This window comes from Pteronotus mesoamericanus, unplaced genomic scaffold (assembly GCF_021234165.1).
Source record: "Pteronotus mesoamericanus isolate MK-2021 breed Mesoamerican mustached bat unplaced genomic scaffold, CSHL_Meso_final contig_68, whole genome shotgun sequence".
Lineage (NCBI taxonomy): Eukaryota > Metazoa > Chordata > Mammalia > Chiroptera > Mormoopidae > Pteronotus > Pteronotus mesoamericanus.
In genome coordinates, this window is record NW_026555234.1 from 447,378 (window position 1) to 513,810 (window position 66,433).

Genomic DNA, 66,433 nt, shown 5'->3' on the forward strand with positions numbered 1-66,433 from the left:
GCGGGTCTCGGTCTGGTCTTGGAGGAGACGCGCTTTCAGAGAGCCGGACGCCCGAGGGAGGGCCGCGCGGGTCTCAGCCTCCCCTCGCCCCTCCAGGTGCCCTACGAGACGCTGAACAAACGCTTCCGGGCCGCTCAGAAGAACATCGACCGTGAGACGAGCCACGTCACCATGGTGGTGGCCGAGCTGGAGAAGACCCTGAGCAGCTGCCCTGCCGTGGACTCCGTGGTCAGCCTGCTGGACGGCGTGGTGGAGAAGCTCAGCGTCCTCAAGAGGAAGGTCGGTGCCGGCCCCAGGCCTGCCTGCCCACCCTCTGGCCACCGGGCGCTCGGGGGGAAGGGCCGTTGCCCGTGGGAGCTGGGACCAGCGGGGCCAGGCCGCCCGGGGGCCGGGGGCACCGCCGACGGGAGTCTGTGTGGACGGCCGTCGCTGTCAGGCGGCGCGGCCTCGGGCAGCCCCCAGCCCTGGGGCCTGTGCGCCTCCCTGGGGCCTGGCTGCCGGCCCTGCCGGCCCAGGCCCGCGGGGCACGGGGTGGGCAGCAGGCCGGTTCGTTGTGTTTGGGATTTCACCTCCACCCAGCACCTGGGGCCTCTCGTTCCTGGGAACGGCAGGAAGGGCGTTGGCACCCGCCTGCTCCCTGAGGACAGCCCAGAGGGCGGGGCGTGTTTGTTTATTTTTTAAATCCTTGCCTGGGGATGTGCTTGTGGGTTTTGAGAGAGAGAGAGAGAGAGAGAGAGAGACCAACGATCAGTTGCCTCCGATATGTTCCCCAGCTGGGAACTGAACCCGCAAGTTTTTGGTGCTCGAAGTGACCTTTTAATCAACAGAGCCTCCCAGCCAGGGCAAAAGTGTGGCATTTTAACGTGCTCTGCCGAGCGTTTTCAAGAACTGCTGGGAAGAGAGGGGCTGTGGGAGGGCGGGGGGCCAGACAGGAGCTGGGAGGGGGGTGCACTGGCCGTCCCACGCCCGTGGGAGCCCCTCCAGCCTGGCGTGCCAGCGCACCGGGCCTGCTGCTGGGACCCACAGCACCGCCCCTCAGGTGGGCGCTGCGGCGGCCTCCCAGTGCCGGGCCGCGAACGTGGTTCGGCGGCGCGCGTCCGGCGCCCAGGCACGCAGGAGGCCAACAGACAGGGAGGGCAGGCTGCAGCCGGGCGGTGGCCAGAGACCGTGGCTCACTGGGGCAGCAAGAGCTGGGAAACACGCGCAGAGAACAGAAAGCATGAAAAGTGATGCAGCTTGGAAAGAACCAAGTGAGAAACTCAGATGTTTGCTCAGAACAGACACCGTAACAGGTTAGAGCCCGGCGACTGCCGTGAGCGCTAGGGACCCGGAGGCGGGCCCGAGGGCGTGTCCAGAGAGCAGCACCGGTTGAAGGGTCGGGCATCGGGGCTCAGAGCTGCAAGCAGAGCGGACGCTGCGCGGGCTGGCCCTGCCGGGAGCAGGGCCAGTTCCCGCCCAAAACAGGACAAACAGAAACAAGCCCGTGCGGTCTTTTTACACAGAAACTGCAGTCAGCGAGGGGAAAGGCCATCTCTGAAGAGCAGCAAACGCCCCGGCAGCCGAGTTTGTGATGGGCGAGACCGGAGGCGGGGAGCGGCCGGGAGAGCGGGGCCGGCGGGCGGCTCCGTGGGCCTGGCGTCCAGCCTGCAGCCGCGGGTCCCCCCGGGCGGCGGCAGTGGCTGTGCCTCACGGCACACAGGGGCGTTGCCGTTCAGCCATGTTATTTTTGAACAAAACTGACTTCAGGGAGGAAAGTGTTATAGCAGATAGGACGTCAGTTTATAGGGCTGAAAGGCCGAAGCCCGGACAGGGGCTCGGCGGGTTGGAGCTCCATCCTGTGCGTCGAGGACGTGGGTTCACGTCCGGACAGGCGCGCTCCTGGGCTGCAGGGCCGTCCCGTGACGCCCCCAGGACCCGGTGTGTGAGGGAGGCGCCCGTCGGTAGTCCTCTCTCTCAAATCAATCAACACGTCCTCAGGCGAGGATTAAAGAGTTGGGTTGAGAAGGTAAAACGTGAAAATGCAACGTGCGTGGCAGCACAGCCGCAGGCCCCCCAACCGTCGGCCGCCACGGACCGGGCGCGGGTCCGCGGGGGCGGGCTTGGCGGCGGGGAGGGCGCGCCTGAGTTCGCTGTGTGCCCATCTCAGGCGGTGGAGTCCATCCAGGCCGAGGACGAGAGCGCCAAGCTGTGCAAGCGCCGGATCGAGCACCTCAAGGAGCACAGCAGCGACCAGCCGGCGGCCGCCAGCCTGTGGAAGCGGAAGCGCATGGACCGCATGATGGTGGAGCACCTGCTGCGCTGCGGCTACTACAACACAGCGGTGAAGCTGGCGCGGCAGAGCGGCATCGAGGTGCGCAGGGCGGGCCCCCCGCGCGCCCCCGCCCGTTCGCCCTGCATGTGGGTCTGTCTGCAGTGGCTCCCGTGGAGCCGGCACAGAGGCAGGCGCGCTCGCACCCTCGGGCGCAGCTGTCCCGAGCGGCGTGCGCCCTGCCCCCATGTGCCGCTGCCCCGTCCAGGTCCGAGGTGACGTCCGTGACCCACACGCACACAGTGAGTCCGTCTCGTGCTCGGCGGCCTGCCCTGTGCAGAGCCCCTCGGAGCCTCCCTCCCCTTGGGGACGCATCGCTCCCGCCATGATGCCCCCTCGCTCCGTGCCACCCGCACGCGTGGCTCCCGCCTGGGTTGAACGGGCCTCAGCCCCGAGCTGGGTCCCCGGGCGTGGGCAGGCGCCCAGCGCCTCTGGGCTTCTCGCAAGAGCGGTGGGCCTTTGTGTCGGACGTTGTCTGTGTCTGACCCACACGGGGGGGACCTGTGCCCTTGGAGCATCCCTCTCCCTCTCACGGCTCCTGCCTTTCCTGCTGTCCCCACGGGGGTCGCTCCGGCCTCGCTGCGGGGTCCCTGCCTGCTGACTGGGGGCTGCGTCCCGGGCGCCTGCTCTGCTGGGACCCCCAGGCTCGGCAGCTGCAGCCCCACCCGTGCACGCTGGCCACCCCTTTTCAAGCATCTCAGTGTATATAAGTCCTCGGAGGGGAAACCCACAGAGGACGAGGGGAGGGGGTGCCGGAGTGCCCAGGCCACCTGGTGTAGGGCAAAGTGGGGGTCGCGGGGGCCGCTCCGGCCGAGGTCCGGCTGGGCTGTCCCTCCCGTCCCCCGAGGCCTGGCTGGCCCACGTGCAGACCTCTCGGTGCCGGGAGGAGCCGACCTGCAGCGGTGCACAGGCGCGGTCAGAGCGGTCCCTGCAGGGCGCTGGGGGGCCGTGGGTACCGGGGCGCACATGCCCGGCAGTCTGAGCGCGTACCCCCCGCCCCCAGGACTTGGTGAACATCGAGATGTTCCTGACGGCCAAGGAAGTGGAGGAGTCCCTGGAGAGGCGCGAGACGGCCACCTGCCTGGCCTGGTGCCACGACAACAAGTCGCGGCTGCGCAAGATGAAGGTGCGGGCCCGGCGGGGCGGGCGGGCGGGGCCGGGCCGGAGGTCTCTGGGTCGGGTCCTTGGCTGGGGTCGCTGGGTTTGGTGTGGGCTTTGGGTATTTTGGGCGGTGCACCCCCTTCTGCGTTAGGGTTTGGACCGGTGTTCTGAGCATGAGGTTCCGAGGCGGCGGGCGGCGACCTCGCGTAAGCGCATGGTGGGCCTGCTGGGGCTGGAGCTGGGCGCCCACCGCTGCACTGCCAGAGGCGCGGGGAGCCCCAGGCGGGGGCCGGCGCAGCCCTGCTGGGTGCGGAGTTCCAGGCTGGGGTGTGCTCCTTGGATACAGCTCTCTTTGAGACCCACGCACAGCTTTAAAAAGGGACACTGGGACGTGGCCGCGGAGTCTGCCCACGCTCGCAGCGAGGCTTCGCGTGGGGCTGCGGGAACGCTCGGCCTGCGTTGACCCTCCCGCCACCGGCAGACCTTTGTTTTCTGTTTTCTACACCGAGCGCCTTTCCCCCTCCCTGGTTGCGTTTGTCGTGTGCACGTGGTGACCAGCCAAGGGTGACACTCTCTGCCACTCAGGGCCGCCAAAGCGAGCATGACGCGAAGCCGGGACGGAAAAGTAGAGTGGCCAGTGGCTCCCCTAAAGAAAGTGAGGATCTTGGTATGGAAACCATAAAAGGAAAGCCAGAATTGGTACGTAACACCGCCCCGCGCCCCGCCCCCGCCCCCCGCCGTGCGCTCTCAGAGCGAGACGGGTCGGCAGGAGAGGGGCTCCCTGCCCCACAGGGTGTCTCTGCGCGCCCGGCACCTCCTGGACGCGCGGCTGCCTGGCGAGGGCGCGCCCGCTCGGGCGCCGCCGATGGGGCCGTGCAGCCACGTGTGGGCAGGCGGGCGAGGCCAGGCCCAGCGACGGCCGTTGAGCGTGGTCGCCCAGGAGTGTGCTGGGGTGACGCACTGAACGCAGCGTGCCCGACTGCCTGTGCAGCGTGTGTGCGGGCGTGCACGTGCCCGTGAGCTCGCGCACGTTGTCCCACGCACAGGCCGGGAGGGGAGAGGAGCCTGGGAGGGCCACGCCAAGGCCAGCGGGACCCCACGGGTCAGTCAGGAGGTAGAGGAGGAGAGAAGCTCTGAGACCCGCATTTCACGTAGTTGGAAGGTACTGCCAAAGTAGGTGATCGAGCCCAGTCAGCATCTGGCGCGTTGACGGGTCTCCAGACACGTGAGGACGTGTGCACAGGGGCCCACGGTGTGCTGCGTGTGTGCAGAAGCCACAGGCAGCCCAGGGCGTGGCTGGCGCGCAGTGCTCTCCGATCGCCTGTCCAGGGCGCTCCCGTGGCGCGTCGTCACCTGCCAGGGGCTGCGGTCAGGCCTCGCCCGACTGTCAGTGGGTCCGACAGACGGGGCCGGCCGTGCCCGGGGTGACTGGGGTAAAGAAGAGGTGAGTCCCCACGGCACCGTGTCAGCCGCGTCCCGAGGAGACGTGGCTCGGGACCTGCTGTGTCAGGAGTGCGGCCGGCCCAGCGCGGGGCTGCAGTGCCCTGGGGGCCCCACCAGCGTCGGCGCTGCGGCCCGGCCCCCGCCGCGCCGTCCGGGGGCTCCGCCGCGTTTGCACAGGGCGCCGGCCCCACGCAGCCAGGGGCCAGGCCCGGGGAGGCCCGCCCGTGCGGAGGGCGGGGGGGACGATGGCAGGGGACCTGCCCGGATGTGGGCGCCTCCGATGTGGGTGTGCGGGGTGCCAGGTAAGTGACCCGGCAGCCCTGTCCGTGGGGGCCGTGCCGCGGCTGCCCACGCGGCTGTGGTGCGGGGGCAGGGCCTGGGCAGTCCCTGCTGAGCCTCGGGCTGCGCACAGCAGGAGGCTCCGGCGCGAGAAGCACGCGCGGCTGGTAGCTGTCGAGTCTGAGAGGCGTGCGCTGACGGGCCCACCTGGCCGCGGGGGGTTCCACGCGTGCAGCCCCGGGCCTGGAGCCGTGGAGCTCGAGCGCAGGCTGTGCCGACGCCGCGGGGCCCTCTGTGTGGCCGGCAGGCTGCCTGCTGCCGGGAGCCAGCGCAGCCTTCACTCACCCAAGGGCACCGCAGTTACCTCTGCTTGCTGCCTCCCCTGCTCCCGGCCGCAGGTGGTCTGGCCCAGGTAGGCCTGAGGTCACTGAGCCCCCGAGGGAGCCTTTGGGGGTATACAGAGCACCTGCGGGGGCGCACAGCGCCCCTCAGCCTCCCATGTGGCTGCCAGGCTGGTGTCTGCCAGACGCATGGGCCTCGGCGCTCACCCCCTGCCCGGCCCTGCCTGCCCCGGGCCTTCGGACTGGCTGGCCCTTCTGCCTGGAGTGTCCTCACAGGTGTGCGCGGGGCCCCACCCAGCGGTCCCTGTACTTGCTGACACCTCTGTGCATGTGAGGTGCCGCCACCTGCTGGCCTCTCCCACCAGGAGCCAGGAGCCAGGCCTCGGCGCAGGGCCGGGCCTGTCTGCCCTCAACGGCCGGTTCTGGTGGGACCGACCAGAGATCAGGGCGGACGCTACTTAGATTCTGTGACAATGAAGCCAGTGGAGGCGAGGCCCCGGCGAGGCTGGTGGCCCGGGGAGGAGACGCAGCTGGGGAGGGCTCGGTGCGGAGGGCGCGCTCCTGTGCACGGCCCCCTGCTTCCCTCGGGACGCTGCGTCCCACGCGCTGTGACTTGCTGGTGGCGCCCAGGGCCTTGCGGTGGCGACTCCTGGCTGCTGCTCGCCCGAGGTCGCCCCTGTCGGGGCTGCCCGGCCGCTCCCAGGGCCAGGCCCTCAGGCAGCAGCGCTGCCCCCACCACGTTTCGCTGGGAGGGGCTGGGCCCGCAGGTGCAGGCGCGACTGGGCGGCAGCCGGCAGCCAGGGCCGGGGTGCCAGGCCGGCCCCGGCGGCCCTGCGCCTCCCTCGCGAGCGCTGCACGCCCGGGGTCAGGCCGGTGTGCGGGGTCGGCGGGGGTGCAGCTCCGCGGGGCCGGCGTGTGAGCCTCTGCCTCGTCTCTGCCCCCAGAGCTGCCTGGAGTTCAGCCTGAGGATTCAGGAGTTCATCGAGCTCATCCGGCAGAACAAGAGACTGGACGCTGTGAGGTGCGAGGCGCAAGGGGCGTGTGGTTCTGGGTGGGGGCGAGGCCGGAAGGCAGGAGCGCGTGGGCTCCGTCTTTCCTGCTGGGGAAGTGCTGTCAGGTCCCTTGCTAGGGGGCATCCTGGCACACTCGGCCCTCCGTCCGGCTCCAGGGTCCTCAGGCCGGGGCAGGGACGGGGTAGGTTATTCCCTTAGGGCTGTGGGAGAGGGCCGTGAAGTCCTGTGGGGCACCCGGGGCTCCCTGGGCCCGTCCTTGGGGCGGGCCCAGCAGCCCAGGCAGAAGGACGGGTCGCGGGCTGTCTCAGCCGCAGAGGGGACGGGGGCGCCTCTGGGAAGGAGGCGGGTGTGCGGCCGTGGAGCTCAGCGCCCCGGCGTGTACCTGGGGTCTCGTGGGCGGTCGCTGCAGACCGAGGGGCGGCTCTGCTCTGTCCCTGGGGTCCAGGGGCAGCGTGTCTTTGGGGCTTCGGTCCGCACAAACCAGGGTCATCGGAAGGGCTGGGGCAGGTGTCCCGCGTGGCAGGGTGACTGTCCCCAGGTGTTTCAGTGTGGGGTTCTGTGCCTGGTGCACCTCTCTGTCCTTGTCCCTGTCCTCTCGAGGTGTTGGACTTCCGCTTCCAAGCCCTTGGGTGGGGGTCCGGCCCTGGGGGGCTGGGCTCCCAGCAGACCTTGAGGCAGGTCACTGAGTGCAGAGTGAACTGAGGTTCGAGAAGGTGAAAATGCAGACTCAGAAGGACCGAATGTTGTTCTCCAGGCACGCGAGGAAACACTTCAGTCAGGCTGAAGGGAGCCAGCTGGACGAAGTCCGCCAGGTCATGGGCATGCTGGCCTTCCCGCCAGACACGCACATCTCCCCCTACAAGGTACCCGGGGCCGGGGGCCACTCCCACGCCCCACGCGGTGCCACAGGCCAAGCGGGCCTTTGCCCGAGTTGCTCCCGTCTCGCCGCTGAGAGTGGGGGTCGGAGCAGGTCTCGGTCGGGACCTGGCCAGCCCAGCACCTCCCCCGCGGCCGGGGGCGGGGGCGCCCGCGCTGTGCCCGGCGCCCTGGGCACCGGTGAGCGGAGGCCCTTCCCCCGCAGCCACAGCCGCCGTGCCGTTCGTCTCCCGTGGAGCCCGAGGGCGGCCCCGCTGGCCCTGAGTCGCCCTGGGGTCCCCCTCCTCTCGTCCTGAAAGACCCCCGGCCCCAACGGCCACGGCGGCGGCCTCCGCCCCTCCCGCCCGCCAGGACGTCCCGGCCCCCCGTGCTCGTCTCGTCCGGGTTCCGGGGCTGCACCCTCCGAGTCTCCCCCCAAACCCTGAAGCTGTGCTTCCTGTCCTTGAACAGTCCGACTTCCGGCCATTTCTCTGGTCTCACACTTGAGTGTAAACACTTGAGAAACCAGCTGCACCTTCAGCTCCCCCAACAGCTTCCACCTGGTGCCCACGAGCCCCGCACATGGGACCTGTCCTGTCACGGCTCACTGTCCCCTCCCGTGTCCAGTGGCAGCCGCTTGCGCTGACGCAGCCACCACAGGCCTTCCCTCCCCACGGCTGCACCGTCCCCCTGGAGACCAAGTCCCCGCCCCTCGAGCCCCCCTCCCCCCCTGTTGCCCCCAGGGCCAGGCCGCCACTGCCGGCGCGTGCGCCCTCTGGCCACCCCGGCACAGACCGGCCCGTGAGCAGCAGGAAGCTCGTGGCCGTCACGGACGGAGGCTGGAGGGGCAGTGCGGGTGCTGCCCGTCGGGGCGGGTGCTGGGAGCTCAGACCCAGCGCAGGGCTCCACCCTCCGGACCCGAGTGCCTCCCAAAGGCCTGCGCCCCCGCCCCCTGGGGTTGGGGTTCACCACCCGGATTCCGGGCCGGCCGGAGGACGGAACCAGCTTTGCCGTCTGGGCCTGGAAGCGGCTCCGTCCGGGGCTTCCCGTGCAGCCGGCGCACCCCAGGCGGAGCCCCCCAGCACCCCACACCCAGAGCCTCTGCAACATGTGGCTGCGGGTGGTCCCCTAAGCTCAGCCCTGACCTCAGGCTGCATCTCTTTCTTGCCCCGGGGGGGTTTGGGAGCAATGTGAGAAATGCGGACCTCCCCCCCCAGGGTGGGTGTGGCGCCCACCCTGGGGACAGGCACTGCCTCCTCCTCCTCAAGGGCAGCAGGGCCTGGGAGCTGGCCTGTCCGCGCCCAGAGCTGAGCCCGCCGCCTGCCTGGGGTCCCCGGCAGACAGCCATGCCCGCCCACTGGCCCGGAGCCCGGGCTGCTGGGTGGCAGGTGCGGCCCCGGGGTGCGCCCCCAAGGGCCTCGGCGCAGGGGGGACAGGCCGCACACCATCCCAGCCCCCGCCTCCCCTTCCAGGACCTGCTGGACCCGGCCCGGTGGCGGATGCTGATCCAGCAGTTCCGGTACGACAACTACCGGCTGCACCAGCTGGGGAACAGCTCCGTGTTCACCCTCACCCTGCAGGCCGGCCTCTCGGCCATAAAGACGCCGTATCCTTCTGGGGTCTTGGCCCTGGCCCTGCTTCCCCTGGTGCTGACGCTGCGGCACCCGCGCGCCCAGGAAGGCAGCTGGGGCATGAGCCTCCTGGGCGGCTGTTCTGTGGGGTTCCTGAGAATCCCGCAGAGCGGAGGCCGAGTTTCCGCAGACCAGTGGTGCCCTGTGGCCACAGAGCGGATGCTCTGACCCAGCGTCTCTGGGTCCCTCTCAAGTGTCCCGGGGGCCCCCTCCGGGACCCCATCAGGGCTGTCTGCCTCTCGCTCATCTTCTGGCGCTCGGAGTGCCAGGCAGGCCTCGCCTGCGGTGGGACCGGGCTGTACCCAGGCCTGTGCAGCACGCTCTCGAGAGGCGGGGCCGGCTGGGGGCTGTGAGCCTTCCCAGCGTCCCTGAGAAGGTCCCTGCTCCGATGGCTCTCGCCTGCCCTGCGGCAGGGTGGGCGGGCAGGGCTGGGCGGGCATGCACGTCCCCCGCACTTGGGGGCTTGGGGGGCTCTGGCCGCTGGCTTCACTTGGGCCTCGGGATGTTCCCTGCCAGACACAGCGGCTTCTCTGCCTTGGAAGAGCAGCTCTGCTTGTTCTCTGCCCGGCACCCGTGTGGCAGAGTGGCCTCTGTGCCCCTGGTCTCACCCCGGAGCCCGGGACCCCGGGACCCTTCCTTAACCCGAGGCACAGACAGTGCTACAAGGAGGACGGCAGCTCCAAGAGCCCCGACTGCCCCGTGTGCAGCCGCTCCCTGAACAAGCTGGCGCAGCCCCTGCCCATGGCCCACTGCGCCAACTCCCGCCTGGTCTGCAAGATCTCGGGCGACGTGATGAACGAGAACAACCCGCCCATGATGCTGCCCAACGGCTACGTCTACGGCTACAACGTGAGGGGCCTGGGGGTGGGGACCCTCAGGCGGGGAGCTTGGGACTCTGACAGATGTGCCTTCAGGAAGCAGCTTTGGCTAAACGAGACAATTTACTTTCTGGTGGCTCATTAGGTGGTTTGTCCTAACACGTTCTGGTCTTATCTTCCAGTCTCTGCTCTCTATCCGTCAAGACGATAAGGTCGTTTGTCCGAGAACCAAAGAGGTCTTCCACTTCTCACAAGCCGAGAAGGTGTACATCATGTAGGCCCACGCCTGCGCCTGCCTGCGGCGGTGTTTCTGTTTCTTGCGACCAAAGATCCATGAACAACGCAGACACGGGAGGAGAGGATGGGAGAGCGGAGAGGCTTGTGCTTGGAGACCACATTTTGATCGTAGGATTTTGTAACGTGAGCCAACTAGCGGATGCTCCTGGAGAGGACTTGACGCTGAGGGAAGCTCGGGGACGTTTCAGAAACAGCCCCCCTCCATCACTGAGGGGGAGCCCTGGGAACAGGTGTGTCCTGCGTGGGGGCCTGGCGTGGCGGCGGCCATGCCGGGTCGCTGCTGCCCCTGAAGCACCAGGAACGTGGGCCCCGCCCGGCCGCTGCTGCCCGGCACCCTCGGGGACAGGCTGCACCCCGCCCACACGGCCCGTGCGTCAGGGGACCCGCTGGGCCAGGTCTGCCAGGCCTTGCAGGGCCCCGTCACTTGGCTCTAAACGCTGTTGGTCACAGAAACGCAGTCCAGCTGAGTCGCCGCGACAGCTTGGGATCGAGTGAACCGCCGTAGCCGACACCGCTGCCCGTAGAGGTTTGTGCTTAGTGTTCCGTTTTGCATGTGGATGTTGCTTAGCTAATAAACTGTACATGTAAAACATGTTAATAAAAGGGTTTTCTATTTCTCCTTCCTGTGTGAGGCAGAAGCTGCTGTGTGTTCCGACACCTCAGTGTCTGCCGTCCCGCCCGTTTGTGCGTCGTGCGGAGGGTTCGTGGTCACTCTTGGGGGCGTCTGGAGAATGTGTCGCCTGCTGGGTGGCACACCTGTCCAGGTGCTGGGCCACTGGCAGGGCCCTTCCCAGGCTCTGCTGGAATCAGGAGCGGAGCGCGGCCTCACCCTCCCGGAAGGCGGGGCCGGCCTCCTTGGAGCCAGGCTCCTACCAAGAGGTGGCCGGGCCGGGACTGGGCACCAGGTCACGCACCATCCGGCCCGCCCCATGGCACACCCTGGGGGCCCGGGGGGCTGCAGGGCCAGGCTGCACGGAGGCTCAGGTAGGGCTCCCCTGTCGGAGGGCCCATCCTCTGTGTCGGCCCCTAGGAGGTGCCCGGCCGTGACAAGTTCCTTTCGATTTGTATCCCTTCTGTTGCTGTGGCCAAAGGGCAGGCTCGGGCGCAGCCGGTGACCCTGTGCCTGGCCAGTGTGGGACGCTGGGGCTCCAGGGAAGCCGGCCCCGCACCTGGTGCCCAATCCTGACACACGCGGTGCTGCTCTTTATGTGTTCCTGCTAAAGCCACAGGTGGTCTCCACAGAGGGTGCTGGCCGCCCTCACCCCTCAAAGCTGGGCCAGGACCACGTCCCCGAGACCACAGCCTGTGGGTCCTCACAATCCTGTTTTGGGGGAGCAAAGTGTGGCAGGACCACCTGGGTGTTGCTGTGTGTGAATGGACTCATGCACGCACAGGCCCCGGTGGCTGGCCCACGCCATAGCGTCTTCGTCTGGGTGACGTGTGTGCCTGTGCAGCTGCCATCCAGGCTGGGCGGCGGGGCTGCTGTGCCCAGGCCTCTGATCGCCCTGCGAAGCCCTCCCCTCCGGCCTGCCTTTTGCTGCTTATCCCAGTCAGCAAATGCGTGCACAGGCCTGCAGCCCCCCAGGCCTGTCCAGCCCGAGGGGCCCAGGGCCTTCCCAGTCAGCGTCCCTGCAGGGATGGGTCCTCGTCACAGTGGCTCAACCGGGTCTCGAGCCTTGGGGACACGGAATGGCGTGTGGCTCCGGACGGGGGGCCTGGTAAGCTCGAGCCCGTCCTCTCCACGGCCGTGCGTGCCCGCCAGAGGCGAGCACAGCGGTCGCCCCGTCTGTTGCTGGTGGGCGTGGCTTACTCATCTGCAGGGGCGCTGGGCACAGCTGGCCGGAGCGGGGTGCCGGCTCCCCGCTGGGCGTGAGAGGCCGCCTGCGGCCCATCCCCACCGGCTGGGCACCCGCCTCGGCCACACAGCCTGTTGGCCGTCAGCTCACTGCGGTGCTCTCACTGGGGTGGAGACGCACACACTGAGACACAGACCTCAGACAAGCTGATGAGTTTTGATCAGTGTGGACGCGTGACCCCCAAGCCCAGCTGCAGCATTCCCAGACCCCAGAAAGTGCCACCGGGACTCCCCCAGACTGGCCACACGCCGGCCCCGCCAGCGATGATTGGTCCGAAGCTCCGTGCAGCTGGGCGGCGACGCGATTCACTCCGCAAGCCCTGCCCATCGGTCCCGCGTGTCCGGCCGTCCACGCCGCGCTGAGGAGCCACTGGCTCACAGTCAGCCACCCGTTCAGCCAGGTTCTTTGTGATGGACATTTGGTTGGTTCCCAAGTTTTGCCTGCGACGGACGTTGCCGCACGCCTCTGTGGATGTGCCTTCACTTCTCAGGTACCCCTGGAAGTGACATGACTGAGCCGGGGTGTCTCTGTGCGTTTAAGCTCACAAGGCCTGCGTTGTTCCAGGGCGGCGGCTGCACGGGAGGGTCCTGTGCTGCACCGTCCCGCCTGCGGAGCTGCTGCTCCCCTTCCTGCAGGTGTGCGTCGCGGACCTCTGTGTGCCCCCGACTGCTGAGGACACCCAGCTCCTTCCTGGGAGCTGACTGGGCCACTCATCTCTCTGCCCATTTTGTGCTGGATTACCAATTTTGTCTTGATTTGTGGGAGTCTTCAGATGTTCCGGATGCAGATCCGCTGTCAGATGTTTTCACACTCTGTGGACAGTTCATTTGATGGGCAGAAGTTTCATTTTAGTAAAGTTTATTTATTTTTTCTTTCATTTTTTAATGCCGTTCTGTGCTCTGAGAAGTGTGTGTCCACTGAGGGTCACAGCGACATTCTCTTATGTCTTCTAGGGTGGGGTGTCTAGCCCGTGGTCAGCATGTGGCCCAGGACAGCTAGGGATGCGGCTCAACACACAGTCATGAATTTACTTAGAACGTTATGAATTCTTTTTGTGATTACATGTTGCAGTGTATTTAACATGTGGCCCAAAACAACTCCTTCTTCCACCATGGCCCAGAGACGCCAAAAGGTTGGACACCTCTGTTCTAGGAGATCCAGGCCTAGCTTTAACGTTTGGGTCAGTGACCCACTGCAGGCTAACTGGTGTGTGGAGGGGGAAGCCCTCATTTGTTGAGAAGACTTCTTCCCCTTTGAAAAACGTGGCAGAATCCCAGCCATATCTCCTGGGTCTGCGCCTGGACGCTCTGTCCTGTGCCACCACCGAACACCAGACAACACTGAACTCTCCACGCCAACGACCCAGGCCTTCGGCCACTGGCTCTGAAGTCAGTTTTGAATGGGGTGTATGGGTTCCTTTTGTAATACTCACCTACTTTTTCAACATTGTGTTGGCTTTTCTAGTTCCCTTGCATTCCCACGTATATTTTAGAAAGCTTGTAAAAGTCTGTTTTGAAAACAGAAGCGCTGGGGGTTTGACTGGGGTTACAGTGAGCCAACAGATCGGGGAGGGGGGGCAGTTTGTTCAGGCAGCCAGCACAACGGAAGGTGTTTTCCCCAGTTCTGGAGGCCGGAAGTCCAAGTTCAAGGTGCCAACGGCTGGTTCCTGGTGAGGCCGGTCTTCCTGGGAGGCAGGGAGAATGGCATCTCTTCCTCGGACGCTCGTCCTACGGGATCAGGGCTCCACCCTCAGGACCTCATTCGACCTTGATTTCCTCCGGATGCAGGTCACATGGGGGCTGGGGGTCACAACAGCCCCTAACAAGAGACTTGAGCATCTTGAGGAGCCCTGACCGGCGCGGCGCCGTTGGCGGGGCGTCATCCTGCGAAGCAAAGGGTGGCCCGTTGATTCCTGGTCAGGGCATGAGCCTAGGTTGTGGGGCCCCGTTCCCGGTCGGGGCGCGTCCGAGAGGCGGCTGATGGACGTTTCTCTCCCTGTATTTCTCCCTCGTCCTCTCTGAAAAATAAATGGAAACACAAGAAACGGCTCTGAGTCCTCCTGTCCGTGAACGCAGAGTCTCTCCCTCTGCCTCAGACCTTTCGGTGCTGTCACCTGTGCTTCCGTTTTCAGGACTCGTATTTGCGCACGTTTTGTTCATCCCAAGTACCTCGTGGTTTTTAATGCTATAGCAAACATAATTTTTAACTTTACAATTTGTTCCCATGTGGCAACACGGAGAATGGATTTTGTACGTTGAGCTTACGCCCTGTGACTTTACAAAGCCCACTCCTTCCATCTAGTAGCTTCTTGGTAAATTTTAAAGTATTTTGGACCTACAGGCCTACTCTCCAGAGTCCCTGCCCTCGTCTACACCCTCTTCTCGTCCTTCCCCACTCCCCAGCCCCCAGCCGCTGAGCCCCAGCACGTGGTGCATGAGGGTGGCCGTGGACGCTGCCTGGTCTCCAGTGTCCGGTGCACAGTGTTCCAGCAGGTTTTCGGATCTGTGCTTCATCAGGTTGAGGACGTCCGCTTCTCGTTTCCTAAGTTACTGAGGACAGACGCCAAAGGTTGTCAAATGTGCTCCTTTTCACCTACAGAAATTTCCATGGTGATGATCCGGATATTCAGCCCTTGTGCTCGGAGGTAGCCCCACGCAGTGTGTTGCATTTGGCACATGCCCGGGTGAGCTAGAGATTTGCAGGTTTGACACACAGTGACGTCCCCTGACACGGGGCCTCTGCTGCTGCTTGCCCGATCGATCAGTCCAGGCAGGGGCACAGCAATTTTATAGGCCATTTCAAAGCACTGCTTTCAGGGGCCAGAGAGGCCTCATGTGCAGTGTGAAAGGTTCTGTGTTCTCCGAGGTGGGAGCCAGTACAGGGGCAAAGGGGTCACAGGATCTGACCTTCGGCTTGAGGGGCCACTCTAGTGGCTGCGAGAAGGGACTGGGGGTGCAAGGGCAGACGGGGACCCGCTGGGGGGTGGGGGCTGGGACCTGGGACCTGGCAGCAGCAGTGGGTGGCGGGAGGCGCTTCCATTGTGTTATGAGGGTGGGCTGTTGGGTGTCAGAGCGGACTGGACGTGGCGTAGAGGAAGAGGCCACAAGGAGAGAGGGACGTCTACCTGGCCGGTGGTGTGGCCACCGCTCTCACTGCAGATCAACCCACAGAGGACCCCGCGCCCACCAGCAGCCGCTCCCCCGACCCGTCCCCAGGCGCCCGCGTCCACGTCCGCGCCTGCAGGCTTGTCTTTCTGGACGTGCCATCCAAGTGCAGCCACAACATCTGGTCTTCTGTCGGGCTCCTTTCACTTACCGTGGCGTTTGAAGGCCGAAGGAAACACGTTTTGCTGTTCACCTGTTGGTGGACGTTTGGAGTTCCCACCGTTGGCCCCTCCAAGCCGTGCTGCTGTGGACGCACATGTCCACGCGTCTGTGTGGCCTCTGTCCTTGGCACTTTAGTCCCATTACGCCACAGCCCAGGAATCATCCAGTCTGCGGCTTGAGCACCCGGCGGAGAGGCAAAGCCTGCAGGGGTGTGGCTGAGGCAGGCGACAGGGCACACAGCCCACGGCCCAGCACAGAGCGCCAGGGGAGGGCCGAGAGGGGGCTCTGGGTCGGGGTGAGGAGTCCACTCTGTCCTGAGGACCCCCTGGGCCCCATAGGGATGGGTGCTGGGGCCTGGCTGTGAACTGTGTGAGCGGGGCCCTGAGTCCGCCTTTGGGCCGCTGGCCTGCAGCCCTAAGAGCAGGCTGGTGGCCAGGTTGGGCTGCCCGGGGACACCTGGTGCGCGCAGCCCAATGGGGCCGGATCCAGGTCTAGGCCTGGGGCTGTATCATCCGGACGCCGCGGGTCCCAGGCTGCACCCGGGGCAACACAAACTCAATGACGTGCACACCCCTCAGCCTCCCAGGAGGGGCGGGGGATCGGGGGGGCGTCCTGGGGAAAGACGAGCCCAGGGAGGGCCGGGGAAGGTGGCCCACCTGCAGGGAGGTGGCTCCCCAAGGAGCCGGTTACCCGAGGAAGCGTGGCCGGGCAGGGGTGCCTGTAATGACCACGCGGGCTCATACCCTTGGGGGCCGGTCGGGGACCGGACCATCCCTCTCCTCCTCCCCGCGGACTGCAGACCTTTCTCCCATCGGCCCCTTCCCACTTCCACGCCGAGTCCCACGGGGCCCGTCCCCGCCCCCAGGGGCAGCGCCGGCCCCATCCCGGCCCCTCCGGGCAGGGCGGGGCGGCGGCTCGGGCGCCGCCGGGAGAGACGCGCACCCGCTCCTACTCGGCCCGGTCAGCCGGTCGCAGGGACAGGCCCCGGGGACCGCGAGCCTCCTGCTGGCCGCAGACGGCACACCCGGCTGTACCCATCGGGCCGGAGCCGGCCAGCACCGCGCACGCGGTCCCTTTAAAGACTTGCCGCGCCCTCTCGCCTCCTTTTTCTCAAATATCGTCCACCCCGGACGCTCCACCCCGCCCCGCCCCCGCCGGGAGCGCGCCTGCGTACTCGCGCAGTCCTCTGCTCCGCTACCGCCTCCAGGGTCAGGACGAACCATTGGCTGCGAACGAGGGGGAACTAATAGCTGGCGGGCCCTCCGCCGGAAGGGGCGGGGATAAAGTGGGAGCAGCTTCGTCTGGCGGTAGGCCCCGCGCACGGCCCGAACCAGAGCGAGCCAATGACTGTAGCGGCCTGGGGCACGTGACAGGAGGCGGGCTCTCTTTGCCGTAAGAGGCGGGGCGAGGCGGACGGCCGGGTGGCGCGGTAGGTCCTGGGTGGCCGCAGTGCTGGGCGGGGTGGGGGTGGAGATGGGGGCCGAGCTGTGCCTTGGGGGTCGCGGGGGCGGTGCGCAGGGCCTGTCCCCGGGACTCCCCATCCTCCAGCTGCGCGCACCTGCCCTGCCAGCCCCTCCTTCCAACTCCCGCCCCGCCTCCGCTCCCGCGGCCCGCCGCGCCCTGCCAGACCCGCACCTGGCCACCAGGGGGCTCCCAGGCGCAAGTCCGGCCCCCTTAGGAAGTCCGCGGCCGGCGGCTCCCTCCGCCGCCCCCAGGGGCTGAGCGCCGTGCGTTCGGGCCGAGTGGTGCTGGCAAGGGAGGAGGCGGCACAGTCACGCTGCGGGGAAGCTCACGCAAGCGCAGACGTCGCACCCTCTCCTCCGGCGCACGGTGCCAAACGCAGCCTCTGCCGCGCCCACTTCGCGGTCAACCACGTCCCCTGCCGCACTGGTCCCAGTGCCCGCCCCCCGGAGCGGCTGTCGGCCCTGCCCGGCACGCGCCTTCAAGGGTTAGACCGGCGCGTCCAGGAGCCACCCGCAGGCGCCAGAGCACAGGGTCCCCAGCCTCGGTCCCCATCCGCAGCTCGGGAGCGATCAACAGTAGAACCGTGAGCTGCGAGGTCCGCGGGGGCCCCTGAGCGCCTCCGCCTGTGTGTTTTCAGACATGGACCAAAGGCTCTCCGAGTTGGTGGAGGACCTCACAACTTCGGGAGAGCCCCAGCTGAACCCTGAGAAAATGAAGGAGCTGAAGAAAATCTGCAAGTACGTCTTAAGCTTTAGTGTTGCGCGGCGCCGCTTGGGGGAGCGCAGGGCTTGCCCTGGGGCCGGCCTGCGTGTCACTCGTCTGCCTCGTCCGCCCTCCCTTCTGGCTGCCGCGCGGAAAGAGCCCCCGGAGCAGCACGCCCGTGGGCACGTTGCCCCTGCGCCGCGGTCCGCGGGTGCGGAGTGGTGTTGGGGGGCACACGTTAGGACTGTGGTTGGTTGTGTCCCTCTTCACACCCGTGTGGGTGACGAGCACATCCCTTCAGCGCACATGTATGACTTACACATGAACCCACGTCTCTCTTGATGTCGAAATATTCGACGGAGGAAGGTGAGACGTCACAGGTGGGCTGTGGCCTCTTGGGGCAGCAGGACCTGTGTGTCCATCCCGCCCTCCTCTCCCTCTGCAGATGGGTGAGCTGGGATCTGCTGAGAGCTGCTCAGGCCCTGGGGACACAGGTGTCCTCCTCCTCCGCCTGTGTTTGCAAAACAGGAGAGCTTAAGCGATTGCCTATGACACTTCAACTGAGAACTTTCAGCTCAGACCCCGTTTCCCGGCAGGCCCAGGAAGTCCCCAAACAGCAGGGGCCCCGGGGCCTGGGTGGCACTGGGTCCGAGCCGCAGCCACTGGGCTGGCAAAGCTGCCAGGGCTGTAAGTGGACGGGCAGGGCCACTGCGGCAGAGCGTGGTGGGCACCGACCCTGAAGCCGCGCCAGGTTGTCGTGTTGTGCAGGGTGACTTTTTCGACTTATTTCAATCATTTTAAAATGTAAAAACCATTTTTAAGAATAACCCTCACCTGAGAATGTTTCCTGATTTTAGAGAGAAGAAGAGAGGGGAGAGGGAGAGAGACCTCAGTTGCCAGTCCTATGGACCCTGGCCCGGGATCGAACCTGAGGCCTCTTGGTGCTCGGGGTGACGGTCCACCCACTGGCCGCTGGCTGAAGTCTGTGACAAACTCTCCTGGCCTGCGGGCTCCACAGAAGCAGGCAGGGCCTGGGTTTGGGGTAGCGAAGGGTTGAGTGAGGACTGGCCGAGGACGCACGTCCCGGCCCCTTGTGAACACCATCCCTGCGCGGCATCCCACCGCCCTGTCCTCAAGCGTCGGGTGCTTGCTGAGCACGGCTGCCCCCCAGGTCGTCGGAGGAGCAGCTGCGCCACGCCTACCACCTGCTGATGGCCCAGCTGAGCCAGGAGCACGCCGAGGTCCGCCTCTCTGCCTTCCAGGTCGTGGGCGAGCTCTTCAGCAGGTCTCACCTCTTCAGGGTGCTGGTCGTGTCCAACTTCCAGGAGTTTCTGGAGCTCACGCTCGGCACTGACCACAGGAAGCCCCTGCCACCCCCCCGGGAGGTGGCCCAGAGGCTGAAGCAGGCCGTCACCCGGGCTGTCCAGGGCTGGAATGAGAAGTTTGGCGCGGCCTATAAGAAGCTGGCCTTGGGCTACCACTTCCTGAAACACAGCCAACAGGTAGGCGGGGCCGCTGCGGCGCCATCTCTGTGGACAGGTGTCCCCGCCCCCTCGGCTGCCGGGCCCAGGCTGTGGATCAGATGCAGGCCTGAGGGTGCCCAGCGGGTGGGGGTCCGGCTCCTGAGTCGGGCGGGCAGCTCTGGGAGGGGGCTGGAGGCCCGTCCCGGCCTGGGTGGAGTGGAGCCGTGGCTCCCACGGGGGGGCAGGTGGAGCAAAAAATGGCCGTGGGGTCCGGCTTCACGGACACAGCCCCTCTCAGCGAGGAGCCCCCGCCCTCCGGGGGCCACCTTCCTGCTCTGTGGTCACCTGGGTCCCGGCCCCTGTGCTCACCCTGCGGGTGCTGCCCTTCCACCCTGCGTCCGGGGTCAGTGCCCCTGGTCCCGCCAGCAGCCTCCTCGCCTGCTGATCAGAGTGAGCGCCCGTCCCCCACGCAGGGCGGGGCTGGGGACACCCTGTCTCCCCTCGTCGGGAGGCACTGCTGGCAGTGCCCTCTCCAGGGACCGAGCGCACACTCCAGTGGCCTCCTTGTGCTTTCAGCGCCGACTAAAGACGCCCCCCGAGCCTGGCTGTGCGCCGCTGCCACCGTGTCTTCTCCTCAGCCCAAATTTGATTTTTGAAACAAACTTAAACGTACTTATTTTTAGAGAGAGGGGAAGGGAGGAAGAGAAGCACCGATCAGCCGCCTCTTGCAGGCCCCCCAGCAGGGACCAAACCCGAAACCTAAACGTGCCCTGACCGGGAATCAAGCCGGTGACCCTTCGCTTTGCGGGATGAGGCCCTGCCCACTGGGCTGCCCCGGACAGGGCCTCTTTGGCCCGTTTCGATTTTCTCCGTGTTTTCCTCAGTTGAGTCTCATTTCTGTCTCAACGTCTCAGGTGGATTTTCAGGACGTGAACGCCAGGACTCCGGCGGAGAGAAAGCGAGAGGAGGAGAAGCAGAGGCGCTTGGACAGGATCTACCGGGAACGGTCAGAGCAGGCGGCGCGGGAGATGGAGGGTGAGCCGCCGGGCCGGCAGAGGGCGGCAGGGGCAGGCCAGCCAGGCAGAGCCCCACCTGGTCCCAGGAGCCTCTCCTGGTTGGCAGCCGGGCCCTGCGCCCTGCACCCCTCGCCCCGCCGGCCGCCTTGGTGGCTGCGCGCCTGGGCGGGGGAGAGGAGACGCAAGTCCTGCAGTTGCTGTGGCCTGAGCTTCACCCTGTGTTTCCTGGCCTGACTCGCTCTGTGGGCCCCTCCCCCACATGCCAGCACTTGCTTTCTGGGAGCCCGGTGGGGGAATGGGCGTGGCCAAGCCCTGGGCAGGCGCTGGGCCTGAGGAGGGAGGGTCCCGTGGGGGGGGGCCCTTGCTGGCCACACCCTCGCATGCATCCTGCCCAGGGCAGCGCTTCCGTGTGGAGCTCACAGAGGCTCCAAGGAGGCCCCCAGGGTCCGCGGGATGGGGCGGACCAGCCCTGCCGCTGCGGCCAGGTCGTCCTTCCCGCGGTTACAAAGCCTCCACCGACCCTCCAGGCCAGGGCACTGGCTCTGCTGGGGGGCAGGGCGTCGGGGGTGGGCTGTGGGCAGCCTCCCTCAGACGGTGGGGCCCCTCGTTCTGGGCAGTGCTCTCCAGGGACGCGCTCAGCGAGCCACATCGCGGCCTTTGCAGAGATGTCGGAAGAAATCCGGGGCTGCCTTGTGGAGGTGGACAGCTGCTTCCGGCTGCTGCTGCCCTTTGACCTCAGGCCATGCCTGGGGGCCGCCTCTCCCGCCACGGCTTGCGGTGCGTCTGAGAAGGATGCCCCTCGCCCAGCCGGCGCCCCTGACCTTGGGGACGAGGAGCAGCCGTGCTGTAGCAAGTCCCTGCCTGCCTGCGCACGCCGTCCGGTAGCCGTCAGTGGGGAGGGACCGTGCTCTGCCTCCGCGGGGGCGCCCTCAGAGGATGAGGAAGACGAGGAAGAGGAGGAGGAGGAAGACGAGGATGAGGAGGAGGAGGAGGAGAGCGACCAGGAGGCCTTTGTGCGGTGCCACGGGCTGGGGTCCCACAAGTACACGCTGGATGTGGAGCTCTGCTCAGGTGATGTGGCCCCTGCGTCGCGCCGGCCCTGACCCCTGCCCTGGGGACCCTTGACGCCTCAGGCTTCTTGGGGCCGGGATGGGGGCAGGGACCCCGCGGGTTGAGCTGAGGCTGTGGGTCCCCAGGCCCTGCCCTGCAGCCCCTGCTGTGACCTGTAGGCGTGGCGGGCCTGAGGCTCCGGGTGCCCCAGGAGCTCCCAAAACGGCTGTGGGCTGCTGCCCAGTCCCCCAGGGTCACCAGGGGACGAATGACAGAGCTAAGACCACCAAGAGGGTCGCCGCCCAGGCCTGGCACCGCCTGCATCAGCCTGGGAGAAAGACGAGGAGTGGCAGCTCCTGGCCACGTTCGTGAAGATAAAGGGGGCAGCACTCAGAGCCTCTCCCCACACCGGGGCCCTGGGGTCCCGCCTCGAGGCTCCACTCCCTGGGCCCAGCTGCCCCCCGGGCGCTTGATGTCCCTGTTGGGTGTGGGTGGGGCTGGGCCCTGGGGGTATGTCCTCAGGAGGACCAGGGGGCTCCTAGTCACAGGAAGTCCTGGTGCCCCACCCCACCCAGCGCCCTGCGAGCCTCTGGTGGCGGGGGGGGGGGGGCAGCCAGGAGCAGGAGGGGTGCTGGGCCGGGGAGGCAGGGCACAGGCATGGCGGGTCCTGCCCTGAGAAGCCATGGAGGTCTCGGCTGGGTGTGCAGGGGGCGTCGGGGTGAGACAGAAACAGCCTTCGCTAAAGTCAGCAAGCGGCGCGTCTCCTTGGGCTTCAGGTTTGGGTTCCCAGGTGACCTGTGGCGGGATGGACGTGGGCAGAGCTGCGGCGACCTGCCCGGGGTCCCGGTCCCTCTGGTGACCCCGCGCACCCCTTTGCAGACAGCCTGAGGGTGCGGGCGGATGAGGACAACAGTGCTGTTATCCAGTCGGCCCAGGATGCACTGAAGCTCATCCGGAACAAGTTCCTGCCCGCCGCATGCCGCTGGGTCCAGGTGGGGCGCGGGCACTGCCGGGCGGGGCGGCCGGGGCGTGGGTGCCGGCCGGCCAGCTGACGGGCCCCTTGCCGGCAGCTGTTCACCCGCGCGGGGACGCACCACGGGCGCTTAGAGGCGGCCGTCGGCCTGAAGGCGGACCTGGAGTCGGCCCTGAGGAGGTCACGGGAGCTGGACATCGAGCCGGAGGGGCCGCACAGGACGGAGGTGCGTGCCGGGGCCCTCCTCTTCCTGCCTCGCTCAGACCTGGAGTGGCCCAGGCTGTCCCCAGAGATCCCTGGGTCCCTGGGGAGAGCTGCTGAGCAGTTGGGGCTTTCTCCACCTTGCGGGTGTGCAGCCCCTGGGTACCAGCAGGGGGCGACCTTGTCTTTCTCCTGGGAAACCCAGGCCCGGGCGGGAGATTCTCAGCAGGCTGTGCGGTGTGGGGAGCTTGGCGTGCCTGCTGGGGTGGCTGTGTGGCCGTGGGCTTGTGAGTTCTTCACGGAGGCCACGGTCAGCACCTGGGCCACCTCCGGGCTCGCGCAGGAGGTGATCTCTCCTCGGCAGAGGCTCGGTGCCGCCCCCAGGCTCGGCAGTGACTGCAGGGTCGGGGGCACGAAGGGCCCTGGCCTGGCTGTCCCGCGGGGGCCTCTCCAGGCCGCATGCAGCGGGGGCGGGCGGGCTTGCAGGTCGAGGGGGCGCCAGCCCGTCAGGGGGGCTGGGGGCCTGGCGAGGCAGGGACTGGCCACCGCCCGGGGGGCTACGGGGCGGGCGCCGTGTGCGTGTGCGCAGCGGGGGCCCCGGGGCTCACGGAGGCGGGAGCAGGCCGGGAGGCGTGTCTCTGCCTCTGGGCCCGGTGAGCGGAAGGGCGGCCGGCCGGGTGCTGTGAGGGCTGCAGGAGCGGGTTGAGGAGGCGCCGCCGTCCTGGGGGCGGCAGAGGGAGCGGCTGGGCCGCGGGCTGGCGGCAGCGCCCGCTGGGGGCCTGTTCCCAGAGCAGACGCGCCGTATCTGCTGCCCGCCCCCGCCCTGTGCGGTGGCCGCCAGCGGCCTGGTCCTTAGGAATTAGGGCCACGTTGCTCGTGGCCGGTTTTCCTGGGAAAGGCCCGGGGCCGACGCCGCAGCCTGGCCGCCCCCACTCGGCTCGGCCCGGGCGTGCGGGCAGCCAGCGGAGCCGGGCGCTGCCTCGGCGCGCGGCCTGAATGCCTGAGGGCCGCCCCCGGTGTGTGCGACTGAAACGGGCGCGTGTGCCCAGTTCTGCTGACCCCTGGCCCCAGGCCCGGGGGCGGCGGCTGCCCCCTGAAGGTCGGCGCCGCCGTCCCAGGACGGTGCCACCGGGAGCTCCCACAGGGCGGCGGCCGCCCTTTTTGATTTCCCGTTTCTCTGTGTGGAGCTGGTTCCTACGAACTGTTTTCCTTTTGATGTAGGCGTTTCTGTCCTTAAAAACGTCCGAGCCGGATTAACGGGTTTAACTGCTGGCCCCACGCGGTGGCTCGCCCACGCTCGGGGGGCGCCGCCAGGAGGGATCTGCCGGGGTCGGGGCGTTCGGCCCCTAGCCCCGCCCCGCCCCGCCCCCCCCCCCCCCCCGGCAGGGCCGTGCCCGCGGCGCCTGCGTCCCCGTACGCTGAGAGGCAGCCTGCGAAAACTCCCAAGTGCCTGCTGCTTAATTACGGAGCTAAGATCACCAATTATTTTGTGTTGTGTAATTAACAGAATAGTAATTTCTCACTAACAAGTAAGAAAAAAATAACTTCAAGCATCAGGCGACTTGAATTATCAGCAGTGGGTTTTTTCTTTCAAAGGTCGGCTTCCACATCCGGAGGGCAAAGGCCTCCACAGGGGCGCTGCCCTTGTCCTCGCCCCGCCCCAGCCCGCGCGGTTTCCCGAGCCTGTTGGCGCCACGGGGCCGGGCCGCGCCGCACCGCCCTGTGCAGGGCCGGGGGTGGGCCCTGCGGGCGAGAGGACAGCGCGGGAAGCGCAGGGCGATGAAGTGTCGCTGGCGTCAGGCCCTGGAGGCAGGGAACTAAATCAGCGACGGGGGGACCTTGGGCTCGGCAGGCTCAGTAAACAACCTTCCGGGCGACGCGGCCCCTCCATCACGCCGAAGGCCGAGCCGCGGCCTGGGGTCGGGGGGGCGAGAGCAGCAAGGGGTCTGCACGCCGCCCCCCGCCCCTGCAGCGCCCCCTGCCCTGCTGTGCCAGCACCTGGTCACCTGGCCTTCCCGGGGGCCCTGCGCTCCTGACGCCTCCATGGGCCCCCCCTCCCGCTGGGTCCCGAGGCCGCTCCCCTGGGGCTGTGCCTGGGCCCTGGGCCCTGGGCCCATGTGTCCTAGGTCTTCGCACTGGCTGCCTGACCCCCGGAGCTCTGGAGCCCAGCCTCACCCCAAAGATGCCCCTTGCACCCCCAGCGACGTGACAGGGCACCGGGCGGCTCCCGTGGCGGGGCCTGTCCGAAGCTCACGCCGGCGTCGGTCTTCCCGGCCAGGAAGGGAAGGGGCGGGACGGACAGCCTGCCAGGACCGGGCGCTGCCGCCGGCAGCAGGGGGCGCTCCACTGTGGCCCGAGCCAGCTTCGGGGTCCACGAGCTGGTGCCCAGCACCCGGGTCCTCCGCCCTCCGCAGGCGAGAGCGGTGCCTGAGATAGCGGTCTGGCTGGGCGGTTGGCAGGGCCTTCGGGGAGGGCATTAGCATATAAATAGCCGCCGGAGGACGGCCATCACAGCTGAGCACGTTTAATTTTTAGTTTATAAGATAGAATGGGGTTTTAAATGCATAGCCATCAAGCACCAGAGACAAATGCAGGTGGGAGCTCACTTGTCTGACGAGGCCTTACATCATTTTTTTTTTTAAAAGGGAAACACACATAAACTGAACAAAAGTGATTTCTTGGGTGAAAAGTAATTGAGATTGCGCAGCGAGTTAATTAGATCGTACAAAATTTATTTAACGGTCCCAGCTGTATCTCGGGCGCGCGCGGGGGGCGGCCGCTGCGGGGTGAGGCCGCGCTTCCGTCCTCAGATAATTAGTGACCTCGCTGCCCTACTGCTGTACGCTGATTGCGTTGTATATTTTAGCTGTTTTACTGCTTGTTTAATTACGATCGCCGAGGCTCATTTTTCTAAATCCTCTTAACTGTGGGCGAGAGTCAGTGCTTCGGGCCTCCCCGGCCTCGAGTGGGCTGGGCGTCGGGAGGCGTCGGCGCGGGGCGGCTCCCGCGGCCTCGCCTGCCCGGGCAGCGGGCGCACAGCCTGCCGTGGCCTCCTGTCCCTGGATGAGGGGGCCGGGCGGGGTCCCCGCACAGCAGGCAGGCTGCTCCCGGGGCTGCCAGGCCCCCTGCCAGGGCCTCCTGGGCCTGCAACCTCCTTCCTGGCGCCCTGGGGTGTCCTGGTTCTCAGCAGCCCCCCGCCCGGGCTCAGTGCGGGCCTCTGACCCGACCTGCGGCCTTGGATCTTGCAGGGAGGCTGCACTGCTGCCGCAACTGGCCCCCGGGAGGCCCACGGCCTCAGTGTCCCCGAGGCCGTGGGGGGACGGCCCGCCGGGCAGGCGGTGCTGCTCTGGTAGGAGCAGGCGCGTGGGGGGCCCGCGAGCAGGTCACGCCGGGGTCGCAGAACTGCCAGGGCGGCAGTGGCTTCCCAGGCCCTGCAGATCGGCTGCCACCCCCTGCCCGACATGCGGGCCGCGCGGGGTCTGCGTGCAGGTGCCCGTGCCCTGGCGCTGGGCGGCGGGGGCCTGGCCGCAGGGACGCGAAGGAGGGCTCTCCTCCCCGGCTCGGCGCTGGCCCTGCCTTTGCGGGGGACGTGGGTCCCTGCACTGACCTACGGACCCAGGGCCTGGGGCTGTGGGTTCAGTGACAGGAGGGCACACTTTTAATTGGGGAGGAAGGAGGTGTAATCCCTAATAGTTAGCTAAGCAGCTAAGTATTTTTTAGGAAATGAAAATTTAATAAAATCCCCAGTGAAATTCAGTGGTGGGAGCAATAAGCATAATATTTTATGAAAATGACCCCTATATTTAAAACCTGGCATCTATGTTATGCATTGTAGCACCCGGTCGGTCCACATCTACCTTTTAGAAAATTAAAACACATAAATTCTGTTTAGTGTTGGGTACGCGCCGCGCAGGCCGGGGCCGAGCCGCCCTAAACCTTGGGCCGCTTCCACCTTTCATAAATTCCTGGGCAGATTCGGTACAAAAATAATTTTCAGGTCCGTGGCTCATTGTTATTCAAACGTGATTGATTGTCGTCATTTGCTCAGCTCGGGAGTTAAGTGCCCCTGTCATTTCCAAAGAGTATAATTGGGACGTTTCACAGGTCAGCGGTGGAGACAGGCTTCCCTTTTGATCAGTGTTAGACTGATAACAAAAATTACAGTTCCGGTGATGAATGTCTCCACGCCTCCAGACGCAGGGCTGCGGGCCCTGCCCGAACAAAGTGCATTTGCATCTGATTATGCCTGCGGGGGGCGGGGGGGGGATCCCGCAGGTACCACCACAGGGGGCTTGGTGGGCAGGGCGGGGCCCGGCCGCCCTGTGGTCGGAGATGCTGTCAGGAAACTGCGTTGGGGGCCGCGTCTCCCTTTGCCTCCGACACCCTTGCTGGCTCCACCGGCGATGGTGTTCACCCGACAGGGTCTCCCTTCCAGCCCTCCCCCCCCACCCCCGCTGCCCCTGCCTGTGGGCTGCAGCTGGCGACGTCGCAAGCTGGGTGAGCCGCTCTCCTGGCCCGAGAAGGCTGGAAGCAACACACGGTGCCGGTTGGCAGGGGGCAGGGCCCTCTAGTGCCTCCCACGGTGGCCCTCTCGGGAAGCACAGGTCCCCGTGGGGGTCACTCCCCGGGGGGGGCAGAGGGAGGCTGAGCGGCTCTGAAGGGGTCTCCGAGCAGGGCCGGCCGCAGACGCCTGTTCCCGGGGTTTGTGGCCGCACCAGCCCACCCAGTGTGGAGGCCCGTCCTCCTGAGGCCCGTCGGCCCCACTGAGGGGCCCTGCTGCCCCCACCGAGCTGGGCGCTGCTTGGGGAGAGGGCGGCGGGCAGGATCCCCCTCCCCATGCCTGAGGTGCCCGCCTCCAGGGCACCATCAGCGACCCCACCACACTGACCCAGGCTGGGGAGGTGGCCTTGTCCAAGGGACACAATATTCCAGAAGTGCTGTGGTCACATCGGCACCCCCTGAGGTCCAAGTGGGGTGTGGTGCTCTGGAGCCCAGCTGAGCGGACCGAGCTGAGGCTGGGCCTGGAAGGAGGGGCTGCCGGGGACCTTGTCTCTCTGGCGCGAACCCTGCTCCGTGAGGCCATGGAGTGGTGCTGGCGCCACGCACGCAGGTCGCGGCTCTGGGTGGCGAGGCAGGCACAAGTCGGGCCTGGGGCTCGACACCGAGGGGGACGCGCGGAGCTGCTGGCTGTAGGGGCAAGGGGACCGGCTGGCGGCAGCCCGGTGTGCTCAGCCGGTGACGCCCGCGCCCCAGCCGGGGCCAGCCCCACGGCGCCCGGAGTCCCCGGCTTCTGCCCACAGCTTCCACACGGTCCGGGGTGTCTCCACAGATGGCGGCCCTGGGGGACGAGGACGAGGACGAGGACGACTTCGTGGAGGTCCCAGAGAAGGAGGGCTACGAGGCCTGCGTCCCCGACCACCTGTGGCCCCAGGGAGGTGAGTGGGGGGAGGGGTGCTGGGGGAGGGGCCGTGCAGACGGTGTGGGGGGGGGCCCAGCTGTGGCCGCAGGTGTGGGAGCAGCCGCTGGGCCCTGGGGTCGCCATGGCTACTGGCGAGGCGGGAGCCGCTGTCACCGAAATCCGCTGCGCTCCTGTGGTGACCGGCCCGCCTGAGGCCGCCCCAGTGGATTCCTGCCGTAGGGTCCGTGGGGGCCGCAGAGGGCCCCGTGCTGACCGCCCGCCGTGGCGCGGGGCAGCCCCGCCAGGGAAACGGAGGCCTTGGTCCCGGGCGTGTGCAGGGCGGGGCCGCTGCCCCCAAGCTATGCAGGGGGGCAGCCCCCACATTCTCCAGGCCTCTGCTCCCCGACGGCCGTGTTTGGGGGCAAGCTAGGCAGCGCCCTCCTTACCGTTGAGGGGGCCACAGACCCACGGCCTGGCCCCTGGGCACCTGTTAACTGCGTGACACCGAGCGACGCCGGGCTCAGGACGTGCGCAACTGCCTGCGTCAGGCCTTCCCAGCCTGGAGGAGGTTACTCTCCGGACGCCCTGCACGGCCACACCTGCTCCCGGGGCGCATGGGCTCCTCGTGTCCGGAGGCGGTGCCAGGGCAAGGCCTGCGCTGCTGGGGCGCAGGGCGCGGGGCGGGTGTGGACGGAGTGCCAGCGAGTCGGAGGGCTTACGACGGGACACCCGAGTGTGAGGACAGGACCCATGGGGCGCCACACCGGATTGGCAGCCAGGCCTCACGTCCCGCCTCGTGTCTTGTCCGTGCTGTGCTGTGTGACCGACCCCTCCCTGGTGGTCGCTGTCCTCTCAGGCCCCAGCCAAGGCAGGCACAAGCAGGCCTCCCTCGGGCCGCTGGGCCATGCCCGCTGCCGATCCGAACCTGACCTCCTGCGGGAGGCCTCGCCCCCACCCTCGAGGCCCCAGGGAGGGGCTCGAACCACTGCCAGGCGCACTGACCGCCGCCTGCGCCGGAGGGCCCGCCTGCGCGCCCCCTCTTCCCCTGCCCTGGCGCGCCCCGTGCAGAGGCCCTGGCGCTGGGCTCTGGCTGGGCTGCGGCTCCCGGCGTCACCCGCCGTCCTCCCTCAGGCGGCGGTGCCCAGCGTGACGCCTGGCTGTGGACGCTCCGCGAGGGCCGCGGGGACCCCGTGGCTCTGGTGGCAGCCGCTGCCCTCGTCTCTGGGCGGCTCACGGCACCGTGTCTGTGAGCAGAGGCGAGGGTAGCTGACGGCGGGGCCGGGTGCTGGTCATCGACCGGGCGGGGGTCCTGTTCCGGTGGCGCGTGCTCCCCCGCCGCTGCCTCTCTTGGCGCTCCGGCTGATCGCGGGGGGCGGGGGCGCGCCGCGGCCCGTCTCCCTCTCCGGCTGCGGGCGCTGCGGGCGCTGCGGGCGGCGGGTCCTGTGGGCCTCTCTCCCGCACGCACGCACGCACGCACGCACGCACGCACGCTGGGGCCACGCACGCTGGGGCCGCGGGCCCTGCCCCGGAAGCGGCGCGCTCCCTCCCCTCTGACGGTTCACTGAGGGGCTTTTATCTTCCCCTCAATCCAGGCGTCTGTCAGGGCGCAGTCTCTTTCTCAAATTTACATTTTAATTACAAGGCCGGCTCTGTGAGGTAAAATCAATAGTGTCAGGCGGAGGCCGGCTCTGCTCGCCGCCCCAGCCTCTGCGTTTCCGCGATCGATGGTCCCGCCCTGTCTGCCCGGACGCTCCGGGCACGTCGCTGCCACGTGGTCACCTTAAGCAGGAAAGGAGCCTGGGTGTCGCTGTGATCCGCCCGGGGGTGGGTGCGCGCCAAGACCCGTGCTGGGTGCGACGCTGTGCCGCGCGGGCCGCGCCCTCCCTGAGAGGCGCGCCCGCCCCCCGTTTACCCTTGGAGCGGGCGTCGGCGAGACCGATTTCCGACCACTGCGCAGGGGGCGGCGCGCGCTCTGTGCCCCGCGTGGCCACCTTGCCCTAACACGCTCCCCCACCTTTTTAATGGTTTAAAGCAACAAATCAATGAAAAATATATTTCATTCGTGTAACTGCGGAATTCTCGTGTCGATCCCCGGCTGTGACTGTGTCCATCCAAACACCGATGCTCCCTGACCGGCCTCTCCCTGCCGTGCGCTTGTGAGGGCGGCCGCACGTCCCGCCGGCGCGGCGTCCGAGGCCTGAGTGGGCGTCTGTGCGCTTGTCAGCAGGGCCGGGGACGCTGCGTGGGTGGCCGAGCCGAGCCCGGGCCCCAGCCTCTTGTCCAGAGCTCCCCGGGGCTCACAGCCATGCCCTCAGGTGGCCAGAGGTGGGTCCGGTCACCTCCGGGCGGCTCTGTCCTGTGTCCCCTCCTTTCAGCACGCGCCCCGAGACATGGGAGTAAACCCCAGGCGCACGTGGCCGAGTGCAGGGCTCCTGGGCCGGGTGCCCCTCCGGCCCCGGTGGAAGGCTCGCCGCCACGTGCGCCGCTCACCCTGCAGAAGCCCCAACGGCTGGAGCAGGGGGCGTGGCGGCGGGCAGAGCCCCGAATCCGCCCAGTCCCTGACCCCAGTCCGCGACCCTGCCCATCTGTCAGGCCGGCCCTGCTGCAGGCGACCCTCCGGGCGGCCCCCTGCTCGCCCCGCGGCCCCTCTCCTTCCGCAGGAAGCCCCGCCCCCTGCGCCAGTCCCCGCGGGACTTCTCTCCGCCGGGCCAGCGGCCGGCGTGGCGTTGCCAGGAGCCTGCGGGGTAGGGGGCGGGGGGGGGGGCGGAGCTGTGCCGTCCGCCCCCGTCTGCGTCCCGGGGAGCACCGCGGAGGGTGCGCGTGTGCCTGCAAGTTCCCGCGTCTGCGCCCACCGAGCACCCTCGGCCCCGCCCCTGTGGCCCGAGGACGCAGCCTGGGCAGGCAGGGCCTTCAGCGGCTGCCGTTCCCTGTCCTGGTCGCTGGTCAGCCTGCGCATCCTCGGCAGGGGTTTCCACGCTCAGAGCGCGCAGTGCCCCCTCCGGTCAGCACCGAGGCCAGGGCGGCGCCCACTCTGTCCAGGCTGCCCCCAGAGGGCCAGCGCCCGGGACAGGCTCGTGGCCTCTCCTCGTTCGTGCCTCTCCCCTAAAATCGTTCTCTCTCACGTGGGCTCTGAGCCCAGCTCTTCGGGTTCCTGTTCGCAGAGCCAAGCCCTTCACTGCCACCCGCTGTGAGCGGTCTCTTTCGCACAACAAAGTTTAAATGCTTTTAAACTAATTAAGCTCTTTTAATTAGTTTTCGTCCCTTTAATTACTTGTCACCGTATTTCAGGTTGGTCAGTGGTTGGTTAGTTGGTTTCCACACTTCTTTTGATTTGCTCTTTTTTTTTTTTTTCCTATTTCTCTTATCTGCTAGGATAATTTTTCTTCTTGTTTTAAAAATGGTCAGTCATTAGAATGGAAGAATGAAAACTCTTGTGACGGCCCCTGGTTATTAAAAGATCCCCACTCGGGAGGCTTGTCCCGAGGGCACCCAGCCACGTCCCGTGAAGAACTCAGACAGTTATTGCAGGTACTCGGCATGGGAGACACTGTCCACAGGGGAACGATGCCTTGAGGCATCAGTGTCCCCCTGCGAGTCCCCTTCAGAGCAGGCGCCTTGGGGCCTCACTCAGTTCTCCCAGTCGCTGTCGGCTGCGCCCAGTCCCTGATTTCAATGAGATTTCTTGAATCTCATTAACCATCTGAAATTTCTTCGCCTTCAGAGGTGATTTGAGTTTTGGAAGAAGCTGGAAGTCGCAGGGCACCAAATTGGGGCTGTAGCGGGGCTGAGTCACCTGGGTGACTTGCTGTTCTCCAAAAACCTTAGCAGGAGACGTGATGCGTGAATGGGCGCGTTTTCACGGTGAAGCTGCCGATCACCAGCTGCCCACGGCTGTGGCCTCTGAATCACCCGAACAGTTCCCGCCGAGGAATGTTCAGGCCTAACGCTAAATCGGATGCAGATTTGTCGCCCTCCTCGCTCGCTCATTTTGAATGCAGCAGCCGCACAGTGCACGTGCTCGCTCAGTGGCGTCTTCCGCCCCCCCTGACGAGTGCAGTGAAGTCGCCGTTGTTCACACATGCACCTGCTGGTCCACCATCCTTGGCTGCCAGGTTATATCGATGTCACGCAAGCCGTTCTCCTTGTATTAACTGGCTGGACTTTCTCTGGACAGATCTTGTGTATTTGCCGTCCACTGTTGGCTTCCATAGTTTATCAGCATCCGCACGTCCCGTACGCGAGCCGGTGGCCTGGGTCCGGGGCGACCTGAGCGCGGGTGGCCAGTGGGACTGGGAGAGCAGTGACTGGCTGTGGTGCCGGGGCCACTGCCCTCATCTGTCCCGGGGCCTGGGGTGGACCCTGGCCTGCGGGGGGCTCTGGCCGCGTGCGGAGGCGCTGCGGGCGAGGTGCCGGCATCGTGGCCTCGGCTGGCTGGGGGGCAGGCTGCCGCGGCCGCGGGCTGTCAGGGTGCGGTGCATCCTCACCCCTCGGCCGCCACCGTCCCTCCCCTTGGGGTTCAGAGCGCAGTGCCCCCAGGGCCTGGTGACCAGGAGGAGGCGCGTGTGTTTCAGGGCTGGAGAAGGACCCTGCCGCACAGGGCTGGCCGGCGAGGACGAGGACGAGGACGGATGAGGAGGCGAGCAACCCCACCTCTGTGGCCGCCCAGCTGCCCCCGGCCCCCTGCCCGAGCCCCAGGTGACTCCGGGTCCCCCGCCCCTGCCTGGAGCACGGCCTGCCTCCCCAGGCTCCCACGGCCGCTGGCCCCTTGCGGCCCCAGGTGTGCAGCCCTGCCGGCTGAGCGCCTGCCGGCACCCGTGCCCCGGGGGACGAGCGGGAGCAGGCAGGGGAGGGCCCGAGGCCCCAGGGTTTGGGGGGCGCGTCGGGGCAGCCGGGCCACCTTCTCGTGCCACTCCCTGGGGACCGTGGCGCTTGGCTCCCCACGGGGCCTCAGTGCTGCCCTGGGGCCCCACCGGGTGGAGGAGTCACGGGTCCCATGTGCTGACCCCCAGTGTGGCCGAAGGGGAGGGTGAGGCGGCGGCCGCAGGCGGCCTCGGTGCGTGTGGTCAGAGCATCCTGCCCTGTCCCTGCGACCCCTGCAGGGCACCCGCTGCGCCCGCCCTGCCCTCTGGGGTGGACCTGTGCAACCGGGGCCGAGAGCCGCCGGCGGTCGGGAAGGCCACCGAGTGAGTGTAGGCGCGTCGGGCTGGCGTGGGCACCGCCCTGCTCCCCGCCTGCCACCCGGCTCTGCCGCGCGGCCGGGCACCTCGGGCTCCACCTGAGCCGCTGCTGCTCCCCGCGGAGGCGTCCGGGTCGTCCTCCCGGGTGGTCGGGTGCCAGGGCCCAGGGCGCCTCCCCGCCCTCAGGCTCACTCAGCCCCCATCACCGCCATCCTTGTCACAGCCGCCCTCAGACCTGGGCGGGCTGGGCCAGGGGCTCTGCCGGGAATTTCCAGAAAACCGCTCCCCCCCCGCCCCGTGCCCGTGTGCCGGCCTGCGCGCTCTGGTGCCACAGACCGGGGGACGCGGCCCTCAAGGGCCCGGCCAGGCCAACGAGGCCCCGTGCGGTCCCCGCCTGGCGCCCCTCACCTTACTTCGCACGGCCTGTGACGCTCAGACCCGGCGGGACCTACCCCTGGCTGCCCCCCGGGGCGGCCCGCGTCGGCCCTGACGGCTTGGCTCTGTTGCAGCGTTGAGTCCCAGCACCACTTCTGGAAGCCGAGCAAGGCAGAGGAAGAGGTGGCCAGCGCCGAGGTCTCTGAGGGGCTGCGCAGCCGCCACATCACCTTTGCAGGGCGGTTCGAGCCGGTGCAGCACCGGTGCCGCGCCCCTAAGCCCAACGGCCAGCTCTGCGAGCGCCAGGACCGGCTGAAGGTGCGGGGGCTGCGGGGAGGCTGCGGGCGTGGCGGGGGGCGAGGCCTGGGCATCGGAGGGCGGGCTGGGCCCCAGGCCGCAGTGCGGGGCCGGTGCCCCCCGCATGAGCTTGTCCTGGCGGCAGCCGACCTTTGGCTCCTGGGCTGCGCCTCGGCAGGGCCCTCCCGGCTTCCCCTCCCTGCGTGCTCTGTGCTGGGCGGGGAAGGGGGGCCGCTTCGGCCACACGACTCAGGCACCAGGAGGCCCTCCCCTCGGCTCTCCGAGGGCAGCACTCCAGTGCCCTTCCTCTGGGGGGGGCGACGTGCGAGGGGCAGAGATACGACGGTGACAGCCACTCCACTGTGCCACAGTGCCCGTTCCACGGCAAGATTGTCCCCAGGGACGACACGGGACGTCCCCTCTGCCCGGAGGACAGGGCCCGGGAGCAGAGGCAGCAGCTGCAGAAGCAGGCCGAGCGCCCAGGTAGGCGGGGGGCCGGCAAGGGCGGGCCCGTGGGTCTGTCCGAGTGCCTGCTGCTCCCACAGGGCCGCCTGCAGGGTCTCACGGGTGCTCCTGACGGGGCTGTGGGCCCGGCCGCCGCCAGAGCCTGCCTGTCACCGCGGGCGAGCTGGGGTCCTGGGCTCTGAGCCGTGTTCTTAGGCAGACGAAGAACCCGAGGCAGGGAAACTGCCTGCCGAGCCTGTGCCCCTCGGAGGAGGCCCCGGCCCTGCCGTCTGGGCTCGGGCCCTCGCCGCGCCCCCTGCAGAGCCAGTGTGCGCAGTGCATGGGCAGGCACCTGTGTGCATGTTTTCTGTGCACGAGCTGCGGGTGTGTGTGTGACACATGTGGCGAGCGTGGGCCTGGGCGGAGGGCGGGAGGCTACGGGCTCCCGAGCCTCGGGCGGCGCCGCGGGGCCTGCAGACGGCTCCCGGGGCTCCCGCCAGCCGGGGCTCCCTGTTGCCTGGCGCGTGGGCCGGTTTCAGGTTGGGTGGGCGCCGGGCTGCAGCCTCAGCCCCGGGTGGGCGCCGGGCCGGCCGCGGCCTCCCCTGCTGCTGCGGCCTCGGCAGCAAATTAAGCGCCTCTTTCCCGTGTCAGCCCTGGAGACTATCTGGTTCCCGGCCCGCGGTGACTTGTTAACAACAGGTATGGCTGCGGCCGCGGGCCGGCGCTGGCCAGTCAGATGTGAAATAGCATCTCTTCACTAACGACAGTATCGATCCCGCCTCCCTCGCACACGGGGCAATTTTCTTTCCCCGGCGCTCACCCCGGCGACAATGCGCGGAGCTGCAGGGCCCTCCGCGCAGGAAGGCCGCGCGCCCAGCACCTATTGATTTTCTTCAAAGGCTTTTAAATTGCTCCTTCATTTTACTGAGATGCTCATTCCATCCCGGGCGGGCGCCGCGTCTTCCCGTTGTGTTTAAACAATCGCTCCATTCACTGGGCTCCTAAACTGTGACGCCTTCTTATTACGGGGAGATAAACTGTTTAGACAGTTTTCCTTAATCTTGGATTAATCGGCTCTGTATCTGAGCTGTGCAGCCCCGTTCTCTTCACTTGAAAAGATCAGCGTGGTGAGGCCTCGCCACCTGTCTCGGGCGCGCGGCCTCTCCCCGCGCGGCCGGCCCTGCTCTTCGCCCCCGGGGCTCCCGTGTGCATGGCGGGCGCCCAGCGCCCTCCTGTCCGCTGGGGTCTCCGTGGGCTGGGGTGGCCTCCTACGCCAACCAGGCTGGGCTGAGGCTCTGTCTCAGGGGCCCCCGGGCCCCCCAGAGCAGATCAGCCTCCGCGGGGACCTGGCGGGAAGCAGCGCTGAGCCCGGCGCAGGGGGGCCAGGACCTTGGCCTCTGACCCCAACGCTGCCCCTGCCCCGGGCCGGAGTCCCTTAGACAGAGTCCTCGTCAGCCCTGCGCGTGAAAACAGGCGCAGCCTGCAGCTGGTGACGGCATTCCCCCAGGCCCCGTGGCCTGGCCGTGGGGGCCGCGGCAGGAGGGGCAGGGCCTCCTGGGTGAGCCGACACCCTCGCTGCTGCAACTTGCGCCCCCACCCCGTGGACCTATCCGAAGGAAGCCCCGCCCACCCGGACCCCGCCCTGCCGGGCACACACGTGGGCAGCAGCTGGGTCGGGAGGCCGCGGTCGGGGGCCTGGTGGCGCCCAGTCCAGCCCGGAGGCCAGGACGCGGCCTGGGGACGTCCCGTCCCGGCCTGTGCGGGCCGCGTCCTGGGGGGCGGCGGCGTCACGGGGGCCGAACACGCGGACCGTGTCAGGAGGGTTGGGCGGGAGGCACCGTGGGTGGCGCCCGGTGTTTTCTGAAGCCTCGGGGTCCCTCCGCAGACTGGCAGGATCCCGAGTTCCTGAGAGACGTGGAGGTGGCCACAGGGGTGGACCTTGGCTCGTCCAGGGCCGGCGGGAGAGGCAAAGGCAAGAGGAGGCGGCACCCCGGCCTAAGCGACCTGAAGCGGCAGGCCGACACCGCCCGCGCGCGCCTCGCCAGGAAGGTCTTCGCCAAGTAAGAGCCCTCCGCCGGGCCCAGGACCTGGGGCTGCGGGAGGGGCGCCAGCCGAGCTCCCCGGTATCCCGAGGCCTCCGGGGCACCCCTGCGGCACGTTGCTCCCTGTGGCCGCTCGTCCAGGCAGCCGGACGGGTGTCCCCGTCGGCGGAGGGGGACAGCAGGCCCTCGGGGCCGGGGCCCCCGTGGGGACGGATGCCGGCAGGCTCCTGTCCTCGCCCGGCTGACCTGGAGGGGCCGGGCACGGGCCTGGCTGGGCCCTCAGGGGCAGGTCCGAGGGTGTCCCCATGGCGCCTGCAGGGAGGCCAGTTACCTCCCAGGCCGGCAGGGCGGGTCACGGCTCAGGGCTCAGCCCCGCAGAGCTCTGCCGGTGCCGCTGGGGCGGTGGGCCTCCTCCGCGTGCCGCTCGCACAGCCGGCGCTGGGGGCAGCGCCCGGGGTGTCTCCCGGCCCAGCTGGACCCGCCCATGGCCGTGGTCAGCGTGAGCTCCAGCCACGTTCAAGGCACCGCCAGGAAGCCCTGAGGGCGCTTGCTCAGGCAGCCGCAGGAGGCCGGGTCCGCGCGAGACGGCACAGGTCCGTCCGGCCGGCCTCTCCCCGGGCCCTGGCATGGTGTGCTAGGCAGAGGCAGCAGCTTCTGGTGCCCACGGGGAGCCCCACGGCTTCTCTCTGCCGACCGGGCCTGTCCCCCGGTGTCCTGAGGACTCTGGGTCCCTGGCCCTGGGCACGAGGCCCGTTTCCTGCACATCAGCCCTGGCTGACGGGTGCCCTGGACCCCGAGCCTGGGAGGCGTCCTCCCTGTGTTCTCCTCTGTGTGGCCTGGAGCTGTCCCTGGGGAGGGCCGGGGGACCGAGCAGCATCCAACAGGAACGGCCTTGTCGCCTTGGTGGCTCCTTTCTGGCCACCAGCTCTGCTGAGACCGGACACAGCAGCCCAGCAGCCGGGCCGGGCACGGACGCCCGGGGCCGCCGCCTCCGTCTTTTTGCTGCGTGTTCTTGAGCGTGTCCTGTGACCCTGGACGTAGGGCACCGTGTGTCGCCGCAGAGCTGGGCAGAGTCTGAGTCACGTGTCCTAACGGCAGCACTGTGCCCCGCCCCCCACTGGGCCGGCGGGGCCCGTGGGCAGGGCAGCCTGGCCCCGGCAAGGCCATCCCTGGGGTCCGGGCTGCCCACTGCGGTTCCCGGCCAGGTCTGAGCGGCATCACTGCCCAGCCGGGAGCCTGAGGGGGCCCGAGGGCAGCAGCTGCCCTAGGGCCAACACCCCCGCCGGCTGGGCTCCGGGTCCCAGAGCCTCCCTGGTCACACCCTGCTCCGCTCTTCCCACAGGGCGGCCGTGCGGCGGGTGAGCACAGCCCTGGACCAGATGGACCAGAGGAGGCACAGGAAGTTCGCCAATCAGTTCAACTACGCGCTGAGCTAGAGGCCGGGCCTGCCGGGTGTGGGTCCCGCCCGTCGGCCCCTCTGTCCCCTCTGCCGGGCACCGGGGGGACAGCACCTGTGGCCCTGGGCAGCTCCAGCCACATGGTGCCCGTGCACGTTCTGACCAAAGTGCCTGCAGGAAAGGACGCACCCGGGCCGTGGGGGCCGCCGCCGCCGCCGGGGTCCCAGGCCCGGCCTGCCTGAGGGGTCCCCGGAGCGCAGGGGCGGCCCTGGGCAGCGTGTCCCACCAGGGCGGGCGGCAGAGCCCCTGTGCTCTGGGGGGAGGCTCCGTCAGCAGAAGGTGCCGCACTCGACGCTCAGGATGGGCCTGTGGCCGCAGCCCAACTCTCCCAGCCTCTGGGGCGGCCGCTCGGGGGCCCTAGGAAAACCCTCACTCTTGCGTAGATGCTCTTTCAGCAGAAACACTGGGGGACGTGAACGTCGCGTTTCGTTTCGTGGGAAGCGTCGCGTGTCCCACGCACCCGCCCAGGGGCCGCCCCTTCTGTGTTTAGGACGCGGCTTTGCGAGCGGCGACTCGCCGGCCGGCCGTTCCCTGGCTCAGGCACGTGCCCGGTGCTGGCTCCACCCACGTCCCCGCGGCCATAGCCGCAGCGCTGTGCGGCTGCGCCCCGTCCCCATCCGAACCCCCGGCGGGCCCTGCACTGTCCCTGGGCCCCCCCGCCCCGCGCTCGCTGACCGGCCGTCCCTGCCTCCCCACTGCTGCATCCCCGCCGGCCGAGGTGCTGCGACCTCGCTGTGGGTCCGATCTGCGTTTTCTAATGACTAATGATGCTGAGCATCTTTCTTTTTTCATCCTCACCTGAGAACAGATCTATTGATTTTAGAGAGAGGAAAGGGGAGAGAGAAACATCAGCAAGCTGTCTCGTGTGCGCCCTGACCAGGACCGGAACCCCCAGCCCTGTGGTGCTAGGGACGCCGCTCGAGCCCACGGAGCCCGCGGCCCAGGGCGTGTGCCTCCCGGCCACCTGCACGCCCCCTTTGGAGACAGACTGTTCAGACCTCCCGTCCGTTTTCAGTCGGGCCCTGGGTTGTCAGGGTTCTTGGCGTGTTCTGAGTAGTGGACCCCCCGGCCTGCGGGTGTCTCCCCGTGCTGTCCTCTCGCCTTCCCGAGTCTTGAATCCCAACAGCGGTCAGTTTCGATGGCACCTGACACACCCAGTTTTGCTGCTGCTACTTCTGCGTCGGTGTCTTACTGGAGCAGCCGATACCTCATCTCAGGGCGTGAACGTGCAACCCTGTGTTTCCTCTGAAGAGTTTTTAGGTTCAACTCTCTAAGTGTAGGCCCTTGACCCATTTCGAGCTGATCTTTGTCGTGCGCGTGAGGCAGGCGCCCCGGGGGTGGGAACGCCCGTCCGCTGGCGTGGGCGCACACGCTGAGCAGCTTGTTCCCTGCCCTGAGGAAGTACCCGGGCAGCTCGTTGGTCACCAGGTGACCGTTAACACGAGTTGACCTCTGTCCTCTGGTCCCGTGCGCCAGGACACCCTTGTGCACCGTGTCCTGGTGCACGGAGCTTGCGGTGAGCTCGGCGTAGGGGAGAGGGAGTCTCCAACTTGGCTCTGTTTCATCTGTTTTGGCTGTTTTGGGTCCTTGTTATTTCCAAGGGAATTTTAGGATCAATATCTGCAAAAACAAAACCAAAAACTCCCCTGAAATGTGACAGGGGCCGCGTGGCTGCGTGTGCCGCTCAGGGAGGCGCCGCCACCCAAGGGTTACGTGTCCCCGTGTGTGAGCTCGGGCTGCCCCCCCCAGCCCCGGTCGTGGGGGTCGACTTCTCAGGGCACAAGTTTCGCACTTAGTTAAGTTTGGTCCTCAGTGTGTTATTCTCTCCCTTGCCTTTGTAGACGTAGCCGTTCTCCGACGCGTCTTCGGGCTGTCGGCCGCTCAGGCCCAGACGCACGGCTGCCCCGCGTCCTGGCCCCACGTGTGCGGCCCCACCGGCCTCGCGTTCGGCTCCGCGGGTGTCTCGGGGCTTCGGGGCGCACAGCCCTGCCAGGCGGCGTGGAAAGGCTGTCGTTCCTGATTCCTTCCGCGGGGCTGGGGGCCGGGCCGGGACCACAGCACAGGGTCGCCGGGGGGCGGGGCTGCGTCCGGTGCCGGGGCCTCCCCTGGGACGGGTGTTTTGAGGAGGGAGTTCTCTGTTTCCTGTGTGTCGGGGGTTTTCACGAAGGGGCGTCGAGCCCAGCCAGTGCTTTCCGCGTTTCCCGAACGGATCGGTGGCTTTTGTGCTTCGCTGTTGACGCAGCGAATTAGTGTGTTTCTCGTCTGCTGGGCCCGCCTGCGCCCCAGGGGCCAGTCCCACTAGGCCACGGCGCCTGGGGCACCGGGATCTCGTGGCTCCGCCCCACTGGTTTGCGTGTTTTCTGAGGGCTTTGCACCCACGTTCATAAAAGGCAGCGTGTGGCTTTCTCCTGGCGGAGGCTGTGTGCCGGGCGGGTCTGCGGGGGCGGGGGGTGGTGCTGCCTGCTCCACGGTGCCTGTCCTGCCTGCCTGTTTCCCCTCCAGCGCGGGGCGGGGGGGCGGGGGGGCGGGGGGGCTGGCCGGGCCGGCGCAGCTTCTGTGCCGTCTGGAGCCGTTTCAGCAGGTGCAGGTCTCGGGACTGGTCTGCTTCATCTCCATCGCTCTACGTCGTGGACGTGCAATTGTTCCTGGTATCTGTTTATAATCTCTTTAATTCTGTAAGGTTAGACAAAATGATTTTGGAAATTTGAGTTTTATCTCTCATTTTGAATTTTCTTGCTCAGCCTAATGAAAGGTTTATCAATTTTGCTGGTCTGTTCAAAGACCAGCTTTGGGCTTTGTTGATACTCTCTTCTTTTTCATTCTTTATTTCATCAACGCCCACCCGAATCTTACTTCCTTGAGGTGGCTTTGGGTTTAGTTTCCTTTTCTGGTCTCTGAAGGCGGAAGGTGAACGCGCTGGTTTGAGACCCGTTTCCTGCCCGAAGCGGAGCCCACAGCTGCCCCCTGGCGATTCCTCCCTTTACTCATGTCATTTGGGACTTTGTTCTTCAATTTCCACGTAGTTGTGAATTTCCCCAATTTTTCTGTTATTCGATTTCCAGTGTCAGTCCATGGGACCCCGAATACGTTCTGTGTGGCGAGCCGCTCCCGTGGCGGCCTGTGCGCGGGGGCCCGGTGGGTGCGGGCGGCCGGTGACCACCGAGGCCGCCTCCTTCCTCGTTGCCTCTCAGCGCGCTTGCGGCGGCCGCGGCCGAAAGCAGGGGTGACGTCTCCAACGGGCACCTGTGAGTGTGCTACCCCCTCGCTTCCCCCAGGTTGGGCCTCGCGTGTCTGGGGCTCCGTGGCGGGCAGCATGTGGTCAGGCCCCACCGTGCACGGCCTCCAGCCCGGGCCCCGGCAGCACGCGAGCCTCCCGGGGGAGCGGGGGTCTTGCCTTCAGCTTGCACAGCACACGAAGGCGGGTGCGGAAGGCAGGTCTGCCTGCAGGTGGCACGCACCCCCTTCCCGGCGGGCGCGCCTTTGCCACGCGCGGCGTCTCCAGCGACAACTTTTGTCTCAAAGCCTCTTCGGTAGGACGTGCATGTTGTTCTTGGGGCCCTGTGCACGGGGCGTCTTTTTCCATCCTTTCCCCCTTCGCTTTATCTCTGAATCCGAAGGGTTTCTGAGGGAGCGCACGCGGTCAACGTGCTTTTAGTGTCTGCTGTCAACCTCTGCTGCCAAGGTGTTTAGTCCGCCTGCTTCTAATGTAATTGCTGAAAAGGCGCAGTTTACCTGCCGTTTTCCTGTTTGTTTTCTGCACATCTTGGTTTTCTTTCTCCCTCTGCTACTTTTTTCTTGTGTGTGACGTGATACCCGTGATGCAGTCCAGCTGGAATCCCTGCCAGATCAGCTTCGGTAAAACGTAAAAACCAGGCTCCGAGGGCGCCCTGTTCCCTCCGGGTCCTTGGTGTCGGCTTTGTCTGCAGGCTACGACTTTATAGATCGTGAGCGTAGTTTTGGGATTGTTGCTTTATACAGTTGTCTTTTAAGTCAGAGAGGAAAGGAAAAGATTTACCAACAAAAACACATCTATCCTGTCCTTCACCCGGCTCTGCAGCCCCCTCACTGTGCTCTGCCTTTCTTGGCGGGATTTGATTCCAGAGTCTTTCCTTTGGCCTGAAAGACGCCCCTTCTGTGCCTCATGGGCGAGGCCGGCCAGCAGTGAGTTCCCTCCGTGCGGCTTTACCTGGGCGTGTTTCCCTTCTCCTTCACTTGGAAGAACAGTTCTGCTGGATACAGAATTCTTACCAACGGCCTTTTGGTTCTGATGCGCGGTCGAGGGCTGTGCGTGCCGTGCGGGGGTTTCCTTACCCCTGTGTGGGCGTCGCTGTGGCTGATGGTGTCCACTCGTCTCGGAGACCCTGTGCATCTCTCTTGGTCCTTTTTTCGGCTCCTCCGGCTGGACCTAGTGACCTGTTGTCGAGGTCTAACATCTTACGAACCCTCAGTGAATTTTCACGTCGGTTCTTGTATGTCTCGGCTGCAGAATTTCTGCTCGGCTCCTTTCTGCAATGTGTCTTTTTACTGATTTTCGCTATTGGGTGAAGCGTCATTCTCCTACTTTAACCCTTTAGACGTGGTTTCCTTCAGTTCTTGGGGCACGTTTATAGTAGCCGAGGTCAGCTCTCCGCTGCGCAAGGCCCACAGCCGGCCCAGCCACGGCCGCCTCTGCGGGGGCCGCACGCCCCTGCTTTGTGGTGCATCGCGCAGCGTGGCCGCCCGGGTTCAGGTTTCCCCTGCCGAGTGTCTGGGTGAATTCTGCAAACCTGGGTCCTTTGCGACGCCCACCCCTGAGGTCTGCTGGGTCCCCTCGGTGACCAGTTAACGATGACCAGACGTACCCTTAAAGGCTCTGGCCCCGCAAGTCTCGCAGTGTTGTGCCACCTCCACCCAACCCTGCCCTCCAGCGTGTGCAGGGCCTGCAGGGCAGCCGGGGCCGAGAGCCTCGGAACTCCCCAGGGCTCCTGAGACGCTCGGCCCCTCTCCTGGGCCCCCGCTGGCTCCGCCGCCTGGCAGCCGCACCGTCAGACCACGAGTGCGCTGCCTCCAGCAAACGGCGCCCGGCCAGCCGTGTCGAGCCAAGTAGAGATGAGCCTCGTGAGTGGGATTTTGCCAGCAGCAGCCAGACAGGCCACGTAGTGGCAGTTCTCTGAGAACAAGGCTCTCGGGGTTCCCCGCCTGACCCGCCCCCCGCCGGGGGCCCTGAGCTGCGGTTCTGCAGGCGGCTGCGGGGCGCGCGCCTGCTGCGCGGGTGGCCCTTCTTGGATAAACTCTTCTGAGGCTGCGACGAATCTCAGGGTAACTCCCGGAGCTTTGAAGAAGTCGCCTCCGTCCGGTTTGCTGTGGCGTCAGGAGAGGGGCTTCTGAGGCCCACCCTTCACCCCTGGGGGAGCCGCGCGCGCAGCCGCACGATGTTCCCTCTGTCCCGTGGGCGGTGCCCCGTCGTGGGAGGGAAGGGCTCGGTGTCGGGCAGGAGGCGCTGCCACAGCCCCGGTCCCCGGCAGCCCTGCAGCAGGTGTCCGGGCGCGAGTCCACACGTCCCCGCCCGCTGGGGCGTCTCCCTGGGGGCTCCGGGAGTGGCGGAGTCCAGGCGTCTAGCGGGCCTCTGGCGGGAGCTGCGGCGTCGCCCTCAGAAGTGCTGTCGGCCGGCTCCCCCGCCGGGGTGTTCGCGGCGTTTGATCTTTGCCAAGTGACGTGGAAAAGTGCAATCTCATTGTTTAATTGATACTTAAAGTGAAATTGTTTTCCTTGTTTTCCTTTTCCTGTGCTTATTTTCTACTGGTTTATTTGTTTATCTTATTAAATTGTAGGAGCTCTTTATTATTAAGAAAACTAGCTCTAGGCCTGGCTGGCGTGGCTCAGTGGACTCAGCACCGGCCTGAGAACCAAGGGCTACCAATTCGAATCCCAGTCGGGGCCCAGGCCTGGGCTGTGGGCCAGGCCCGCCGTGGGGGGCGCGCCAGAGGCAACCACGCAGGGATGTTTCTCTCTCTTCCTCCCTTCCCCTCTCTAAAAATAAATTTTAAAAACCTTAAAAAAAGAAAAAATCAAAACACTAGCTCTACATGGTGCCTTGAAAATATTTCTTCATTTTGTCTTCTGATTTTCCTTATGTTGTTTTTTGCTGTGTGAACTTTCTAAGAAATTAATCAGTCTCTCATTCCTTCTGAGGCTTGTATTTCTTCCCCAAAGATTATGTTAAAAATTTTCCATATTCTCTACTTTTACAGGTTTCATCTTCACATTTAAATCACTGACCTACGTCTCACTTATTTTACTATAAACTTCCCTAGAAAATCCAGTTCCTTACCTCAAATGGCTTGGCCCCACCGTTTGCTAATGAATTCACGTTTTGGCAGATTCGAAACACCACCCTGACCGTAGGGCAAAGCCTCCTGTGCAGCATTCCTTGTTGGAACCTCTTGTTCTGTGCCATCAACTCTCTGCCTATTTATATGTTATACCGTTTTAATTACTGTAGCTTTGTAATATGTTTTTATGTCAGCGATGTCTTACATTCCTGTCCATCTAGAGGTAAAGTTAGAAAACCAGCGAGATGGAAAAGGAATGTTTATATAAAGCCTAATTCAGGAATAATTCGTGTCTGGTGTCCATTGTATTGCATCTTTCATGAGTCTCCGCGAGTGTTTATTAAAAGAAGCCCGTGGGTCCCCGGCCCCAGGAGCAGGTTGGGCGCAGGTTCCACCACACTGAGTCCAGGGTGTCGGGGGAGGGGCGCGAGGGGCCCGGGGGCGGGCACCCCACTCTCGGGCCCCCTTTCCACCTGTGCTCATGTCACCACGGGGTCCGGGTCCCCGGGAGTCAGGGAGGGCGGGCGGGGGCCTGAGACGGCCTGGCCAGTAGATGAGTTTGGTGCGAGAGGCGTGAGCCCGCCGGCCGGAGAGGGGCGCCCCTCACGGGGAGGGCCGGGGGGAGCCGGGCGAGGGCCAGGCGGCGGCCTCCTCCCCCCACCCCCTGCCCCGGGGTTCAGCCCGTCCTCGTCTCCAGCGGCCGGCGCTGGTGTGGGGGTGCGCGGACGCACGGGCCTGTGGGGGGCAGGACACGGCATGCAGAGTGGCTGCCCGCCTGTGGGGGCCCCTCGGAGGCCTCTCCTCTCCCCCCAGCTTTCTCTGCGCTGAGTGACACTTCCTGGTGGCACATGACTCAGGTGACCCAGGACAGAGGCCTGGGGACTCTGCACTGGGCCTGGGCGCCACCCTGGGATGTTGGATGTGACAGCTCAGGCCAGCTGACCAGGAGCAGGGGCACGTGACAAGTGACAGAATGGGGCAGGTGGTGGCAGAGGGACGGGGAGGTGGGGGGGGCGCCCGGCACGGCACGGTGGCCAGGGCTGCCGGGGGCGGGGTGGGCGAGGGCACCCGGGGCCCGGTGGGGAAGAGCCGGGCGCCTGGCTCTCAGCTCCCCCTCCTCCTCCCCCTCCCCGCCGCACACTGAGGGGGCAAGAGGGGCCGTGACCCCTGTCCCCGTGGCTTCTAGGAGTTGGAGGAGTTGGAGGAGGAGGAGGAGGAGGAGGAAGCCTGCAAGGCAGCGGGGCCGGGCGGGCGCAGAGAAGCCAGTGCGGACACCAGTGGGGGCCAGGAGACAGGCAGGGGAGGCGGCGGCCGGCCCGCGGGTGCCCCCTCGAGGCTGCGGCCACGGCTGTGGCAGGCCCAGGGCCCCGCTCTGCCAGCGGGGTGCGGGGGCAGCGCAAGCTGGGTGGCGGGCTGGGAAGTGGGCCAAGCTGCAAGGGCTCCTTGCCAGGGGGGCAGGGCTGCCGGCGGCCCCAGGCCCTTTTCACTGGGAGGAACCGTTCACCAGCTTAAAAACCACGTTTCCCAGCTGCCTCAGGCTCGGAGTGGCCATGTGACCAAGCTCTTGCCAATGACATGTGAGCGGCTGGCTCTGTTAGGGAACGGGCAGGCCCCTCTTCCCCTTCCTGCAGGCTGCCTGGAATGGGGATGTGATGGCTGGCGCCGTGTCCTCCCTCTGGGTCTGTGAGGCTGAGGCCCCGCCCAGGGGTTGGGTGGGGGACTGTGGGTCTGACCTGGGTCCCCAAGGCCTCTGTGAAGGTGTCGTACTTGTCCAGGGCCATCATCGACCAGAATTGGCTTGCACAAAGGGCAAGAACCTCCTTTTAGCTCTGATCATTTGGAGTCCCTCCTGCACCCCGAGCCGACCCTTACACGTTGGAGGGGCGCCGTGAGCCGTGGGCGGCGGGCGGGCTGTGCGGGGGTGGGGCGGGCTGAGCGGCGCCCCAGGGAGGCCTCAGCCGGGCGGCCCTCAGGCGCTGGGCCTTGCCCTCCGCGCTGCTGGCTCCGTTGTGGGAGCCGCGTGGGTACAGCTTCAGGGCTGTGGGGTGGCTGCCAGGCCAGGATGAGCCCCGGGAGCTTTGGGGGGCCCCTCCAGACACTGACACCAAAGTGGGACCATGTGGAGGGGACACAGGGATCAGGGCCAGCAGGTCACCCTTCACTCTGCCTCCCTGGGAGCCGGGAGCCCGAGCCAGACACAGGAGCCCCAGGCACTGGGCGGGGGGTGGGGGGCAGCCCCAGGCCCTAGAGGGTGAGAGGCGGGGCCGGCAGGGGCCCGGGAAGCAGCCAGAGGCTGCACCCCCACGCCCCGGGGTGCACCGCGGAGTCGGGGCCCAGCGGGACAGCACGCTGGAGAGCCGGCCACGCTGGCCCTCCCCAGGCTCCCCCGGAGGGTGCAGGGGTGCTCCGCACAGCCCAGGGTGGGGCTGCCTGCTGCGAGCCCCACAGCCTCCCAGGCCTGGCTCCTCCCAAGTGTCAAGTACTGAGCCCATAACCACGGCTGGGAACCCAGGGGATGCGGGGAGGCTTGGCGGGCTGACACAGGTCCCCGTGAAGGCCAGCAAGTACGGCTGCGCTGCAGAGAGCCTGGCGGGCCAGCTCCCACGTCAGGGCCCGCCCAGATAACCCCAGGTTTTCAGGAGCCTGGGGGGAGTAGGGTGCAGGGTGGGGGCCTGTGGCCCTGGCTGCTCCGTGGCCTCCAGGCCGCCCTGCGCCCGCTCCACAGCCAGGGTTGGTGCCGGAGGGTCCGCAGGTGTGGCCGCTGTGTGCTGGGTGGCCTTGGCAGAGCCCCAGGGCGTAGCGGGTGCAGCGGCGGGGGAAGGCCGGAGCGGGGGCGCCTGTGCCTGACACTCTCCGCCTGCCAGCCCCTGGTGGAGAGCGTCATGGGGCCGAGGGAGGTCGGTGCAGGCACGGCAGGTGGATGTCCACGCTGGGACCTGAGCACCACGCGGGGGCTGGGCTGGCCCCCACGTGGTCGTCGAAGCCCCGCGGAGCCCAGCGGGGGGCTCCGGGGAGGCGGGGTCCTTCCGGGTGCTCTCGGGCACACCCGCCCTGGCCTCGCCGCCCGGCTCCTGGACGTGGGGTGGTGGCTTCCTGCTTCACGCTCCCCGCAGGCTGACTGCACAGTACGCCAGTGATTTTATACGAGGCCAAGAGCCTTCTGGAAACTTCTAGAGCCCTCTGGGGCTCCTCAGTCAGCTGCCTCCACCCCGGAAGCCCAGCCTCAGCGTGAGGCCAGCGGTGCCCTGGCGGGTCTGCGCCCTGTCCTGTTACCCTCGGTCGGGCTCTGGGAAGCTGGGCGAGCCCAGCCTCCAGGCCAACGGCCCCTCCAGCCCCCAGCGCTGCGGACCCGGAGGCCAGAGGCGCGCCTGGCGCGGGGGCGGGGCGGGGCGGCCTGCGAAGGGCAGGCTGCCGGCTCCGGTGGCCCTGGGGGTGGGGCGGCCGCGCTAGGGCAGGGCGCTCCCAGCTGCCTCTGGCCCTGCCCCGCGGCCGGGGCTCCCCTCGCCAGGATGGGGGAGCACCGGCGAAGGAGAAGACGAGGTGCCGTGCTCTGCCACGCCCGTCGGGGGCGGGGTGGCTGCCTCCGCTCCCACAGGGTCACCTTGCTCCCCAGCCAGGACCCCCGCCCGCCGTGGTGGCGGTGCTGGGAGGACTCACAGGCCCAGCGCGGTTGTCCCTCTGCGGGCGCGACCACGGCCACAAGGCCAGGGCAGGCGCACGCGCCGCTGGGACCGCCCGAGCCCCCGGGACGTGGCTGCGGTGGGTGCCCGTCGACACAGACGCTCGCGTCGCCGACACCCCTCAGGTCCTTCGGGGAGACGCCGCCGGCTGGCGCACCGGGCTCCTACGGGCGGACTTGGGTCTGGCTGGGGGGCTGTGCCCCTCCAAGCCGCCCCGGCTGGCCCGGTGCTCAGGACACGAGGGGACAGCGCTGGGACCCTGCGCCGCTCAGTCCCGCTGGGCATCGTGTCTGACCAAGGGTTACCTGAGGCTGCACAGCAGGGGACAGGGGCTCCCTGGGGCTCTGGCGCTGGGGGCGGGGAGGGGGTGGGTATTGGACAGCACCCTGAGCTCGCCCAGCCGGTGAACCTCCACGCCCTTCGCGAACGCGCAGGGAGGGGCGGGGGTTTGGCTGCGGAACGCCCGCCCGCGGGGAATCTCGGGCTCGAGCCCCACGCCCGATCGAACGCTCCGCGGGCGCCTCGGCTGCCCCGAAGACCCCAAGGACGAGCAGTGAGGAGGACGGGGCACGGGCGGCGCGGGAGCCTGAGGGACGCGGGCGCGGCCTCCTGCGGTTTATTGATTAAGTTCGGCAAAGTGCTTCCAAGCGGGGCGGCCCGACACGAACAGTCATTTATAAATTTAAAACTCTTCCGTGGCAACCGGCTATACAGAGTCAGCGACGGAGCCTCGCCGCAGGGCGGCCGCCGGCTCAGAGGTGCGGCGCGTAGAAGGCGGGCGCGCCGTAGGTCTGCGAGCCCAGCACGAAGGGCGACAGCACAGCCGGGCTCGACAGGAAGGGCAGCTGCGCGGCGCACACCAGGCCCCCGGGGCCGTGCGCCGGGTACCCCGCCGGGCCGTGCATGGCGAGCGGCGCGCCCATGGGCGGCGACGGGCTGAGCGGGCTGAGGCCGCCGGGCAGCCCCGCGCCCGGCCCCGCGCCCGGCCCCGGCCCCGCCCCCCCGCCGGTCGGGGCGCTCGTGTCGGCGCCCGGGTTCTGCTTCTTCCACTTGGTGCGGCGGTTCTGGAACCAGATCTTCACCTGCGTCTCCGTGAGGCTCAGCGACAGCGCCAGGTTGAGGCGCTCGCACACCGACAGGTAGCGCGTCGCCTTGAACTTGTTCTCCAGCGCCACGAGCTGCTCGTAGGTGAAGGCGGTGCGCGCGCGCCGCGGCTTCCCGGACTTGGAGTCGGAGCCCGTGCGCTTGCGCTTGGGCTTGGTGGACCCCGCTGCGCCCTGCGGGGTCGTCCCCGCGCCCCCCGGCGCCGGCGCCCCCGCTGAGGCCCCCGGCGGACCCGGGGCTCCGGGTGAGTTCCCTCGGGGACCGGGCGCCACGGCCTCATCGACGGTGCCGGACGCCTCCTCGGCCTCGGCCGCGCCCGGGCAGCCCGACCCGCGGGCCGCGAGGCCGCCCCCGCCTCCTCGCGCCTCTTCCGCGCCGCGCGCCGGCCCCGCCTCGGGCGCCTGATCCTCGTCGTCGGGCGCCTCGTCCCCGCTGTCCGCGCTCGGGCTGCGGCCGCCGCTGCTGTAGCCGTTGGCCTCGGCCTCGTCCGCCTGGTAGGGGTCGCCGGCGTCTGCGGGCGGAGGGCGGGACGGGAGGACAGGACAGTGAGACTGGCGCGCCCCTTCCCCGCTCCCCCGCCCCCGCGGCCGTTCGCGCGGGCCCCGCAGCGACTCTCTCTTCCTGTTTCGTTGCTCCTCTCCGCCGGTTCGCCTCCTTCCCTTTTCCCTCGGCCTCCGCTCTGCCCTCACCCGCCGGCGCTCCCGCCACGCCCCGGCCCCGTGCCTTTGCCTGAGCAGGACCCGCGGAGTTTTCGGGGGAGCCAAAGCTCGGATTGAACCGCCGGGCAGATACAAACTTAATTAAACTCATTTTGTATAATGTACAAACTAGTTAAGGGCCATTTAATTTATTTCAGCCTGTATCACCCTCCAATTACGCAGGGCACGGGGAATCACCCGGCAATGAGAGCCGCGCAGTCAGCGGCCGGGAGCGGGTTGGAACCAGCCGCCGGGCGGGGCCGTCTGGGGACCAAAACCGCCTGCCCAGGCCCCACGTCTACCTCAAGCCTGCAGCCCTCGACTCAGCCGCCCTGGGCTCCTCGGCTGACTCCCGGCCTGGGCCCGGCGTGGGAGCGGGAGGCTCTCCCTCAGGACTGCGGGCTGGGGCGTCCCCAGAGGCTGAGTCCAGCGGCAGCGGGATCCTCCACGCAGAGGCCCCTCGGCGGCTGCATTTTGAGTCTCGGAAATTTGGAAGATTGTGCCTGTCCTGGGCAGGGCCTGGGGTGGCCTGAGCAGCCCCCACCCCCGGGGGCCGGACAACTAGGAGAGAAGCCAGGGCGGGCGCCCTCCATGGTGCCGCTCGGCCAGGCACCCGGGTCCTGCTGTGGGGTCGGCTGGCACCCAGAAACCGGGGAATAAACCACAAATTCCGCCCTGGCCGATGCCTCCAGGGCAGCCGCAGAGGCTATGAACGCGGCCAAGCAGGTGCCCTGGCCACTCCTGCACCTGGTAGTGGGAGCGGGGACCCTGAGGGCACCTCTGCATCCAGCCTGGCAGGTCCAGAGGTGGGCTGAGGGGGAGGGGCTGGACCCAGCTCCCTCTCTGAACCAGCTGGGGACTGGCCTCCTCCGCGGATGGCCTCCCCACGTGCATGGGGGCTCCGGGTGACGCCTCCCCGAACCTCAGCCAGGTGGAAGGCAAGGAGGGTCTCCTCCCATTGGGCTGGCCGCTCCCCCCCCTCAGCCCCACCTGGAGGAGCCCAGTGCAGGTGTCCCCAGCCCCAGCCCCAGACCCTCCCCGAGCTCTGGTCCCTGCGAGCTGAGGGGCAGGAAGTTGGAAGGAGGAAGGGCCTGGGGAGGGGGCACCAAAAGCAATCAGGAGCCGGTCGAATGCAGTTCTCGATCAATAGCAGCCCCTAATAAGTGTAATAGGTTTTAATCGAGTAATTATCCGAATTTTGACCCTATAATTTAGATGTTCAGGGGGGAGACTTTGCAAGGTGCTTGAAAGAGATATGCACGCTGCCGTAATGGGATATCGACCGGGCCGGGGCGCGGGCCGCCCCATTACCGGCCGCTTTCCGCCGCTAAGCACATTTCCCCTTAACTGTAATCGAAGGGATTTAATTGTTTTTCCAGAGATAACCAGCGTTTTGTCACAATTAGTCTGATTTGTTTAAAAAAAAAAAAAAAAAGGAGGGAAGGAGGCCTCAGGCGGCCGCGTCGGGGTAGGGAGGTCACGGGCCAGCCGCGGAGCACGTCCTGCCTCCACCAACCCGGGCTCCTCTCCAAAGCAGGAGGTGCGCGGTGGCCAAACCCGGGCCGGCCTTGCGGCTCCGCAGAGTCGGGCGCGGCCCGGCAGAACCCCCCGGGAGGCGCGGCTGGGCGCGGGCCCCGGAGTCCGGGTCGGACGGAGGCTGAGGGCCGGCTGGTGCGGGCCCCGCACTCTACGAACTTCACACCGAGCTTTGGCCCCGGCCCGCCGGGCTCGCAGACGGGGTCCCGGAGCGCAACGGCGTGGCACCACCCGTCCCCCGCCCCCGCGACCCGGAGCCAGCGGCGTCCTACTCACGCGCTGGCTCAGCTCCGGTGGCGGCTCCCACTCCTCCCGCGGCGGCGAGGGCGCGGCGCTCCAGCTCCTCTGCGCGCGGCGGGCGCCCCGGGGCGGTGGGGACCGGGGCGCACGGGGCCGGGGCGCACGCGGCCGGCGCCACGGGGCCCAGCAGCACACAGCGGCGTCTTCTGCTGTTGAACTTGTTGGGGTCCAGGATGTCCAGCACCGAGAAGGAGGTGGGGCGCGGCGGCGGGGCAGGGCGGGCCGCCCCAGCTCCCTCGGGCGCCGCGGGCACCGTGTCACTGGCAGCCAGCGGCGGGGCTGCGGCCCGGGGAAAGGCAGGCAGCTCGGCGCGCCCGTCCATGGCGTCCCGGGCGGCGGCGGCGGGTGCAGGCGGTGCGGGCCCCGGGCCGGGTGCCGGCGGCGGCGGCGGCGGCAGAGCGGGGCCGTCCCCGGGAGCCGCCGGGCCGCTCGCGCTCATGCCGGCCTCCCGCCAATCCCGCCGCTCGGGACCCGCCAGCTACTGGGCTCCCATCCCCGGCGGCCCGTGCGCGGCCGCACGGTCTCGCGCAGGCGGCCGCGGCTCAGCTAGGTCTCCGCCCCGCGCCCCGCGCTCGGCCGGTGCTGCCCGGCGCTGCCGCCGCCGCCTCAGGCGCCCGCCGCGCCCGGTCCGCGCATTTATGGCGGCACCGCCGGTGGCGCCTACGCGCCCACACGCCGCACACACGTGCGCCCGCAGGCGGCCGTGGGGCTCCGCCGCCCTCGTTAGCGCGCGCGCCTAATTGGCTGCGAACGGTCCCGAGCGGAGGAGGCGGGCCTCCCGCGGGACACACGGACGGAATCCCGGCCCGACAGACAGATGCGCGGCCCGGAGCAGGAGTGCGGTCCGCGCGCGGCGGTCGCGGTCAGCGGCGTGTCGCTGCGCCTCCGCTCGTCCGGAAACGGTGCTCCCGCCTCCTGGGCTCAGGGGGAGGAGACAGCCTGGCTTTTAAATAATTGCGGGATCAATCGGCGGCGAAAGGGCTGCGGAGGCCCCGGGGCGAGCGGTCGGGCGAGCGCTCCGAGTTGCCCGGGACATCCCGGCGCGCGGGGCCCCCGCGCTCTGTGGGCTCCCGCGGCTCCGGCGCCCCTCGGCGGCTGGGGCGGGGAGGGGGGTCCCAGCGGGCCTGCTCCTGGGGTCCTCGCCGCGTCTTCAGCCCCCGCCCACTTGTTCCGTAGGAGCTCGGTCCGCCTCTCTCGGTCGCTGCGCTCGGGGTCTCCTCTCCTGCCTCGGGGTCTCCGATGCCCAGAGACTGTGCCCTCCGCCTCCTCCGCCCGCCCGCCCCCTTCGCGTCGTCAAATTAGGGCCCGGCCTGGTATCTCTGCGGGGGCGGGGCCGACGACCCCCAGGGTCTCTCTTCAGAAGCGGCATCTAAAATGAGGAATGCTGGGCAGCCCTCCCGCCCCCGCCCCGCCCCCAAAATGGGGACGGAAGAATCGGACGCGCGGCAGGAGACCTGCACAAAGATCTGTGCCCTTCAAGCGAGGGGACACATGACGGCTAAGCCCCGTCCCCGCGCCCGGGTTCTTATTTGCGCGTGCGTCTCTACAGTAGCGCGACCCTCGCCGCCCGCGCTGCGCCCGCGCCCTCGGGGGACCGCGGCTCCTCTGCGGGCCCCCGCCCCCGCCCCACGGCTCGGCCCCCTGAGCCCACCGGCCGCCGGGGGACCCAGGTGGGAGCCGCGCACGAGCGTCCGGAGCGTGTGCGGTTGTGTGTGACGGCTGCGATGTGCGCGGGCGTGCGCCCGGCGGTGTGCGCGCCGCCTCACATTGCGGTCCCCGGAGCCCGCTCTGCGCACAAGGACGGGTCCTTTGCAATTACCGCGGGCAATGATCCTTTGGAAGCAGAAATTAAAAGTTGGGAGAAATAATGGGGGGCCGATGGGCTGTAATTTGGGCCGCGCTCGGACATGCTGAGCCTCAGGGAGGCTGGGACTCGGGGGGAGGCCAGGCGGCCCCTCCCCCAGCCCGGCCCCTCCCCCGCGCGCTGGTCCATCCCGAGATTCTAATCAGACCCACAACACTGTGTCCTTCCTCGCCAGGACTTGATTATTCTTTATCTTTAAATTATAAATCAGCTCTGGGGGAAGGAGGGTGGATAATCTCTCATCTCGGGAGGTAATTATCTCCTTCCCGCCCCCACCTTCCTGGAGGGGCTCCTGGGCTCCCTTCACCCCTCCCCCAGCCAGGTTTGAATAGAGATGTGCTCACCATTCACACACACACACACTCATTCACCAGCGCACGCCACACACAAGCACACGTTCATTCAGGATCACCCAGGCGCGCCAGGCGGGGTGCGTGGCCACAGGCGCACTCGCCCCCTGCCCCGCCCGCCCGCCCGCCCCTGAGCTGCCCCTCGGCTCCCCGCCCTGGGGGGCAGGCCCCAGTGCAGACCCCTGACCCGGCCCTGGGCAGCCTCCGTGTGACCCGGCAGCACATGCCCTCGGATGCGCCCTCAAACTCCAGGCCGAGCGGCCATCCGCGCCATGGGGGGCGGGGCGGGGACGGGCGCGGGGCGGGGGGGGGGGGAGTGGGGGGACGCTGTGCCGCGGAGCCGCAGCGCCCCCGCCCGCCGCGCTTGCGCCGGCACTGGTTGCCCGCGGGTGAGGAAGGCAGGCCAGCCCTCCCGGCACCGCTTTCATTGACCCCAAACGAACACAGGTGAAGCGATGTTTTGTATGATGCTGATGTGGTGTCATGTATGGCGGGTGTCACTGGAACATAGGAAACGGGACACAGCATATGCATGTGATAATGAGCACTAGGAAATGACAAACCCTAACGCACGGCCACATGGTCTTCTCCCCGGCCGCGCACGAGGCCGCAGGCCTGAGTGCCGCTCGCTTGCTCGGGAAGCGCTGCGTCTGCCTGGAGTTTGGAGGTGCCTCGATGCCCCTCCTCCGCCCCCTCCCCCTCCCCCCGCCCTGCAGCTTTGTCCCAGCGGGCGGGGAGGTGTGAGGTGGACCCCAGAGCTACGGAGGGGACCTCGGCCCCCTTCGCAGGGGAAAGGGGTGGCACGTGCGCACGGGCTCCGGGAGATCACCGCACCCGCCCCTGCCTGCAGCCCCCCATCTCTAAGGAGCAGATCACGCCCCCCCGCCGCACCCTGAGAGAGCCCCTCCCTCCCCAAACTCCAGCCGCAGGGTCTGGGGCCAGGAAGACATCCTTTCACCCCTAATCACAATTGATTGCCAATTAGCCGCTCGTTTGTGCCGTCCTTGCCCATCTGCCGTTTCGGGTTATGGCCCAGCCACCAGCGTCCCTGCAGGGCCCCAGGTGGGCCTGCCAGGTGACATCCGTGCCCGGGACGGTGGGTCTCTGCCCTCCCGCCCAGGGACAAGCGGCACCCCCTGCCCCTCCGTGAGGACGAGGGGAGGTGGTGGGCGGGCTGGGAGGGGGTGGGCTCAGGAGCCAGCACGGGACAGGGCAGGAGCCTGGGGGCAGCCGGGTGGTAGCGGGCCTCGCGAGGGGAGCCGGGAGAGAGGCTGAGGACTGAGCCGAGGCGGAGGCGGGGGCGCCCGCACAGCCGCCCTCGGTGCACGGCCTGTGTCCCTCCCCGGCTTCGGCCTCGGCGCTTCGGCCGTTTGGGGAGACGAGAGCAGGGGGCCCCTCCCCACCCACCACCGACTCATCCTGTGTTTACGAACCCCTCAGTTTTGCATCTGTCAGTTGTGGGGGTCGGATTCCATGTGGCCTCTAAGACTCCTGTGGGCGTGGGGGTCTCCCTTCTCCTCTTGCACCTGGAGAGATTTATTGGACAGGTTGGGAGGGCAGCAGAGGTCAGGGGTCTCCAGGGGCGCACGGGTAAACACCCACCCCTTTGCATGCTCTTAGCTTCACGCGAGCCATGCCGCACCAAGGCGGCCCGGCTCCCCCGCCCGCCCCCCAACAGCGCTGGGAAAGGTGCGGGGCCGCCTTCCAGACCCGAAAGCCAGCGCCCCGGCCCTGGCCCTCCTGGGGCGCGCTGCGGACCTCGGCCCCCTGGGGATGGGCCACCGTCCGGCGCACCTGTGGGCAAGAGGTGGGTGGAGACCGGGGACCGAAGGCTCCCGGGCGCCCACCTCTCTCCTCCCCGCCCCCGCTGCTCACCCAGAGTTTGCAAAATGACCTTTTCTGTTTCTTGGCTTCTTCGTTCATCTTCTCGAAGGGACACCTCCCCTGCGGCCCCCTTGGCCCCTGAGAAAGGGCGCCCCACACTTAGAACCCCAGGCTGCGGAGGGAACACGGGCTGCCGACGGCCGCGGAGCCCGGCCGCTCTGGGAACGCGAGGCCCGCCCGGGGCGTCCCGGCCCGGGCGCCTTCAGCACCGCGGACAGCGCCGGCCCCGCGGAGCGCACCGCCCGCTTTCGGCACCGCGGTCAGAGACCCAAATCCCCCCGTCCTCCCCGCCCAACACGCCCTGCCGGTCCCCGGCTCCGTTCCCCGCGCTCCGGGTTCCCCGGCGGAGGACGAGGGCCGCGGGCCGCTGCAGCCGCGCCCCAGGCCAGAGGCCAGCCCGGACCACGGCCAGGCCAGGACGGGGTTGGGACGAGGCTTTCGCTGCCCGGGTTTGAATCCCCCCGTTTGCAAGCGGCGCGGATCAGAGAGGAAAAGCGCAGAGCGCTGGGCCCGGCGCAGGCCAGCGGTTTACACCCTTTAAACTTAAACCCAGAACCAACAGCTGGCGCAGCGGGGGTGGGGCCGAGGGCGCTGCGCGACCCTCACGTCGGGCTGCCCTGGGCTCGCCGGCTCCAGAGGCTCCCCGGCCAGCACGCGGGGCGGCGCGGGAGTCACCGCCCCCGGGCGAGTAAACCGAGGCCGCTGCCCGCCCGCCCTCGCGCGGTCGCAGGCCTTGTTCTGGGTGCTTGTCCGCTCCGTCGCCAAGGCTCGGGGCCCGTGCGTGCGCCCCACCCCCACCGAGGCGGGGCCCCTCCTCCTCCTCCTCCTCCTCCTCCTCCTCCTCCTCCTCCTCCTCCTCCTCTTCCTCCGCTCGCCGTTCACCCTGCGGGTCTCGGGGGCACCTGTCTGACAGGGTTCTCTGCGGGGCGGGTGCGCCTAGGGGTAGGGCAGGTGCGCGCCCCCAGGGAGAGCGGGGCGGGGCGGGGGGGCGGCAACCTGAGCCCGGTGGGGGGAAACCAGGCGGAGGTGTGGACGTTGGGGAAGGTCAGGGGTTCGAAGGGGCTGGGTGGGCTCCGGGGGGGAGTGGGTGCAGGGGTGGGGCGTGGGGACGAGGGACGGGAGCCCCGAGGGGGCGGGGAGGGCCGCGAGCCAGCACAGCAGCGCCCAATGAGCGGAGCTGCGCTGCTCGCCCGGCCGCCGGGCGCGTGGGGGGCCGGGTCACGCCGCGTAATGAGCTTAATTGAGGTTAATGCCTCTCCCGCCGCTCCCTGATTATTAAATTATTATTATCGCGCGCATGAATCATAATTAGAAGGTCGAGCGGAGCTCCGGGGGGGGGGGCCCAGAGGGGCGAGTCCGGGGCGCGCCGCTGCCCGGCCTCCCGTTGGCCCCTGGGGATCGGGAACCGCGGGCCCGGGGTGGGGGAGGGGCTCGTGGCTTCGCGCTTCCTCCTCTCAGGGTAGAACCACAACACCCCCTTTCGCGACGTGACCCCCGTGGGCGGGTGCACTGTGATCCCCGCCTGGCACCAAAGTCCCTGGAGAAGCCGGGGAGTGGGCGCGGGGGCGGGGAGGACACGTGCAGGGCCCCCACAGCCGCGCGAGGGTGTGCGGACGCCCGTGTGCGTGTGGGGCGGGGTGTCCACGCCTCTGTGCGCGGCGCCGCAGACCCCTGGCCGCGCAGGCCCCCGTGTGTGTCTGTGTCCACGCGCGTGTTCGCGTGAGTGTGTCTGCGTGCCTGCGGGGCGGCGTGTCTGGGCCTATTCGCGGGCGTGGCTGGTGCTGACTCTCCGCCCGGGCGGCCTGGGTGTGGAGCCCGCGGGTGGGTTTCGGGGCGTTGGGGTGCAGCCCGGGGGTGTCTTGTCCGTGCGAGACGCCGAGCCCCCCCCACAGCTCCGCCGGGGCGCCCCCGGGAAGGCAGCCTGCGGGCGGCGGGGGCGGGGGGCCGCCCCGGGGGCCCCAGGGCCGGAGCCAGACCAGCCCGCCGCCCCCAGGCCTTGAGAGGGCCCCCGCTCACCCCTTCCCCGTCTCTATTTATCCCTTTTCTGTTGCCGAAACATATTGAAGGGAGAGAAAAGGAAACATTAAGACCCACTGTGAGCCACGCGGCGGTTTAACGATTTCAAATGAGCCCCGGCTTGGGCGAGGACCTGACAGTCCGCCGTCAGGACCGCGGGTGACGGCTAAAATTACCCGGAATCAATATTCTCACCGGGTGTCCCGGGCTGATAAGCGCCGCCAAGACAATGTTGACTATTAAAGTCGACAGCTTGAGATATTACACTATTAGTTATGCTATTTTTAATAATCTATAATATTTGGGCTATAATTAATTAATTATACGGGTCAGATAGTATCTCGGGCTGGAATGAGGTCTGAAGGGCCTATTACAGTGGTAATGAGAAAGGAGAAATCTAATCTGGGGACAGGTGCTGAGAGGGCCAGGCGCACAGGCCCGGGACACGGCTGCTCGCCCGCCCGCTCGCCCGCCCGGCCTGGTCCCGGCCGCCCCGCGCGCTGACGCTGGGCTGGGAGCAGCGGCCTTGGGGCCGGCCCGGGGGCTGCCGTGCGGCTGGGGAGGCCGGGCGGCTGCGCGTGTGCTGCTGGGCGCCAGGTGCCCGCTCCGGCCCACCCAACCTGCTTCCCGCCCTCTCTGAACGGAGGGGTCCCAGGCCTCGCCTCACCCCCCCACCCGCCGGCGTGTCCCCAGCGCAGAGGATAAAACCCAAGCCCGTAGCTTCAGTCCAAGAGGCTCGGGCTGCCCGCTCTGGCCCGTGCTGGCCTCCCCCGGGCCGGCTGCACCCAGCCCCCCTCGGGGCCGTGACGCCTGTCCCCACGGGCGCACATGTCTCCGCTCCAGCAGCACCTCCCTGAGAGCCTCTCTCAGCTGCCTCCCCGCGACTGTCCCCAAATGCATGATTTGCTCATCTGCTGGTGGCACGAGGGAGGGACAGACCTGGGGCCTGCTGCTCCCGAGCGGAGAGACCGTCAGTGAGCGCATGGCCCCAACGTGGCCCGGGGGGGAGGGCCACCGGAGCGAGGCGTGGGCACGCCGGCCACGGTAGCCGCACCCCCAGGCCCTGCAGCAGGAGGCGGCACTGGGGCGCCCCTCACCAGGGTCCGGGGACAGAGGATGGGGTGGGGAGGGTGCGGCTCGGTGCTCAGGATGGCCTGGAGCTGAGTCCGCCTGCCTAGTGGCCTTGGGGCTCTGAACACTGGGGACCTTGACCGTCCCTGACGGTTCTGACGCCTCTTCAGCCTGACGCCTCTCCTTGCCTGCCGGGCAGCCCCCAGGCCTTAGCCCAGGTGGCCCTGCTCCTGTCCCCGCGTCCCCAGGGCCTGGCCACCCCTGCCCTGGGGGGAAATGAACACTAATCAAGCCAGCTCACAGGCGGCCCGCTCTCTGCCGTCACAGCATGCGGCTCTCGGTGATGAGCGTTCCGACCTGGACGGCTCGTGCGCTGGGTCCACGCCCCGGGCCGTGGCTGTGGTCCAGTGGAGTTTATAGAAACGAATGGAAACTTCCAATTCCACACCGGCTGGCTCCTCCTCTGTAAGCCCGTGCTGCCCAGGAGGCCGACTGGGGCCTGGGGTCTGGCGGGGGCCCCACAGGCCAACTGCAGTGGAGGGCGGCGGGCTCCGTTGTCCCTCCCGTGTGGGAACGGCAGATCCCGAACGAGCACGCTGGGACGCAGGCCCGCCCCTGTGTCCTGGCTGAAAGCCACGCCTCCCTTCCCGGAGCCTTTCCCCCTGAAAATACACGGACACTGAACGTGACGGGGTGTCCCAGCCCCGGAACAAAGACAGGATATGACCGGAGAGCAGGTGAGACCGCGCAGAGTTCACCTGGTGGGTCACTTCCTTGTGCCTCACTGTGCGGGGGCCCAGTTGTGAGGCGTATGACCCACTGACCGGGGTTGGGGGGTGCAGGCCGGAGCTCTGTCGATCGCAGATTCTTCCAGGATAAAGGTTGATTAAAACACATTAGCCCTGGCTGGTGAGGCTCAGTGGACCGAGCGCCGGCCTGTGAACCACAGGGTCGCAGGTTCAATTCCCGGTCAGGGCACCTGCCTGGGAGGTAGGCCAGGTCCCCGGGGGAGGGGGTGCGCGCGAGAGGCAACCACACATGGGTGTTTCTCTCCCTCTCTTTCTCCTCGCTTCCCCTCTTTAAAAATGAATGAAATCTTTTTAAAAATTTTAAAAAATACATTAATGCTATCTAGAAACACCACTCCGTGTCTCCTGCCTTCTCTGCAGTGTGTGATGTTATACTGTTTTACTGATGACGGGAAAGTCCCGTGAAGGGACGCGTCACCGCTGGCTCAGGCTGCGTCCCCGGGGGGCCGCCGCGCTCTCCGCGCCCCAGTGCAGATGCCCCGCGAGTCCCCCGAGTCTCCGGGCCCCTCCCCAGGTGGGTGTGGGAGTCGCCCCCCAGCTCGCCCAGCACGGCGGGTCTGGGCACAGGGCCGCCAGCCGAGAAGCCTGGGGGCCGGGCGTCAGCAAGGACGACGCCCGGGTGCCTCCCGCCCGCCCGCCCAGCCCTGCGGTGGCCCCCGGCAGCTCCGGGTCTCGGACAGGCCGCGCCCGTTCTGACGCTGGAAGCCGCACGCGCTCCCGAAGACGTGCCAAGAAGCCAAAGCCCGTCCCGCAATCCCACGGCTTGGCCAGGCCACCTCCGGCCCTGTCCCCCGTATCTACTTTTCTGTTTCTCAGTGACGCACACGCGGCGCTGCGTGTCCACCCCACGTGACACCGGAACCTGCCCCGTGACACAAAGGACGGCACCCAAGCTGTCGCGGCCACGCACTGGCTGCGTGAGGCCTGGCTGGGGGCCGCTCGGCGCCGGGGGCTCTGACCGCAGCAGCCCCCTCTGGGAGAAGGGAGACGCGGGCTCCCGGCTTCGGGGGGGGGGGTGCCGGCAGGCCGGTCCGGGGCCAAAATCTGTGGTTCTGCGGATGCTCTGTGGATGGAAATGCTCCTTCGTGACTCCTGGTCACGTGTGATTTTTAATTCTTATGACCTTTTGTCCCTTTTCCATTAGTTCAGTTATGGGGCTGTTTTGTTGTAATAGAATTAGAATTAGCCCCCCCCCTTAGAAACTATTTCGAACGCACACAAAAGGCAGAGAAGGGCGAGGCCGGCCCCCAGCCCCGTCCCTCAGGCCCACAGTTGCCCGCGTTCCGGCCACGGGATTTCACCTGCTCTCAGCCACGCGTTTCTCCCTGGAACGTGTCCAAGCACATCTCCAGCGTCAAGTCCTTCACCTGCAAGTATTTCAGGTTAAGGAAAGGGGGGGGCACCGATGGGGGAGGAGAAGGAGGAACTGTCTCTGTGTGCGGACAAAGGGACCGCCCCACAGCGTGTCCCGGGGCCTGCAAAGAGGCCCGGGACTCAGCCGTCAGCAGCTGGAAACGGGAATACAAACAGTTACAATCGCTCCGGGTTCCGGAAGCCACTTCTTATTTCTGTTTCTTTTTTTTAATTTAAATTTACTTTTTTTTTTTTTGCAGAGTTTTTGTCGCGCACGGACATCGCGTTTGTCCGGCGGCGGTTTTCCTTCCTCCCCCGGGAGGGCGGGCGACGCCCAGAGCCTCCTGCACCCTGGGCCACCCCGCTGGGTCTTAACGTTTCCATTCTGCCACACGTGATGGGACGTCACTCGCTGCTGCAGACCCGGCCCAGAAGCTCGGCCCCGCACCCTGCTCTGTCCCACCTGCCGCCGGGGGAGGGCCGGGCGGGCCTCCTAAAAGGCGCAGGGAAGGGGAGCGCTCCTGTTTTCTCAGAGATCACACGGCGTTGGTGTTATGTTTACCTTTAAGTATTTTGCATAATTTGCCAGTGAAACTGTCTGGGTTTGGGCTTGTTTTTTGAAAGGTTATTAAGTGTCGATTCCATTGCCTCAGGAGACAGAAGGAAGGTCGGGTTGTTCGTCCTGCCCGCCCGCCTGGGCGGGTTGCGCAGCTTGGGCGCGGGCCCCCCCTCGAAGCCGCTGAATCAGGGCGGGGAGCCCTCCTCCCTAGTCACCCCTCTGGCCGCGGGCCCCGCGCAGCAGCCTGCCCGCATTCCTGCTATTGGTCATTCACGTCTTCTCTCTCTCTCTCTCCTTTTCTCCTTGTCAATCTGACTAGAGAGTCATCAATTCAACGGACTTTTCCAAAGAACCAGTTCTTGACTCCATTGATTTGCTCTGGGGGTTTTGATTTTAATTTCGCTGACTCGGGCCTCATCTTCATTAATTCCTTCCTTCGGTGGCTTTGGGTTTCTTTCGCTCTTATTTTCCTAGTTTTCTGAGAGGGAAGCTTAGATTTTGGATGCAGCCTTTCTTCTCCCCGCCCCACACCTAATGCTACGCATTTCCCTCCGCGTGCTGCCGTGGATGCACTCCACACACCACGTGGGTGCACTCTGATCACCACGATCTTTGTTTTCATTTTGCCTGCAACGTCTTCTAACCTCCCTGAGACTCCCGGGACCCGTGGGTCACCCGGCAGTGGCGGACTTCCGGGCCCCTGGGGTGCCTATTGATTCCTAGCTTGGGTCCAACGCGGCCAAGAGCACACTCTACGTCATTTGAGGTCTTTTAAGTCTATTGGGTCGGTCGGAGAGCCCAGGGTCCCGGCCCTCCGGAGGGGCTCCCGTGTTCTGCTCCTGCGGCGTCCTGAGGGCCCCGCGCCATGCGCCTGGTCACGCTGGTCATGCGCGCACACAGGACGGAACCTCTGGCCGAGGGCAGCCCCGGTGTCCACCCGCTGGTCACGGAGCTGGGGCCTGGGCCCGTGTGGACCCAGGCTAGGTGCTCGGGGAGCCCGAGGGCCTGGGTGGCCACACATGGAGGAGCATGCGCTGTCCTGGGCCAGCAGGGTGGTCCTGCCGCGGCAGGGGGGCGGGAGGGCGGGGCTCGCCTCTCCCCGCGCCCCCACACGGTGGGAAATGGAGCTCCCTACAGAGTCCCAGCCACACCCTGGGGTCTGGGGAGCCTCCATGGCAGCTTGGGGTGGGGCTCGTGGGGAGCGGGCTGCGGCCACGGTGGGCGGGTGGGAGCTGAAGCGTGGGCGGGACCCCGAGAGCCGGGGCGGGGCTCCTGCGCAGGGTCCCCGCCCCCACCCCGCTCCGGAGCCAGTGCAGGGCTTGGTTCTGGGAGTGCGGGTCAGCCAGCCAGTCGGCCACGACCCTTCGCAGGCCCCTCGTCCCTCCCCCCGCCTCCCTGCCTCCAGAGCAGGCCCACCGTGCAGGCTGGACCCTCTGCACGGCTCCGCCTCCTCCAGGGCCATCCACGCTGCGTTGCTGGTCCCAGGCCTGCCTGCCCCCCTGAGCCCTCAGACCGCACCCCCTGCCCACAGCCCACGTGGCCCCCCGCTGCTCCAGGCTGCTCCCCCCTCCTTTCTGGCTGCCCCTGGTGCCTTGCCCCCACCCAAGGCCTCCCTCCACTCTGACCTTCCCCCTCGGGGTCACTGGGTCCCATGACCCCCACTCGGAGTCCTCCCCCTGCGCAAGGCCATGGGACCCTGCTCCCCTTGTCTGGACAAGCTAACCCTCCAGGTGATGGGCGTGGGGGCGGGGTCAGTGGGGCTGGCCCAGCCCTGTGTCCCCGGGGTGGCAACGAGCCTCTCGGTGCACAGGCGGCCCTGGAGCGGCGTGGCCGTGAGGGTCCAGCCTCGCGCGGTCGGGAACCCTGTGCAGCTACGGCAGGTCCTGCGCCCACTAGGTCCCCACGCAGAGCTGACCCTGAGCCACCAGCGGGAGCCGCCCAGGGCGACGGAGCCGCAGCCGAGTGGAAAAAGTCCCTGTCGGGACCGCGGGGCTCCCACCCCACGTGCTGCTCAGGGGTCACCTGCGGGGGCGTGTCCTGCTGGCCTGTTTTGCTGAAGGTCCCCAGCTTGTACATGGCGCCAGGCGCAGGGCGGAGCGGGCTCACTGGCGTTCTGGTCCGTCCCAGGCCGCGCAGGGGGGCTGGGGGTGGGGCCGGGAGACGGCGGGGTCTTCCCAGGGCCCCCCATCTCTGCGGGCGCCAGAGGCCCGCGCCGCTCCCCGAGGGCCTTCGTGGGGGGTCGTCTCCCGGGCGGCCTTTCTCCTGGGCCCCTGGCCGCCCAGGAGACAGGCCTCCTGGGTGTTCTGCAGCCCCCAGAGCCCCTCTCCTACTGCACATCCAGACCGACCCCAGGTGCCCCTGTGGCCCCTCCGTCCCCACCCACCTCCAGATCTGACGCCCGGGTTCGGCTCCAGGTATGGCCCGGGGGCCGTCCCTGGGTGTCCCAGCCCCCGGCCGGCCCAGTCCAGAGGGCGGGGGCAGTGGAAGCCCGGCCGGGGCTGTCCTGGCCTCCGCACCCCGGGCAGGTCCCGAGCTCCGCTGGCTTCCTGCTCCGTGTTCGGCCACCGTGAGCCGGGTGCGTGTGACATGCTGTCTGCACTCACCCCCGGGCACTCCGAGGGCGGCGGGGTTGCCTGCGGACACGCAGCCCACAGTCCAGGAGCAGGGCTGAGCCTGGGACCCAGCGCATCCTGGCAGGAGGGACGGGGGCCCCGGGACGCTCAGCGCCCGAAGTCCCCGGGGCCGAGTGGGGTCTCAGAGCTGAGGCCACACTTGATCCCAAACCCGCCTCCTGGGCCAGGCGTCTTGTGGGGGGGGGGGGACACGCCGTGCCCGCCAGCCAGCCCAGCGCCGCAGGGACTCAAGGCCTGACAGGGCCTGAGGGGAGACCGAGCTCCAGGGGCTCCCGTGAGGCCGGGCCCGCCGCCCGGTGTGCGCTGGGTGCCGCCCTGAGGAAAAGCAAGCAAACAGGCGGGGGCCAGGCCGGGGGGGGGGGCCGTGCCCCCTGCCCTCCCGCGGCCGCCCCTCCCGCGGCCCCAGCCGTCCCTGCCCGCGCAGCGGACGGCGGCGGGTGTGCCGCCGCACGCCCCGCTCCCGGACACCCGCTCGCTCCGTGGCTCTGTCGTCACCATCCGCCGCCCTCTAACCGCCCATCGTCCTGTGGTGGTTCTGCTCTTCTTCCTGCGTTTAAATGCAGCCATTCTCACCTCCAGTCCCTCCGCCACGTCCCTGTCGCCCGCTCAGCCGATCGGCCTGCGTCTTGGCAGCCCCTCACGACTCAAGGGGCCGCGCCCGGGTGTACTCGCTGCCCCCTGACGGGGCAGTTGCCCCGCCGTCTGTGGCCATGCATCGTTGCTCTGACCTTGGCCTGGTTTCCCCTGCAAGGGGCGCCTTGATCGGTTTTCTCTTTTCTGGCTGCGACGTCTCCAGGCTGTATTTTTCAGGCTCCGTTTCTCAGCGCTGGCCGGCCGATGCCAGCTTTTTCTAGGGATCGGTGTGTCCTTTCAAATCTTTGTTTCTTCGGGAACATTCCCTTTAAGTGGAAAAGTGCCTTGGGATTTTTATCGCATCGGTGTGTTTCGCTCGGCTCCTGGTGGCGCCCAGTGGGCGTGTGTTGGGTGTCCTTTGCCTGTCTTTCCCGCGAGCGGCTCTTGGCTCTCTCCCTTTCCACTCTGCGGGTTTTCTCGGGGGCAGCCCCGCGTCCCCGCGGCACCTGTCCCCGCTCGCTGTCCCCGGCCCAGCCGTCTTCGGCTCGACGGGCCGGGCCACGCAGGGGAAGCTCGTCTTTTTCTCTCCCGTTTTCCCTGGGACCTGACAGCTCATTTGTCATCTCCCTTTGGGGTCTTATTTACTTCTTGGCTTTTGTATTCCCACTTTGAACTCTCAAGTCCCCCTCGCGGAGGCCATTTTATCTGTAAATCCAGTGCTTTTTATAGCGCGCGGTTGGCTCGGGGGTCGTCTCCTCTGCGGCAAGCTCGTCCTGGCCGGCGTTCTCCGCTGGCCTCCCTTCACGCTCCCTCATCTCCCCGCCGCCGCCTGTCCCTCTCTGACTCTGTCTCCATCTGTCCCCATCTCTGTCTCCTGTCGGGATTGATTCTGTCCTTTTGTTACGCTGCCTTGTCTTTGAAGGAGGGACGTGCCGCGGCCTTGGGGACTGGGAGCCTGGGGGCGAGAGAGCAGTCCCTTCGGGGTGTCGTCTGCGGAGCCGGAACCTCTTCCTGGGCTGCGATTCCAGGTCTCACGAGCAGGAGACCCCGGCCGGGCGAAGCTCCGCCTGTGGAGAGCGTGTGTGGGCACCCGTGTGCCACGCAGGGTGCGTGAGGCCCGGGGTGGGAGCAGACGTGGGTGAGTGTGGGGTGTGGACGGACGAGACGCTGCCCCCACCGCCCTGCCCCCCAAGTGCACGGCCACCACAGGCTCAGCCCCAGTCCAGTCGAACCAGAGGCCGGTGACCCTGCAGCCAGACAGGGGGAGACACAGCTCTTGGCTGCGGACTTCCTCGCGTTCTGGGTGGCTGCCTTCAGACCCGGTGCCCAGCCAGTGGCCATGGCCTGTCAGCCTGCAGGACGTCGGCGTCCCCGGGCTTGGGGACAGGGTGACACAGAGGAGGTCACAAGACATAGGTGACCAGGCAAGGTGCGCCCACCTTCTCAGGGTGGGTCCCCCGCGGGGCGACTCCCGGCGACCCCCACATGCCCAGCCAGTGCCCGGCCCGGTGCACAGCCAACCCTGTTCTGGGGGCCGCCCCTCCCTCCCCACCTGCCGCCCAGGTGCCCCGGCAGAAGCCTGGGCAGGGCTGGGGCCTCTCCTCGCTGCCCCGGAGGGGCTCCTGCAGGACCCCGCGGCCCCCTCCGGCAAGAGGCCCTCCCTGCATTTATGCTCTGGAGGCGGGGCTCCCTGGGGCAGGGGGCGGGGAGGGCAGAACTGGGCCCCTGGCTGTCCCGAGTGGAGTGGGGAGTGGGCCGGCCTCGGGGAGGTGGTGGGCGCGCCTGGCGGAGGCGGAGGCGGGGGTGGGGGGGTGGGGGGCGGGCTGGCCCGGGCGGGGGCCGTCGGGGCTCCGCCAGAGGCAGCTGACAGGCCAGGCTCTGGAGTGGGACGGCCGCACCCACGGAGCCCTCCTCCCGCACTCATAACTATTGTTAATTAAGACTGTCTCCATTATAGGGCTAATTAACAATTAGCATAAACATAATTAGCCAGCGCTGACATTTAACTCATTACATTGTTTAAATAATTTTCGGAAATTGCCCCAGCGGCATTCTGTCAGCTCGCAATAATGGTGCCACTTTGTCATGTAAATTAAATGACATTTGTGTTGTTGGTCCCGCTCGGTGGGAGATAGGCACCCATGTCGTCCTGTCCTGTGCTGCCTCAGGCCCCCCCCCCAGTGAGGGCCGCCCCGCCCCTGCTGGCCCCCTGCTGCGTGGGGGAGGCGGGCACAGCTCCAGGCCAGTCCGCTGACCCCACCGTGGCCCCAGGGCCGACGCCGGCCGCAGGAGGGGCGGTTGAGTTGCCCACCACCTTGCGGGAGGCTGAAGGGGACCGGGGACTGAGGGCCACCCCTCCGGCGTC

At 67.4% G+C, this 66,433-nt stretch overlaps 3 protein-coding genes across 4 annotated transcripts in view; 2 read left to right on the forward strand and 1 right to left on the reverse strand.

Moving 5' to 3' along the window:
- MAEA (macrophage erythroblast attacher, E3 ubiquitin ligase) overlaps positions 1-10,689 on the forward strand; it is a 19,873-nt gene extending 9,184 nt beyond the window's left edge. Inside the window, exons 2-10 of one of the 2 annotated variants that reach the window (XM_054582203.1) lie at positions 97-279; positions 2,147-2,350; positions 3,312-3,434; positions 3,995-4,108; positions 6,417-6,493; positions 7,240-7,348; positions 8,813-8,946; positions 9,625-9,820; positions 9,972-10,689. In XM_054582203.1, coding sequence (XP_054438178.1) covers positions 97-279; positions 2,147-2,350; positions 3,312-3,434; positions 3,995-4,108; positions 6,417-6,493; positions 7,240-7,348; positions 8,813-8,946; positions 9,625-9,820; positions 9,972-10,067 — 1,236 coding nt within the window. In that variant the 3' untranslated portion in view covers positions 10,068-10,689. The remainder of the gene's footprint in view (positions 1-96; positions 280-2,146; positions 2,351-3,311; positions 3,435-3,994; positions 4,109-6,416; positions 6,494-7,239; positions 7,349-8,812; positions 8,947-9,624; positions 9,821-9,971) is intronic. The other variant, XM_054582204.1, reaches the window with a different exon arrangement.
- A 5,981-nt stretch (positions 10,690-16,670) lies between these two features.
- UVSSA (UV stimulated scaffold protein A) lies at positions 16,671-37,319 on the forward strand. The gene is made up of 13 exons (XM_054582205.1): positions 16,671-16,697; positions 17,370-17,469; positions 18,606-18,936; positions 19,812-19,932; positions 20,577-20,984; positions 21,843-21,955; positions 22,034-22,162; positions 27,467-27,572; positions 32,107-32,230; positions 33,222-33,405; positions 33,756-33,867; positions 35,714-35,888; positions 37,213-37,319. The coding sequence occupies exons 2-13, from the start codon at positions 17,372-17,374 to the stop codon at positions 37,304-37,306; spliced, it is 1,995 nt and encodes a 664-aa protein (XP_054438180.1). The 5' UTR covers positions 16,671-16,697; positions 17,370-17,371; the 3' UTR covers positions 37,307-37,319.
- A 10,751-nt stretch (positions 37,320-48,070) lies between these two features.
- On the reverse strand, positions 48,071-51,395 carry NKX1-1 (NK1 homeobox 1). Its single transcript, XM_054582206.1, has 2 exons — positions 50,933-51,395; positions 48,071-48,933 (listed from the first exon to the last, which is right to left on the reverse strand). The coding sequence occupies exons 1-2, from the start codon at positions 51,393-51,395 to the stop codon at positions 48,071-48,073; spliced, it is 1,326 nt and encodes a 441-aa protein (XP_054438181.1).
- Positions 51,396-66,433: the final 15,038 nt, after the last annotated feature.

Bases quoted from the DNA above. Each gene is read 5' to 3' on its own strand.
- UVSSA (XM_054582205.1), top strand. From the start codon at position 17,372: ATGGACCAAAGGCTCTCCGAGTTGGTGGAGGACCTCACAACTTCGGGA. The intron at 17,470-18,605 runs GTACGTCTTAAG...GCTGCCCCCCAG, and splicing joins GAGCTGAAGAAAATCTGCAA to GTCGTCGGAGGAGCAGCTGC. The intron at 22,163-27,466 runs GTGCGTGCCGGG...GTGTCTCCACAG, and splicing joins AGGGGCCGCACAGGACGGAG to ATGGCGGCCCTGGGGGACGA.
- NKX1-1 (XM_054582206.1), bottom strand. From the start codon at position 51,395: ATGAGCGCGAGCGGCCCGGCGGCTCCCGGGGACGGCCCCGCTCTGCCG. The intron at 48,934-50,932 runs GTGAGTAGGACG...CTCCGCCCGCAG, and splicing joins CACCGGAGCTGAGCCAGCGC to ACGCCGGCGACCCCTACCAG.